Here is a 68,012-nt window from a genome sequence, read left to right on the forward strand (position 1 = left end):
TGGGCTCCTGCAGACCGGGCGACCCCAGGCCACACTTCTGGGTCCCACGTCTAAGCCGCCGATGCCCGGCTACCAGAGCCACAGCGGGACCAGGGCCGCGGCTGGACGCCAGGCCTGTGTGCCCCGCCTGGCCCTCCGGCCCCTCCCCCGGCGCGCACAAAGGCAGCCCCTCCCCGGCCCTCCAGGCCCGCTGCAGCATTTCGGGGTCTCCCCCTCCCTTCCCAGTGGCAAGGCCGCAGGAAACAAAGGCGCGGCGGCGGCCTGGGGACAAAGGGGCCGGGGGCGGGGGCGGGGGGCTCACCAGTCGGCCGCGCTCTCCTCCCGGATCACCTCCTCGTACGCCGCTAGCAGCTCCAGGCGGTGGCCGCTGAAGCTGACGCCGGCCATGCTGCGGGCCGGACCGAGGCCGAACGGACGGACGCACGCACGGACGGACAGACGGACGGACACGGGAGGGAGGGGAAGAGGGAGTCGCCGCCGCCGCCGCCTTGGAGCCTCTGCAGCGCTGCGAGGCGAGCGAGCCAGCGGCCGGGGGAGGGGAGCCGGCCGGCGGGGGGCGGGGGGCGCTGGCTCCGCCCGGCTCACTCCCTCTGCTTGCTTGGTCCTAGCGCCGCCCCGGCCGGGCCCAGGGGGAGGTCCGCCCCCCCTTCCCGGCTTGCCCCGGGGCGCCCCTAGCCCGCTCCCCTGGGGGCCAGCACCCCATGTCTGATCTTTCAGGGCGCATCCCACGCACCTGCCTTGTCCCGGTCCCCAATCTTAGGCGCCCACCCTCTTCTCCAACCCCAAACCCACCTCACCAAGATTCCAGACCCTGCCCAGGCCGGGCTTCTCTCTCCACCTCCCAACCAAACAGGTCCAGCCCTAGCCTTGATTCATTTAACTCCAACACAGCTTCACCCCACTCCCGGGTCCATCCCACTCCACATTTAATCCATTTTGGTTCCTGTCCCTACCACTGTCCGGCCTCAATTCGTGTATTAGCCTAGGCCTGAGTTGTCTGCAGCTCATCTTCAAAGGGCCATTCCTAGTCCACTGCTATCACTTTGCAAGTCCATCCACTGCCAACCCCACATCCAGCCCCGATTCCTTTCTATTCCCAGCTGCAGCCTCGTGCTTAGCACGGCACACCTCCACCTGTTCACCACACCCCTAGCTGAATTCTTTTCAGTCCAGCCTGCTCTAATCCCACCCAGATCCCTCTTCCTAATCCCACCCCTCCACCCCTGCCATATTAACCCCAAGAAGAGTCCCAAGGCAGAGAATATCATTCCAGGGTGAGCCTTTTAGCACCTTTTTATTTCCCAAAGCTGTGAGCACAGATGGGGCTGGGCTTTTTATGAATGAAGTCCTGTAGAGAAAAATGGAGGCTACAGACAGGGCTTCCCAAGCACATCTCTTTCTTGTTGGGTCGAGGATCCTCTAAGAAGTCTTTTCCATTACTGCCAAACCACCCAACCCATTTTCCTGTGGAGCTGACAGAACATAGAACCTCACCAAGCTTTACTTGGGCCAATCTAGGGGCAGCAGAAGGTGGTTTTGACTGGGCCTCCTGGTTCTGATTTGGTTAACTGAGTTGTCAGTCAGTTATACCAACATTACTCCAGTGCTTTGGAATGAGCGGTTGAGGTAGACTTTTAAAAACTTATTTCACACCCTTAATCCCAGTGCTCTGGAGGCAGAGGCAGGAGGATCTCTGTGAGTTCAAGGCCAGCTTGGTCTACATAGTTCCAGGCTAGCTGGGGCTACAGGAAGACCCTGTCTCCAAAACAAACAAACAAAACAAAGTTCGTTTTACTGGTTCTTACCTCAGAAGCTCTGGGTGCCCACTGAACCCTTATCCTTGGCAGTTTCTCCACCACTTCCAACTAGAGTGAAGCCCAAGCAGGATCAGCCCCAGGCCCTAGCCCTGTAAGGTACAGATGGAATGCAATGGAGATGATTAGGGGATGGAGATAGTGATGACAACCCCTGGTGAGGAAGGAAAGGAGAGTCATGGGGAGGACAGTTTCAGCCTTGCGACACCATTAGGCATTCTGGAAGGAAAGAGATCCTGTAGCAAGAGCTCAGGAATGGCCTGTAGGGTGAGGCACAGCACTAGGCATCAGCATTTCCGGCTTCAGCCCCTTCCTGCTTCCTTCCACTTTCCCACAATTGCTGCCTCCCCAGTCTCTCCTCAGTCAATTGCACATAAAAAAAAATTTTTTTTTAAAAAGAGCTAATGCACCATGGAAACTCTGTCTTCCTCAAATTCCTGCTCTTCACCTGACAAGTACCAACCATCTCTAGCCATGCCCACTTCCCCTCCCATCTTTATTGTTTTTGTTTTGCTTATTTTAGCTTGTTTTCTAAAATATTTATTTTTATTTTCTGTGTATGAATGTTTTCCCTGCATGTATGTAAGTGACCACATGCATGCAGTGCCCACAAAGGCCAGAAGAGGGTGTTGAATCCCCTGGAACTGGAGTTATAGGCAACTGTGAGTCACCATGTGGGTGCTAGGAACTGAACCCAGGTCCTCTGCAAGAGCAGCTAGTGCTCTAAACCACTGAGCCATCTCTCCAGCCCTATTTATTTATATTTGAGACAGAGTTTCATTATGTAGTCCTGGCTGACCTGGAATTCCCTGTGTGGACCAGGCTGGCTTCAAACTTAGATTCACCTGCCTCTGCCTCCCAAGTGCTGGGATTAAAGGTGAGCACCACCACACCTGACTGTTTTGTTTAGTTTCTAAAAAAAAAATTTTTTTGGTCTTTTTGAGACAGGGTCTCCCTGTAGCCCCAGCTGTCCAGGAACTCACTATGTAGACCAGGCTGGTCTTGAACTCACAGAGATCCACCTGCCTCCGCCTCCCAAGTGCTGGTATTAAAGGTGTGCGCCACCGCGCCCAACTAGTTTCTAAAAATTTTTAAGATTTATTTTTAATTATATGTATATGTGTGTCTGTGTGCGGGTACATGCAACATGAATGTAGGTGCTCTAGGAAGCCAGAGGTGTTGGATCCCCCGAGGAGCTGTGAGCCACCCCATATGGTTGCTAGAAATTGAACTTGGGGGGCTGGAGAGATGACTCAGCGGTTAAGAGCACTGACTGCTCTTCCAGAGGACCCAGGTTCGATTCCCAGCACCCACATGGCAGCTACAAACTGTCCTTAACTCCAGTTCCAGGGGAATCCGATGCCCTCTTCTGACCTCCATGACATTGCATGACACGAGTGCACTCACATATTCACATGCAGGCAATACACTCATACACATAAAATAAAAATAATAAATTAAAAAAAATTTTGGTCTTTTTGAGACAGGGTCTCCCTGTAGCCCCAGCTGTCCTGGAACTCACTATGTAGACCAGGTTGGCCTTGTACTCACAGAGATCGTCTGCCTCTGCCTCCAGAGTGCTGGGATTAAAGGCATGTACCACCACACCCGGCAATAAATAAAAACATTTTTTAAAAAAACAAATTGAACTTGGGTCCTCTGGAAGAACAGTATGTGCTTTTAGCCACTGAGCCATCTCTCCAACCCTTTAGTTTTTTAAAAAATGCTTTTTGTTTGTTTGTTTGTTTGTTTGTTTGTGACAGGGTCTCCCTGTAGTCCCAGTAGACCTAGAACTTACTATGTAGATCAGACTGGCCTATGTAGACCACACCCAGCTAAAAATACTTTTATTATTATTATGTATATGTGTAAGTGCAGGCACACATGTGCTACAACATGCACGGGGAGTACCCTTCTAAGAGTCAGTTCTTTCCTTCCACCATGGGTTCCAGGAATCTAACTCATCAGGCTTGCTTGGTAAACACTTTTACCTGTTGAGACACCCCACAGGTCTCTGTTTCATTTTTGTTGTTTGAGAAAGGGCTCACACTGTAGCCTAGCCTGACCTGGAGCTCACTGTTTAGCTCAAGTTGGCCTCAAACTCAATGCTTGAGTGCTGGGATTCCTGACATGAGTCACTACACCTGCTTGCCATGTATATTCTTAAATATTCTATTTAAGAACACTTTCAGGCTAGGTAGGTATGACTGCTCGTGCCTGTAATCCCAGCACTTGGGAAGTGGAGACAGGAAGCTCAGGAATTCAAGGTCATTCTCTACTACATAGTGCATTCAAGGTCTGCCTAGCTACATGAGACCCTGTCTCAAAAATCAAAAAAAAAACAAAAACAAAAACAGAATAGTTTTAGGACTGGAGATACAGCATGTGTACAGATCTGGGTTCGATCTCTAGCACTGAAAATCAAACAAACAAAAAAGACCAGTTTTTGATTTAGAGAAAAAACTGCAAAGTTCCCATAGCCCTACCTCCAGATTTTCCCATTTTCAGATCAGGAGGGTTCCCTGCTTACAAGTCAGGGAGCTTATTCTTTACCCCCAGGACTACTGTGTTCCTTGGCATTTTTCTGGACAAGGTCACTAGTGATCCTTAAACAAATTCAGTATACCTATTGTGGCTGTTTCCTTGCTTGACTCATGTATATGAAAGTGAATGTAGTCACTGTCCTAGGAGACCCTGATTCCTTGCAGCCACCAGTTGCCTCCGAAAACCACACCCAGTCTTAGTGGGTGGCTGGCAGGTAGGTGCCTCCTTAGAGGTCCTCCCACCCAACTTCGTGTCTGCCACCTCCAGCACTGATCACCCTTCAAGTCACTGACATGTCAGTCTCTCGCCCCCAGAGCTCTGCACACACACTGGGAGACTGGTCCCATGGAAAATATGAGAACAGAGGATTCCGATCCAGAAATGGGTTTCTTGCTGTGTGCCTTTGCCTAAAACACTTCCCCCTCTCTGAATTTCCTTTTAAGAACCTGTTGTGTGGATAAAATGGGCCTGGAGGGATGCTTAGAACATGAGAACCCTTTCGCTTCTTCCTGGCAGCCTTGCCCCCCTCACCCACCTTGTGGCTCTATGCTTCCCCACACCTTTTAGGAAAGGTTTCAAAGATGAGGGGAGTGTGTGGGCGGTTGCAGGACTTTTTCAGTATCAGATGGAAGAGACTTCCCTGACCTCATCCTGCCCCTTCAAGATCGTACCTAGCACACCTTCAACTACATTAGCTCTGCTTCCTACAATGCTAGTGTCCTCCCCCAACAGCGCCTTGCCTATGGTGTGACATAAGACAAATTTGCTAAATTTTTTTTTTGGTGGGTTTATTTTGCTTTTTTTTTTTTGTTTTTGATTGTTTGTTTGGTCTTTTTGAGACAGGGTCTCCCTGTAGCCCCAGCTGTCCTGGAACTCACTATGTAGACCAGGCTGGCCTTGACTTCACAGAGATCTGCCTGCCTCTGCCTCCCCGAGTGCTGGGCTTTGTTTTGAGGCAGGGTCTAAATCTCAAACCCCTGCCTTAGCTGGGATTACCCGGTGTGCCTGGGCTCAGTTTAATGGTTTTATTTTTGTGGTACTAGTAGTTGAACCTAGGGCCCCATATATGCTGAGCAAGCATTCTAAGCTACATCTTCAGCCTTCTTTTTAAAAATTTATTTATTTATTTTTTTGGTCTTTTTGAGACAGGGTCTCCTTGTAGCCACAGCTGACCTGGAACTCACTATGTAGGCCAGGCTGACCTTGATCTCACAGATCAATGCCTGCCTCTGTCTCCCAAGTGCTGGGATTAAAGGCATGTGCCACCATGCCTGGCTTGAATTTATTTTTACTTTATGAATAGGAATGTTTTGCCTGCATATGACCACTTGTGCATGCAGCGCCTGCAGAGGCCAGAAGAGGGCCTTGGAACCCCTGGAACTGGATAATTGTAAGCTGCCATATTGGTACTAGAAACTGAACCTACATCCTCTACAAGAGCAGCCAGTGCTCTTAACTAGTGAGCCATCTCTCCAGCCCCTCTTTTTACTTTAAGACAAGGTCTCACTAAGTTGTCCAAACTGGCCTTCAACTCTGTGTAGTTGAAGCCAGCCTTGAACTTGTGATCTTCCTGTCTTGGCTTCTCATGTAGCTGGGATCAGAGACCTGGGCCACCAGGCCTGGCTAATTTGAGGTTTTATTTTTCAAAAGTGTCTAGGAAGTGCTTAAACTTGCAAAAATCCACAGAAGTTGCTTTGGATGCAGTAGCTGCTGTTCCATTTTACAGACAGAGAAATTGGGGCCCAGAAAGGAACAATGATTTGCCTAGAGACACATAGATGTCAAGTGACAAAGTCTGTCCAGGTGGGGACCACATCTGTCCATGGCACTTCAGCATACCACGTTATCCTCTTCCCTTCTAGCACTGCCATTTCCTCCATCAGAGGCTGAGCTGGCCTAGAGTTTGGCCAGTAGTTCCAGAGGCTTAAGCTGAAGGTCCCTGGCATGGAGTAGCTGAAACATAATGAACATTTGTGGTCAGTTCTGTTCAGCATTTCTAGTTCCATCTTCTGATTTTTTTCACTACAGGCTCTGAAGGGGAACATGTCATCAAGGTCCAGTAGGCCAGACCTGTGACAGTCGTAAATGGACTCATGACCCAAGACATGGGTGGTAGTCCCAGAGCTTCTGGGGACCATCCCTGCCCATAATGGGGTACAGCTCCTGAGGATAAAGCCAGCAATGAGGAGGCAGAGCAAAGGGACAGAAAGAGCAAGACACCCAGTCATCTGGATCCAGCATGCCTGCCACAGCAGAAGCCAGCAACTAGTTCAGGAAAACTGTCCCCATCTTTTGCTTAGTTTGAATCACAGCAACAGTTCTAATTTACCTGTCTCCAAATACTAGTCTTTTTTGTCAGTGGCAAGGGATATGGCTGAAACCTGAGTTGACCTTTCTAGTGGCCTCCAATCCTGTGTAAAAGGTCCTGGGTCCTCATTGACCATTCTGAACCTCCAAAGCACATGACCTCTTGAGTTCGCCCCAGACTCTGAGTTGACAAGAAAAGTTCTTTTCCCACTATACTGGCTCTGGAATGCTAAGCCCTGTCCTCTCATGGGAAGGGGCACTTCCAATGTTCTCCCAGATGGCTTTGGACTCAAGCCAACTTGAATTCAAATCCCAGCCCACCTGCTGCTCCCTGGGTGGCCCTCTAGCCCACAACCTTCTCTCCTTTCCTGTAGCAAGCTGGCTTGGAGAGAGGTGGGTTGTGTGCCTTATGTGTGTACCCAGGCCATGTGGGGCCCAGCCCCGGAAGAGGTACCACAGAAGCATCAATTCTGGAGAAACACTTCTGGGCCCTCTACTGACTCTCCCTCCCTGCTGACTGCAAAGGAACTCAAGTGCAAAAAGTTGGAAAATGCCCCTCTCTTGCCTGCTGCCTCCCTGTTGCCCACACGGCCCCCTGCCATGGGTTCTGCCCCCTTGGCTGGGAACATGGCACTCTCTAAGGGTGTTAATGGCCTCCCCTGCCTGGTACAAGGACATTCATTTCCCAGTGTGGGCTCCACACACACTGCCTCATACCCCAGCTTGGGAACAGGGTGATCCTTTCAGTCTTGTGATTGAGGGCAAAGAGGGGATTGAGAGAGAGCAAGGAGGTTTGGTGGGGAGTGCCTGCACCTTTAATCTGAAGAATAGCAGTTTCTGGTCATCCCAGCTGGGTAGCTCTGGGCAGTCACCTTTGCCTCACGGAGCTCAGTTCCATTTTGTTTTTAGAGCTATGTAGCTCTGGCTGGCCTAGTGCCTTCTATGTAGCAGTCTGACATTGAACTCACAACTTTCCTCCTGCCACAGTCTCCCAGTGTGCTAGGATTACAGGCTATGCCACCATAACTGGTTTGAAACATCATTCCTTTAAAAAAAAAAAAAAAAAACACTTTTGGCTGGTGGTGGTGGCACATCCTTTTCCCAGCAGATGGATCTCTGTGAGTTCAAGGCCAGCCTGGTCTCCACGAGTTCCAGGTCAGCGAGGGCTACAGGGAAAAGGGAGATGAAAGACAAAAAAAAAACCCCAAAAAACAACTTTTAATTGTCAGGCGTGGTGGTGCATGCCTTTAATCCCAGCACTTGGGAGGCAGAACTAGGCAGATCTCTGTGAGTTCAAGGCCAGTCTGGTCTATATAGTGAGTGCCAGGCCAGCTGGGGCTACAGAGAGACCCTGTCTCAAAAAGATCAAAGAAAAAAAATTTTTAATTGTATTTTTATTTTATGTGCATATATGCATGCGATGCCTGTGGAGGGCATCAGATTCCCTGGAACTAGGGTAAAGGACAGTTGTGAGCTACCATGTGTGGGTGCTGGGAACTGAACCTGGGTTCTCTTCAAGAGCAGCCAATGCTCTTAACCACTGAGCCATCTCTCCAGCCCCACTGAAATATCATTCTTAAAAGATGACTAAATATGGGTGCTGGAGAGATGGCTCAGTGGGTAAGAACACTGGCTGCTCTTGCAGAAGACCTGGACTCAAATCCCAGCACCCACATGGCAGCTAACAACTGCCAGTAACTCCAATTCCAGGGGATCTGACGCCTTCTTTTGTCCTCCACAGGCATTGCATGACACAGGTGTATTTACCTACATTCAATCAATATACACATACACATAAAACAATAAAGAAAAAAAAGGATGACTAAATAGCATGTATGAGATTGCTTTATATTACCCAGGATGCAAAGGTACCTAGTGCTTTACTTCCACTGAAGCTAGCTCCTCCCACTTAAGATCCCACCCTCAGCTCTTTCCCCTACTCCCCTCTTGGGCCCTCGAGGCCAGTCACAATGTCCATCTTCAACCATCTCTCCACAGCCACTTCCCTGCTCTCTATCTACCTTGTGTTCAGCTATGGGCCTCTCAGTCTACCACACACAAACCTCTTCAGAGCTGTCTGCACTCCCTCCTCACACATACACCTGTTCCTCTTTAACCCTGGCAGTGGCCCAGCTCACTGCTAAACTGATCTGGCAAATGTCACCTTGTTTTGAAATACCATGGGGACTCCTTGGCCTTATCTGCCTGGTTGACATTGTTGGCAACTTCTGGAAATGCTCTTGGCCCGTGAGGCTGCCCTGCAGGAGTACCCTGCAGGCTGTCTTGCTGTCCCTGGCGGCTCCCTCTGCTTTCTGTGGCCAGCTGTTAGTGTTCTTGTCATTTTTTGTGCTGAGTCCTTAGCTATCCTCACACTGAATTTGGCCTGCCTCTATTATTTTTAAAACAGGATTTTAAAAAATGAAATGTAGTTGCCAACACTGAAAAAAATAGCTCTCATAAAAACGTGAACTTGCACATACTGCTGCTAAACTGGCAGATTTGGCTGCACTGCCTGGCAGATATGGCAGCCCTAGGTTCAGGATAAGGGGTAGCTACCCCCAGAAGGGTTCCTGGGAGCAACTGACACCCACCCTTGTGCTCTTCCTGCTCATTGGTATCCATGGAAACTGAGGATGGACTAAGAGGGCTTCACAGTTCAAGAGAAGTGGGAGAGTACCTTTCCCTGTGAAGTGAGAAACACCGTTTAATATGCTCAGCATGTCTATGTTGACAGACACAACCTACCTGCTTTACTCATGGCGTTACCTGCTGGGGTCTGCCCCCTAATTCTCCCCAGGCATCAATTACAAGCATTTTTATAAGTGCCCTGAACCTGTCCCAAGTTCATTCCTGAACTGAAGCTAAGGTGAGTCTAGACTTGAATCTTCAGCTGCTTCCTAGGTTTGTCTCATAAATGTCATTCATTCATTCAACATTTACCCTTTCTATATGCCAGACTCTGTCCTAGACTGTGGCAGGATTGCAAAGGCCTACCCTCATTCTCCAAAGATCTAAGACAGAACACTACTGAGATCCTTTTTGTTGTTTTTTGAGGCAGGGTCTCAGTAATCCCAGCTGGCCTGGAACTCACTATGTAGACCAGGCTAGCCTTATCTCTTGCCTGTGTCTGCCTCCTAAATACTGGGATTAAAGGTGTGTGCCACCACCCCTGGCCCTCCTTTTTTTAAAAAATATTTTATTTATTATTTTTATGTGTATGAATGTATTGCCTGCATATAAGTGAGTGAACCTGTGTTGTGCAATGCCGCGGCGGTCAGAAGAGGGCTTCAGATTCCCCTGGAACTGGAGTTAAGGACCATTCATAGCCACCATGTGGGTGCTGGGAATCGAACCCGGGTCCTCTGCAAGAGCAGTCAGTGCTCTTAACCACTGAGCCATCTCTCCAGCCCCCCCCCCTTTTCTTTTTCTTTTTCTGTTTTTGTTTTTTTCTTTTTGGTCTTTTTGAGACAGGGTCTCCCTGTAGCCCCAGCTGTCCTGGAACTATGTAGACCAGGCTGACCTTGAACTCACAGAGATCCACCTGCCTCTGCTTCCCAAGTGCTGAGACTACAGGCGTGCACCACCACGCCCGGCTCCCCGCTCTTTTCTTAAAGAGATCAGTCTAAAGGAATTCATGACAGGGACCACCCCCTGCCCAAAGAACACGTGGTCATGAGCATCTTTTTTTTTTTTTTTCTTTTTGAGAGAGGGTCTCCCTGTAGCCCCAGCTATCCTGGAACTTGCTATATAGACCAGGCTGGTCTTGAACTCACAAAGATCCACCTGCCTCAGCCTACCAAGTGCTGAGACGAAGGCGTGTGCCACCACACTTGGCAGCCATGAACATTCCTAATTGTTCTGACTTGGGTCCTTTCTTCAGCCCCTCTACAGTGGTGAACATCAGTGGGAAGTTGGAACTCCCGGGGGAATGATGGGCCTCTACCAAACGCACCAATACAGGCTTCCCAGGGGGCAACAGGCTGGCAGATGTAGCTCAGTACTAGCCAGTCTTACAACAGTACACCCAGTTTCAGGTCTGGCTTCTCGTCTATCTTATGGTTCACAGGCTACATAACATTGGTTAAGTCTCTCAGTCTTTCTGAGCCTCATCTGTAGATCAGTTGGTAGAGTGTTTGCCTAGCATGCACAGAGTCCTGAGTTAGATCACTAGCACTGCATAAAACCAGGTGTGATGGTGCAAGACTGTCATCCCAGCACTTAGAAGGTGGATACAGGGGGATTTGATGAAGTTCAAGGTCTTCCTTGGTTACAAGTGAGTTCAAGACTTAAATTTGAAGCCAGCTTCGGTTACATAGTGAGTTCTAGGCCAGTCTGGGATACAGAGGAAGACCTTGTCACAAACACACAAGATAAACCACAAATGAGAACTCCAGGTCTCTGGCAGAGTGGGTAGGAGAAGCACATAAGTAGCCTCTGGTATATAGTATATGCCCAGCAACACTGCCCTAGGGTTCCTGGGACTAGTCACTGGGTCCAGACTCCAATACTGCCTTCCCCTGAGGTTATACCATTATCCTAAGCCTTCTGTCTGCTCGCTGCCCCTGGAGCTTCTTTCTACAACATACATCAGAACATCCCCTTACTGGAAGCTCTCTGCATCTGCCCTGCTCTCAGGACAGTCCCTACCCCTCAGCCTGGCACTTGAGCTTGGCACTCTAACTACTGTCTCCAGCCTTACCTCCTTTCCCAGTTTTCTAGCATGGATGGTGGGTGTTAGATGACCTGCAATCTCACTCTGGCACTCACTGTCCTTCCCCACCTCTGCACATACACCCCAACTCCTCCATCCTCTAAGCCATGCCTGATCAGTGCCTCCCTTCACACCCGGCGGTACTAGGCCCAGCACAGGGGGACGATACTGTGCTTCTTCTCAGTGACCATGCACCTTCCATGTCCCCATCACAAGGTCCACCAAGATGCCCAACTCCAAGAAAACTATCTTAATCCCCACCCTCTGTCTCAAGTTCTTCCATTCCAGATGCACAGGGGAGGCACACAGCACACAGGTAGATACAAGTTTATTGTGGCACTGGAGTAACCTAGGCCTGGTATGGCCAGAACCAGTGTGTGATGGTGGTAGAGAAAGTAAGTGTGGGGAGGTGTGAAGGGGTGAGACAGGGTTCAGGGAACCCCAGGATCCAGCCAGGAGTTGGCGTGGGGACAACCATTGTCAGCCCTACCCAGAAATGTTGGGGGTGATCACTCCAGACCGCTCACCCTTCAGGTGGGGTGCGGTTAACAACAGCAGTGGGGATGCACTCATACATGAGAAAAGGCATGGCTCTTGCAAAGGGGCTTGTCCTTCTTGGAGTAGAAAGTCTTTCCTTCCAGGTTGATCTGACATATCTGTAGACAATGAAAGTCCAGTCACATGAGGCTGGGGGCAGTGGAAAAAAGTCCTTTCTCAACCTCTCATGCATCCCTCAGGTAAGAGATGGGAGTAGAGTTGGTAAGGAACAGAGGGCACTGGGGGCAGAGTACTTACCGCACAAACAAAACACGTGTCATGCCAACTGAAGCCCAATGCCTCTAGGAAGCGGTCCCCAGCATCAATCTTGAAGTCACAGCCTCGACATTTTGTGCCAAACATTTTCTCATAGTCTGGAGATAGGGGTACAAAAGAGGGCTTGGATTCATGCCTGGCCCCCCAGGGCCCCCCTGCCCTTGCTGAGCCACCAGGTACCTCGCTCGCAGTAGGGCGCCCCTTCTTCCATGTAGAAAGCCCTGTTGCGAATAGGTGTCTTGCAGGCAGCACAGGTGAAGCAGTGCACGTGCCAGGTCATCTTCAGGGCATGCATGATTTCCTGGAGGAGGCCAGTCACCGTCAGGCTCAGCCCAGAATACAAGAAGGCTGGCATGGGCCCTCCCATTTCTAGAAAATACTCCATTTACACATCCACAGCTCCCAGGGTCCCATCACCAGCTCCCTGGTCCCCATGTGTTAGGCCCCAGACTTGCCATGTCTCAAACAGCTCCTAGACTTCCTACCCATCCCATAGTTGATCCCTCCATATGCTCAGGCACAAATCCACTCCATCTACTTTTTTTTCCCTACCCTTCTTTTTTTGAGACAGTCTCACGTAGCCCAGACTGGCTTTGGACTCCCAATCCTCCTGTCTCCACCTTCTGAGTGCTGAGATTATAGGTATGTCACCAAGCCTGACTCAAGATTCCCCTTTTATACCCATCAATAAGTCTTGAAGCATCCACCATACACATCCAACTGGGTGAAAGTTAAATGCCTGCTGGGTTAGAGTTCAAACTCAGCCTACGCAACTTAGCAACATCCCATCTTTAAAAAAAGCTAAATTTGCGCAGGGCCCAGCAGCTAGCAGGCCTGTCCTCTGTTCCCTTCCCTCACACTCACATGCTAATTCTGTCACACTTGCCTCTCGCCTGGTACTGCCATTTCAGGCACACCCATGTTGGGGTGCCTGAAGTAACAGCTGTCCCCTCTGCCTAGACGACTTTAATCCTGATATCATAAGTCTCCTTGCCTCTTTTATGTTTCTAGGTGGCCTACTCTGATACCAGTGAATACTCCAAACCACCTTCCCAGAACCCCTTCCTTTACCTCCTTCTGTAACATTTACCTCAACATTCTCCCAGATAATGTGTATATTTGCTGTTTGTCTCTCCCCCATCCTTCTGCCTAAAACCTTGGGGCAGGAGGACATGAATTGCTCTATGAATGAATCTGTCCCAGCAGCACCTGACCTATAGTAGGTCCTCAGCTGTGAGTTAATCTAATCTGGCTCCACTGGAAAAAAAAAAAATCAATGGCTGAGCCCTCCCTAGGGACAGGCTGTCAGTTCTTTTGAGACAGGGTCTCTCTGTAGCCCCAGCTGGCCTAGAACTTGAGGCTGGCCTCTATCTCAGAGATCTACTCTGCCCCACAAGTGCTGGGATTCAAGGCATGTACCACCATGCCTGGCCCATTCCTGGAACTTTTAAGTCCACCAGAGCCAGAGGCATTCAGAATTGGAGCAGGTAAAAGGCAGTACAAGGGCACTTGGCCAACAGTTTTACACTCATGTAAAACATGGCTGCCTATCTTGGGAACCAAGTACCTGAACCCAGTCTTGTAGGGCTGTTTTGAAAGTAACCCCAAGTTTGTAGCCAGGGATTCCAGATCCCTGCAAAGGTTAGGTTGGGCATTCAATGGGCCCAGATAGGGCTTATGTCACTTAGGTGGGGCTTATGTTCTGCTTCAAGGGGTGGTTCTGACTAGTTCACTTGGAATGCTTGGAAGACTTGGGTTGAAACCTTATGTTAAAGCATAATAATATTATTATTGGGGCTGGAGAGATGGTTCAGTGGCTAAGAGCATTGACCGTTCTTGCAGAGGACCCAGGTTCAATTCCTAGCACCCACATGGCAGCTAAGAACTGTCCTTAACTCCAGTTCCAGGGGAATCTGACACCATCTTTTGACCTCCAAGGCACTGCACAACACGGGTGCACTTACATACATGCAGACAACACACTTGTACACATAAAAAAAAAATATTATTGTGTGGTGCCAGAGAAAAAAAATCTAGGACCTTATGCACACTAGGTAAGCATTCTACCACTGATCTATACCTCCACAGATGAAAAACATTTTTTAATTAATTTTTTAATATTTTATTATTTTTATTTTATGTGTATGAGTGTATTGCCTGCATGTATTTAAGTGCACCAAGAGGTGCAATGCCTGAGGAGGTCAGAGAGGGGGGTCAGATCCCCTGGAACTGGAGTTATGGATGGTTGTTAGCCACCATGTAGGTGCTGGGTACGAAACCCACGTCCTCTGCAAGAGGAGCCAATGCACTTAACTAATGAGTTATCTCTCCAGCCCCTGATTTTTCTTTTGGTCTTTTTGAGACAGGGTCTCCCTGCAGCCCCAGCTATCCCAGAACTCACTATGTAGACCAGGCTGGCCTTGAACTCAGAGATCTGACTGCCTCTGCCTCCTGAGCGCTGGGATTAAAGGTGTGCGCCACCACGCCCAGCTTTTCTTTTTTTTAATGTGTATGAGTGCTATGCCTGCATGTACATTAAGTATACCAGTGTCATGCAGTACCTGTGGAGGCCAGAAGAGGGCATCAGATTCCTTAGAACTGGAGTTACTAATAGCTGTTAGCTGCCATGAGGGTGCTGGGATTAGAACCCAAGTCCTGCGTACGAGTAGCCAGTGTTCTTAACTGCTGAGCCATCTCTCTAGCCCGATTTATTTATTGTTAAATATTTTATTTTTTTTTATTTTATGTGTATGAGTGTTATGCCTACATGTGTATAAGTGTATCTGTCATATAGTGCCTACAGAGGACAAAAGGCATCAGATCCCCTGGAACTGGAGTTAGGGACAGTTGTTACCTGCCATGTGAGTGCTGGGATTTGAACCTGGGTCTTCTGCAAGAACAATCAGTGCTTTTAACCACTGACCCATCTCTCCAGCCCCTATTTTTATTTTTAATTATGTGTATATGTGTGTATCACCTAATATGGTTGCTGGGAATTGAACTCAGGTCCTCTGGAGTACTGTCAGTACATGGCTCTTAACCACTGTGCCTTCTCTCTAGCCCTCCAGCACAGATTTTTAAATGATGCCTACTGACTCAGAAATGAAAGTACAGCCTTGTAAGACATAGTTGTGGGTTACATTCTAGCTCTGGGATGGCTCATGTGTGCCCTCTACAACATCTGTATTGTGTCTAGAAACCATACTAGCCAGGAATCTGTTTGCCTCTGGCATCCCTATTACCTTGGCTGAGGTAGTACAAGTTTACTGCTTGTGGTTCAATCTTCCCCCTGCCCCAAAGGAAGCTTTCTGAAACTATTCTGACCTGCCTTCAGCTTCAAACTCCTCCCATCTAATTTCACACCTTACTCAGGTGTTGTCTGTGACACAGATACTCTTCTGCTTGCTCCCTTCTCCAAGGGAATGCCTACTGTGTTTGGATTCCTCTTATAAAGGCCACTTCTATCCACTTGTTCAAGTGTTTACTGACCACTTTCTACAAATGGGGCACAGTGCTTAAAACAAACAGCCCTGCTCTCAGCTCAAGGAGTCCATGGGCAGGGAAGCAAGGTGGGTCAAAAGGACTGGGATATAGTGAGTAAATGGGGATGGGGTGGCTGGGTGGGGGCTTACCTGATAGGAAGGATGGGCATTGAAAAAAATGGTCTGCTGAGCATGGTGGAACATGCCTTTGATCTGAGCAACTGGGAGGTAGAGGCAGGTGGATCTCTGTGAGTTCCAGGCCAGCCACAGTTATATAATGAAACTGTCTCAAAAATAATAAAAAAGGTGTTTCTGCGCTGGAGAGATGGCTCAGCAAAGAACACATACTGTTCTTGTAGAGGACCCATAGCCAGCAGCTCACAATCACCTGTAGTCCAGGACCCTACACCCTCTTCTGGCTTCTGTGGGACTGGAGAGATGGTTCAGCGGTTAAGAGCATTGGTTGTTCTTGCAGAGATTTGGTTCTCAGCACCCACATGTTAGCTAACAACATGCTGTAACTCCAGTTCCAGGGGCTTTGATGCCCTCTTCTGGCCTCCATGGGCACTGTATGATATGGGTTCACATAAAATTTAAAAAATAAAAAACAGAAGGTACTCCTGAAGAAGTGATAGTTGAGTTCCAGTTGAGAAAGTAGTATGGTAAAAGGGTGCTAAGAGCATTCAAAGGTACTGTGGTAGGGGGAACAGAACTCATTGACAAAACGGAGAGCCTGCAGAGCTCAAACATGGATGAGAGGGGCACCAATGTGAATGACTAGATTTAAGAGCACAGGGGTCTCACTTGACACCCCCCCCCAAATTGGGTCAGGGGTCCACTATTCTGATACTGCTTCTCATCAAGTCAGCTGAAACTATCTGATACCCCTGTGTTGCTCATGTTCTGAGAATTCTGAGGATGAGTGGAGCCCTGAGTGTGGGTATGGGCAAGGCATGGACCAGTGCACAGAATATTTACAAGAACTACTGGGTGGGGAGGGCTCATGTTGGAACACCTTGTAGATTGGTGTGGCTAGACACCTATTCCCTGGGAGGATGGGGTGGGGTCTTCCTAGGGGTTTGTCTGAAGGTCTGTCTGCTCTGTAAGAAAGTGAAGAGCTCCCAGGAAGCTCTGCCTGGCCTGAGCAGAAGCATGGCTTGCCATCCAGGACATCCTCTAGAATCCAGGAGCAGGCAGAGTCCTGAGTATCTCCTCTGTGGTATGAGGTATATGAGGTAGTAATGTTGCCCTGCATACAAGCTGGAGAGAAGAGCATGAGGTAGGCTGTAACCAAACAAGGCAGTCAGCCATCAGGATGGCCCTGACCCAGGGAAGCAGAGCCAGACCAGCTCAGGAGATATCCTGAGATCCAACCCATTTCTCTGGAACAGTCCAATGTGGTGTGGCCTTGTCTGGCAAGAAAGTGACTATGACTTGGGGCAAATTTTCCCTGTTTGTCGAATAAGAATCATTAAATTGGCCTCATAGCATGATTATGAAGCTGGATGTCAAGCATATTGTTGGAATAACAGATGATATCCATTTTTCTTTTTCAGTCTGATGGAAACCCCATTTCTGCTAGGTGTATGGCTGACCAAAATAAAAGTAAGTATAGTCAATGACTGGGTTCTGATCAGTAGGATGGAAACAGAAAATCTAAGTAGCAGCATTCTCTAACAATGGATGCCATGAGCTTCTATCCCTTCTTCCTCTTCCAAATTCTGGCTGGCAGCAATGTGGATATTCTGGACAAGGTTCAAGAGCCACCCTGGACTCAGTACATGCTGAGAATGGCTAGACAAGATGCAGGAACCTCAGATCACCCCCCGTCCCAGGCTGTCCATCTCTCAACTTTTAGATTTTAGCTTTTCATCAACAAGTTGCTCAAAGAGTTCTCTACCCCTTGCTACTAATGTTGAGTGTCACTACCGTGGATTCTCTGGTCACACCTAGCAGCCCTGCCTCTGTATCCAGAAGGAGGATGCATGAAGTAGAGAACTCAAAGTGGGAGGAAGGACATTCCAGAGGGCCCCAGGCTCAGCCTTCATGCTCCGGGCTCCCTTGGGTAGTTTCTGTCCCTTTCTGGATTTCTGTTTCCATGTATGTACTATAGGAACCCACTTGAGTTGTCGACCTTGCCTGTTCTACCTTTTTAGCTTTTGAAGTCCTGTGAGAGAGAGAGAAAGAGAGAGAGAGACCGAGACCTAGTAAGAGTACCTGGGAGTAGGCTCCTTTGGATCATAGACTAGACCTGCTTTCTAGGTTTGGAACTCTTGACATACATGGATGAAGCCCCAAGCCCAGCTCTGGATGGTGGCCAGGTTCCTTCAGAGGAACCTGGTTGGGTTAGGCTCTGTGTTTAGCCTTTTAGGGAAGAACAGGATTTTGTATCATGTCTTTTAGTTTGAAATTTTGGTCCTGTCAAATTATTTTCTAGAGTCTCAACTTTCTTGTATATTAGAAGCAGCAGACACTGGATTGGCCTCTCATAAACTATATTTACTTGTTTTTTTGTTTTTCGAGATGGTCTTATTATGTACCCCTGGCTGGCCTTGAACTCAAGAGATCCACCTGCCTCTGCCTCCTGAGTGCTGGGATTAAAGGTGTGTGTCACCATGCCAGTTCTCTCATAAGTTTTTTTTTTTTTTTTTTTTTATCTTTTTGAGACAAGGTCTCCCTGTAGTCCCAGCTGTCCTGGAATTCACTATGGAGGCCAGGGTGGCTGTGAACTCACAGAGATCTGCCTGCCTTTGCCTCCCAAGTGCTAGGATTAAAGACGTGCGCCACCATGCCTGGCTTCTCATAAGCTTTTTACATCCCCTTTTCTTCTACTGCCCTCTGTAACCTAGGCAGGAGTGCTAAAACACAACTGACCTTCAGTATCCACACGTCAAGCACCTGCAGATTCAACCACTACAGATCAAAAATATTTGGGAAAATAACTGTGCCCTTACTGAACAGGTACAGATTTTTTTTTTCTTGTTATTCCCTAAACAATACAATATAACAGCTATTTATATAGCATTTATACTTATTAGAGATTATAAGTAATCTAGAGATAATCTGGAGTATACAGGAGATTGTGCACAAGTTACATGCAAATACTGTGCCTTTTTAAGGGGCCTAGGCTTCAGTATCTGTGGGAGTCCTGGAGCCAATCCCCCATAGACAGCTAGCTAAGGAGACAAGTATACTGGGTTTCCTGCTTCCCTTGCAGTCCAAGGTGGACATACATCAGTTCTAGCCAAGGAAGATCAAAGTTAGTTCCTGCGCTGAGTCCAAAAGCAAAACCTCATGTACAAGGTCTTGTGCTTGATCCCCAGTACCCTAAAAAAGAAAGTTATTTTCCTATTCTCATTCCTGCCTGGACCTTAGCAGTCATCTGACAACTATAATAATATGATACTGTTGGAGATAAAAGTCTCATGCTAAGAAGACCAGGCTAGCCTCCATCTCACAGAGATCTGCCTCCCTCTGCCTCTAGAGTTCTAGGATTAAAGGCATGTGCTGCCATGCCCAGCTCCCAGGTCCTATTCTGATTGCAATAGAAAACCTTCTCTGTTTTCTATTGAAAGAAGAAAAGAAACAGAAAAGGCAGCAGTAGGCTTTTCTGTTATTGCAGTCAAATGTGGTCTCAGTAACTGTCTCTTGGCCCATCTACCATCTCCCTTCTCAGGATAGCATCATCTTGATTGTATGTTAGGTCACCGTTCATCATTCACTTACTGTAGTTCAGGTGGAGAGTCACCCTCTTGCCAGCTACAGGAGTGGGTATAACCCAGACCCATCCAATTAGACCCATGAAACATGGTTCAGAGATGACTATGGGACTCAAGCTAAGCCAATGAACATCAGCAGCTGGGACTGAGGCGCTCTCTACTTGTGGAGCTAAGCTGGGGAAATGGAACCTTTGAGGCACTGTGGCATCATTTTTGACACTTTCCAAGGAAAAACACCCTGGGAATGACTAGCCAATACAGGTAAAAACAGGCAAATATGAAAGTACTCATGATCATGGTACTAGATTTAGCTTGGTCTGAAATGAATGCCTTCTGATATCTGGTTATTGGAGATAATTCCCTTCTTTTGCTTAAGCTTTTTTTGTTTTGAGGCAAGTCTCCCAGTAGTCCCAGCTTGTCTCCTTCTCACAGAGATCCATCTGCCTCTGCCTCCTGAGTGCTGGGATTAAAGGCATGTACCACCAGGCCCAGCTGCTTAAGCTTTTTTTTTTTTTTTTTGAATAAGAGTTTAGTCCTTTGTTAAGAAGATTCTGGCAAATGTAAAGTGGAGCAATTATTGGAATTTTTTTTTTTTTTTTTTTTTTCAGGCAGAGTCTGACTATGTATCCTAGGCTGGCCTGGTATCCACATCCTCCTGCCTCTGCCTCCCAAGTGTTGGGATTACAGTCATATGTCAATCATACCCAATGAAGTGAGGCTGTTTGTATTGGGGATGGAACCCAGGGCCTTATGCGTGCTATGCAAATATTCTACCACTGAGCTATATTCTGAGTCCTATCAGGCCATTTAGGAATCCCAGAGGTTCATGTAGAGAGCCCCAAGCCTGACAGTGGCTTAACATTACTCAACAATGCTGACAGGTTGAACATTTACTTTCTTGCCTGCCCACCCACCCACCCTCCTGCCAGCCCCACTCACTCCAGTGATCTTTTTCTTGCACTTGGCACAGCTGGGGGCATAGCGCACATCATAGCAGGAAGGGCAAAAGATAGCTCCCTTCTCCTCAAAGAAGCCACCCTCTTCTAGGACCTTTCCACACTGGCTGCACACAAATTCCTCAGGGTGGTATGCATGGCCCAGTGCCACCAGGTAGCGGCCTCTGCAGGGAGATGGAATATGTTAATGAGGTGGGGACTCCAAATTGTCTCCAGAGATGAAGACAGGCTTAAGAAGTAGGTTTGTCCAAGGTCACACAGTGAGAGTGACCAAACTTGAAGGGAGCCATTCTATACATCCTTGATGATGAGAGAGGCAGTTTTAGTGTTCTGGCTTAGGTGGGAGGGGGTGGCTTGAGTCTACCAAGACACCTGAGGGACTAGTGCTGCGTGCTGAGGGACACCTGAACAAAGCCAAACCCTGGTAAGCACCCTATGCCACTTGCCTGTTCAATTTGGCCTGAGCAGGAGTCTGCAGGTCCTAGGTAAATAGGTGTGTCAGAAGGCGGGGATGTTTTGCAAATCTGCCTAAGAGCTGATGGGAGACAAGAGCCAAGGCCAGAGTGGACAACCAGGAAGGTTCTAGAACCTGACTGCAGGACGGTGTGACTCTGCTGGGCTCTAGGGAGCAGTCCATAAAAGGAGAGCAAGTGTTATGGCTTAGCAGCAGAGACCAAGTGAGCACGAGGGAGGAAGCAGCATAGCTCAGAGGATGCAGGTCCTTTTCTGACCCAAGGGCAGCATGGTCAGAGGTACAGCTTCAAGGTGCTACTGGCACTTTCTTGCTTTTCACCAGGAAGAACACTGCTGTAAGTTGTATGTAGGGTAGGTTGTGTGTAATTAAGAATCTTAGGACTGCTGGGCGTGGTGGGCCTTTAGTCCCAGCACTCAAGAGGCAGAAGCAGGCAGATCTCTGTGAGATGGAAGCCAGCCTGGTCTACATAGCAAGTTCCAGGCCAGCTGGGGCTATGGGGAGACCCTGTCTCAAAAAGACAACCCCCTCAAAAAAAAAACAAGAAAAACTGAGGACCCAGGCTAGGGCCCTCTTTTGCTCTAATTAAATCCTTACTTGCTCAGAGTAGCAGCTGAGGCAAAAGAGGTAGAAGAGACAGGCCAGGGCCAGGCTATAGGACAGGAAAGGCCAGGGCAGGAAAGAAACAGGGCCACTCACCGAATGATCTTATGGCACTGGTGGCACACAGGAGTCTTGCCATTGTTGTTGCCCCCTCCTGCGCCTCCTCCAGCCGCAGCTTGTACTATGGAGGTACGGTTCTGCAGAGGCGTGGGTGTTGCTGGCTGGCTATGCCGGGTCAACACTGTGCTTGTTTTGTCTGGAGCATAGCGTTCAGCAAATGCAGGGTCCACAGCCCATGGTGGACGGCTGGTGGGACTGGGGGTGGTAGGGCCTACCAGGGCCAAGGAAAGTAGATCCAGAGGGGTGCTCAGGGACCCCAAAGGATAGAGGGTAGTGTGCAGGGTAACCTACAAGAGCCCAACACCCCCATGTCCCTGGAGGCTACCCACCCTTCCTCAGGTCCAAGACCACTTTCTTACCAGGCCAGGGTTCCTGGGGTAGAGCTGAGGCTGGGGCTGGGGCTTCTGTCCTGGGCACCTGGCTGCAAGATCTGCCATTCAAGGCCCTGCCTGACTGAGGCTCTGGACATGGTCCCACCCCCTAATCTCAGGTGTGTTGGGCCAATAGGTGATGCCTGAATAGGTAAGGGCTGTTAGGATGGACTCCAGATCCCTCTGGGGATATAGGAAGAGGTGTTTCTCCTAGGTAGGTTCCAGCTATCTGGTCTGCTCTATAGACTGTGGAGGTAGGTGGGGAAAACTCTGGGGCTCCTCTTAGGCAGGAGAACCACTGGCAAGGCAGGGCCTTGCTTTGTTAGGTACTTCTTCCCACTGAGATGTAGACTGTCAGGACCCACATCAAGTCTAAACCATTTAACACCCCCATACCCAAAACATAACCAGACCCGAAAAGATAGGAGACAGAGGCAAAGAAAGCAGGGCTGAGAACATTTATTTCCATGCTCGAGGCAGTGCAGACCTGGCAGACAGTAGTACTATAGGGCAAAGAAAAAAGGCAGTGTCAGATGAAGCAGCCAGGCCCTGTACCAGGCAGGCTGCGGGGACCAGGCCAGCAGGTTCAGGCCAGGAATGTGAAAGGGGTAGGCAAAAGCTGGAGGCACCAGTGGGATGCCTGGGAGGGAGGAACAGAGAAAGAGAAGCAGAGAGGGCAGCAGGCTAGAAAGGGCCAGGCTATGACTGCACGTTGAGCACATGGGCAGAGCGCTGGTGGTGCCAGTCCCGGAGGCGTGTATAGCGTGGGCTCTGTAGCTCCAGGACATACTTTTCCCTGAGGGGCAGAGAGAGAGGAGGAGGAAGTAAAAGAAAGGAGAAATGAAAGGGAGGCAGGGAGGATGGAGGGAAGGAAAGAAGGGAGAGAGAACAGAAAGCCCTGGTAGGGAGGATGAGGAGCAGACATACAGGTAATGGCTGGAATGGAAGAAGTGGGAGGTTAAGGAGAGGGGCTAATGCTTGGGCTTTTACCTTGATTTCTTCACGTACTCCTCATCCGGGTCTTGCACTGAGAGGACAGAGGCAGGCATTGACCAAGAGAAACAAGGGTCACCCAGCCGTGAGCCCTGGCAGAGAGTCAGGCCTGGGCTAGGACCAGGAGCATCCGCCCTGTCCCAGACTGGCACTTACTGAACTCGGTGCCCGTGAGGTGGGCAAGGATGCGGAAGGAGCGGGATTGGCCTGTCCCTGGCCGAGGCCGCCAGTCTTCGGTATCCTCCATCAGCCGCTGCTTGCTGGCATCGGGGACCACCTGTCTGAGCAGCTGTCTGTGGGAAGGATAGAGCTCAGAATCTCTGGCTGTGGGTGGGCAGTAGGGGCAGCCCCTCCCGGGATTTGGTATGCATGGGTTATTGTGACAAGGTAAAGAGGGTGAGGAGAGTGAGGCCAAGGGCCCTGCTGGGTGGGTGGGTAGGTGAGAGAGGGCAGGAGGGCAGCCAGGGTGGGAAGGGGCTACCACCCATAATAATACCAAAAGGAAGGAAAAGAGGGACAGGAAGAGGGGGCTCACTGACTTGTCAGGGGTCTGCACCTGTGAAGGAAATAGACAGATAGATAGATAAAGGGACAGACACAGGAGAAGAAAGACGGGGAAAAATCAGAGCAGTGGGAAGGTGGCAATCAGTGTTTGGGTCTTGACCCAACACCACACCCTGACACCAGGCTGTCCAGAACAGAGCCTGTGCAGGAGCAGCAACACCCTCAGGACAGACTCTGGCTCTACAGCCCTGCCCAGCCACCAGGGGTTGCTGCCACACGGTTACCAGGTGGGGTGCAGCACAGACTGAGCAATAGCGGGCAGCTTGTGTATGGCCATAGGGCTAGACAGTGTGGACAGTAGGCAGGAGTGGGTGGGCAGGGGCTGACATACCCATTGTGCTGCAGGGTGCTGTCAGCGGGTGGGGGCGCCCCAAAGGGCCGGGCCGTCTTGTTGAGGGAGGCGCTTGGTGCAAAAGTGTACCTCGGGGAGTCGGCGGGAGGGGTCAGGGCCTGGGCAGAGACAGAGTTGGGCAGGGAGGATGGGAGTAGGGGCTGAGGTGGGAGTGGGGTCACTGCCACCAAGGACAGTGGCAGCTCCAGTTCACCCTCACACATCTGGCCAGAGTTAAGGGGAAGGGGCAACTACGATTTCAAGGGGCCCGCTTAGAAGTGATGATCTCAATTCACTCTGGGCCAAGGAAGGACCAAGTGTGGGGAGGCGCACAGCACAGGATGGTGGGAAGCAGGCAGACAGAAAGGCAGACATGCATGGCACCCAGACCGTGCGGCAGCTCCCAGCTCCACTCCCAGTTCCCCAAACCCTGCTCATTCTGGCATGTGCCCTCTGCTCCTAGCCAGAACTGGGATACCAAGGCTTAGTCAGGGAGAATGGATCAGCCTTGGAGTCTAAGCCACTTCTTCCCTCAGCCCAGATATCTCTGGTGCAACCTACCTTCTGAGGTTTGCTCTGAACTGGCTGGGCTCTAGAGAAGAAAAGCAATGATGGTGGGTGGGTCAAGCCAGAGAGTGCCTCCACCCACCAGCCTGTTAGTACCATACCTGCTGAGGCCCAGACTGAGGTGTTCCCCACAAGCACGGATCTTGTTCTGGGCCTCGATGTGCGTGAGGCTCCCTGTGTTCTCACCATCAATGCTCAGCACCCAGTCGCCTACAGCTACACCAGCCTGTGCAGCTTTGCCTCCGGGAGTGAGCTGTGGAGAAGAAGGATCAAAAGGAAGGGCTATGCGGCCCAAACTGAGGTCAGCAGCCTCAACCCTGTCTACAATAAACTGCCACTTCCATACTTCCAGAACTTACAGCCTCTTAAGCCATCATTTTTCTGGGCAGTTGTTGGATTCTAAAGTGACCTAGGAGATGGTGATACACACCCAAGCTATACAATACATCATTTCACTGCTTATTTATTTATTCACTTCTATGACCTTCCCTCACAGTCCAGATACTGTTGGCAAACAGCCATCTTCTGGCTAAACTCCAAACTTATAGGCTATGACCACAGCCTTTGAGGCCTCTATTGGTCTCCTATACAAGCTGTTCCACCTACCAGATGTACCCTCCATGGACAACCACCAGTGTTACTGAGGCTGAGCTGGAAGGGCCTAATAGGGTTTATCAGGGTCACCTCAATCAGGGTCCTCAGAAATGTTCCATCTCAGCTCTGAAAACTGCTAGTAGCCCCGCTATTCTCAAGGACAAGTCCTGGTTCCTTTCATCGGCACTGAATGCCTTTGTAAGTGAATTCTCACTCCCAATGCTTCATACTCCCTCCATTCTGCCGTAAACAAGGCTCATCACTTCCCAGAAATCAGTTAATGCTAGTGGACATCAATCCTCCAGGCCTACTCTTTCTCCTCATTTGTCACAAACAGGAATTCTGAACTCAAAGCCAAAAGGACTGGGGGAATGGTGCTATCCATAGGTCTAAAACCACAGGGCCATTCAGCCATCTGACAACGGCCTGACATTGCACTAAGCAAGCTTAACGTATACTTTGCAGGTGGAATTGTGGGGTACAGGCTGCCAAGGCCCCAGGAGGCTCCTCACATAGACTGTGCTAAAGCAGATGGAAGGAAGACGAGAGGTTCTAGAGGGCTGTCAGGGGACAGAGGGATCTGATGCAGAGACTGCCTGTACAAGGCTAGCACTAGGACAGAAGGGAGAGCTGGACTTGACAGCTCTATTTCACGCCTGCAGGGGAGGTTAGAAGAGTAGAAAGCTGGTGAGTCATAGCCCTTTCTTTACCTGATAAATAATAAACAGTAAGAACAGCAACTTATACTTATGGAACACCTAGTATTGATACTTCATCTTCCAACACACCTGCAGGAATATGGGATTATATCCTGTTCACACTCAAAAAAACTGCCAAATACCTGAGAACTTAAGTTATCCAACTAGCAAGACGCACAGCTGGGATTTGACCCTGGCTGGAAGGCCCCATCACTTTAGGCCACCTTTGCTGAGGAGGAGGTCCCAACAGAAGGTACCCTCAAAGACTCTCAGATGCCATGATAGTGCTGCATCCTTAAACCCTGGCACTCAGGCAGGCTAAGCAGGAGAAGCAGAGTTCAATGCTCAATCTAGACTGCAAAGACTAATTAGCTGGCTGAGTTTGGGGTCTAGATTGCCCTATCTCACCTTTATTTCATTTATAATGTGTTAGGGAAGTGACACCATAGAGGGGAAGTGGCTTACTCAAGGTCATGGTGAGTCAGTAGACAGGAAACCTGGTTCAGCCACTCTTTCCCACACAGGCTGGTTCCTGAGAGGTGTGGGCTGAGACCAGTGTGGGGGGGGTCTTGTGGCCAGGAGGAGCAACTGGCTCCTTGAAAAGGAGTGGGAGAGTGAGGTACTATTTCCTTCCTGTGGTGAGGAGGATAGGAAGCATGTGAGGGTTAGGACAGTGGTCAGACTGTTGGAGAAAGAAGCACAAGAGGGAAAGCCTTTTGGGGGAGGTGACTAGAGATTAAGGAGGGGAAAAGCTAGGGGGCTGGACAGTGTATGGGTGTGGGTGAGTCAGCCTGAGAGCTCTACTGAGCAGCCCAACCCCCCAATCCCAGACGTTACCTCATCTCCCAGGCCTGGGCCCAAAGCCAGAACTAGGCCTTCCCTCCTCCCTCTACTCTGGGGTCAAGGGAGGGGTAGGGGGCTGGCCCAGTTTAGGAAAGACCACCCCACCCACCATGGCCGAGGCCCAACTCCAAGGAAGGGCTCAGCTGGCCACCCCACCCACATGCTAAGGCTCCTGACAAAGGAGCCCATGGGCCAGAGTGCCCCCAACAGGCCACATCTGAGAGGCCATCATCACCAATAAAGAACTGAGACCTGCAGCGCTGACCAGAACTTTCCTAGAGAGGAGGAGAGAGGGCAGTCTTGAAGATTGTGTTGGGGTATATGAGTGGGGTGAAGAGTCTACTGTCCATCATTCTGCTGATGGGGCAGGTTCCCAGAAAACCCCAGAGAAAAGAATCCCTTGGAATAACGTTGTCTGCCAGCTTGCCCGCCCCGGCCACTATGACCAACACTCCCAGATAGGCACAGCCTTGACAACCCCACTTAGGCTGAGCAGTGCCTAGAAACTGTCAGGCCCCTTTGGGCTAGGCTTGCCCTGGCTTCCTGCCAACAGCTGCCTGCCAACCCAGTGGCTGGGTGGGCCTCTCTTGGCAGGCAGATGTCAGGGCAGGAAATCTCTGCCCCCTTTTGACCCCCAGGCCAGTCAGAGACACCAAGCCCAAGGGCTGGCCTCACCCATAGAATCTGGGCATAACCAGATTCTACAGTTGGTACTGCAGCCTAATTACAGATGACCAGGTGAGGGGCCTACCAATGGGGCTGAGAGGCCCAGACAACCCTTTTAGTCTCCACAGACTAGCCACTGTTGGCCATCCCAGCTGGGGCTGCATTCTTGGGCTTATAAGGCAATCCCCCTGCCACAGGGAGGAGCCAGCTCCCAGCTCCACCCCCAGGGCAGACTCAGGAAAGGGGCTGAGAATCCTTAAGGCCAGCCTCACTGTATCTCTGCTTAGTTAGGGTCAGAGGCCACCACATCCTAAGTAGAACCAGCAGATGGGAACACCAAGTCCTCACATAGGTTGGGAAGAGAATCCCTTCCTTAAACTCACAAAAAACACAGGCCATTCTGTACCTCAATTCAAATCCTTGCTCTGCTACAGATTTGCTGAATAACCCCTCCATGCCTACAAGTTCTGTCACTTGGCAAAGCAGAATGACAACTGTTGAAGTTAGATCTTGCCTGTCCCAGGACCTGGCTCCACACACTGCTCTCTCAAGCTAAGACACTTCCTGGAGATATCAGCCTCCCATACTGTAGAATAGGCAGACACAGATGGCCACAGGGGCTTGGTGGAATGACATCAAGTGCAGTGCCAAAGTAGAGAAGTTAAGAGGGATAGTCTCCCACAATCCATCTAGCTGGGAATCCTAGCTGTAGGTGTCCACCACACATTGGGACACCACACATTGGGAGCTCCTGATCTATTGGCCCATGTTTTGCTTCTGCTCAGTTTTTTTACCATCACTTTCTGGAAACTTGAGCACCCAAGGACCCTTGGGGAGTCCATCTCCCAATGCAGTCTCACCCGAGAGATGGAGAGTGGCACATTGAAGTCCTTGCCCCCTTGCAGCCGAAAGCCCCAAGGTGCTGGCCCCTCCAGCACTACCTTGAAGGAATCCATGGTGCCTGCTCCTGTGGGGACAGAAGAAAAACTGAGCAGCTTCACTTCAAGCTGGCAGGCAAGTCCAAGTCTGGTCACTAGTGTCCACCAGGTAACAAGCAGGCACTTCACAGACCCTGAGCACACACAGGCATGGATAGGCAAGTATCTTGTCTGGCCTGGTTGGGCTGTTGGCAAGCAGACCTCACTTACAAAGACAATGTCAGTTCCCTCCACTGCCCTCTGCCACTGCGCGGGTGAACAGAGTTCTCACCAGGTTCAGTTTCTTTTCTCATCCAGGGGTGGGCTGTGGGACTAATTGGCACTGTTTTGCCAAGCTAGCCCAGAATCTCAGGAGGGCGGCGGGGTGAGTCAGGGGCCGGCTCCCCCTCCTTCCCCAGGTCCCGGCAGGGAGCCCGCCGCCGGAGCCTGCTCGGACTATATAAGGCATGTAAGCTGACACTGGAAAGCCGCGGAGGGAGCACTTAGGGGCTTGGGATGTGAGGGGGAGGGGTGAGGAAGGAGGAGGCTGGAGCGGGTCCTAGCCATTTCGGGACGACAGGTCGAGACTGCTCGGAGCCAGGGCGGGACCCCTGGGCGCTGAAGGGGGAAGCAATGGGATACTACTGCCCCAGTGCAGAGCGATGAGGGCCAAGTCCCCAAAGTATTGCCAGGGAGGCGATCCTTTCTGGAACCCGGAGGGAGTGGTGCCATCCACGCAGGATGCTCGCACCCCAACGTGACTCTGTTTCCCTTAGTCTCCTGTACACCCCCTAAGCTGGGCCCTGTCTCCAACGCACTAAGCGGCGCAGGCGCCAATCCGCCCCGCCGCCTATCGGCCCCGCCACCGACAGTCACCGCAGGAAGGCGGGGGCGGAGGCACGGCGGGAGCCCGCCGAGGGAGCAGAGCACTAGCCGCGACCGCTAGCGCCCTCTCCGGCCCTCAGCAGACCACAAGGTCTAGCCCGAGAAACCCCGCGCGGCCGTCGGTACCTGCTCCGCCCCACTGGGCCGCTGCTCCGCGGCAGCCTCCTTGAAGCCGCACTGGATCCGCCGCGCTCTGACCCAGCCTCCGCCGCCGCAGCCAGCTTTGAGTCTGCGGAAGGGGGCAGAGTCCTAGGCCACGCCTTCTCCAGGCCAGGCGAATGGACGTCCTCCCGGTCTGAGGGGAAGCCCCACCCATCTCTTCGGTCCCACCCAATCAAGAAGCCTGATTTCTCTTGGCGAGAAAAGGCTATGTCTCCAACTCTGGTCCTGAGCGGGGCGGGATCCGGGCGGGACCTGGACGCGGGATGCTGTGCAGGGTGGACTGCCCGGCCGCGCCCCGCTCCAAGTTCTCGCCCAGCCCCTTGCGCCTCCCACTAGCGGAGTGGAAGAAAAACGGACCCAGATTCTAGAGGTCTCTCGACCTTACTTTCCTCTTTCTTAAAATGGGATCAATAAAACTCTTCTTCGGTAAGTGTCGGCATGGTAGGTGTCATCAGCGACTCCAGGCTTTCTAAATTCCAGGGACTCGAGAAATGGGGCAAGTCAAAGAAGACAGTGTAGAGTTTCAAGTTAGGTTTCCAGGGGTTGGGCACCTGCTTAGCATGTCAGAGGCCCTGGGTTTAATCCCAACACCAAAACCAAACAAACAAAAAAGGTTTACAGAACACTTTCTAGGAGTCAGTAAATAAAAAGAAAGAGCTGTCAGTTGGAAGTAGCCCTTAGCTCCACCTTGGGCTGAAAGTGTGGGCAGGGCCTTATTCCCACCCCCTAACCCCTACAGTCAGCAGTCCTCAGCCCTACGACTCCCACCCAACACTATTGTTGATGAATTGTGTCCCCTTTACACTCCACTCCAGAGCAGATAGCCCCCATTAATAGGGGTTGGGAGGAGGGTCTTTGGTGGGGTACCCTCAGAGCCCCTACTTTGCCCTCAGCCTCAGCTAGGGCAGGTATGGCTAAGAAGGGAAAGCTGAGTTCTCTTGGGTGCACCATCTCTTCTTGCTCATTACTCCAGATGATCTCTAGCATCATCACATCCCCTCTCCTGCACTGACTATCGAAACTTCTGTGAGTGTTGGCTTTAAAGAAATCCTCTTTAAAATTTTTTTTAAATTTATTAATTTATTAAAAATGTTTTATTTATTAATTTTATTTTATGCATTTGAGTTGTATTGCCTGTATGTTTGTAAGTGCACCGTGTCATGCAGCGTCCTTGAAGGTCAGAAGAGGGTATCAAATTCCCTAGAACTGGAGTTACAGATGGTTGTTAGCCACCATGTGGGTGCTAGGAACTGAACCTGGGTCCTCTGTAAAAGCAACTAGTGCTCTTAACCACTGGGCCATCTCTCCAGCCCCTCATTATTTTTATGTGTATGGATGTATTGCCTGCATGTATGTAAGTTCACCATACTGTGCAATGCCCAAGGAGGTCAGAAGAGGGCTTCGGATTCCCTGGAACTGGAGTTACAGATGGTTGTTAGCTGCCATGTGGGTGCTGAGACTCAAACCCAGATCCTTTGCAAGAGTAGCCAGTGCTCTTAACCACTGAGCCATCTCTCCAGCTCCTCCTCCTTCTTTTTTTTAATTTTTTTAGTATTTTACTTATTATTTTTATTTTATGTGTATGCGTGTATTGCCTGCATGTAGGTAAGTGCACCCATGTCGTGCAATGCCCGAGGAGGACAGAAGAGGTTGTTGGATCCTCTGGGACTGGAGCTACGGACAGTTGTTAGCTGCCATGTGGGTGCTGGGATTCTGCAAGAACAATCAGTGTTCTTAACCGCTGAGCCATCTCTCCAGCCCCCTTCTTCTTCTTTTTAAATATAAGTCCCCTTTGTGCCAGTTGTGAAGTCTCACTCCTTTAATCCTTGCACTCAGGAGTCAGAGACTGGCAGATCTCTGTGAATTTGAAGACAGCCTGGTCTACATAGTGAGTTCCAGGCCAGTTAAAGCTACGTAGTGAGATCCTGTCTCAAACAAAATAAAACAAAAATAATCTCCCTATATAGACTGGGCTGACTTTGAACTTGCATCAATCCTAGATCCTCTGGCTTCTGCCTCTTTGATGTTGAAATCAAACCACCACATCCAGCAATCTCTAAAATCGCCCTTCTCCCTGGCTTCAAGGCTCCTCCCTTGAAGGTTCCTCATCTGTCTTCTGTCTTGGCCATATGATCACTATAGGGTCTTAAGACCCTACACAGTCCTTTGGCTTTCAGTAACACTTGACTGTCAAGGACTCCCAAGTTATATGACCAATCTGGACTTCTCCTCCAAGAACTCCAGACTTCAGTATTTAAGAACCTGTGCCTTTTATTAATTCCTTCTTGGTCTCAGTCCATGGCACCACTAGTCAACCAGTTAGTTTGGTAGAACCTATAATGCTATGTTTCCTGTCTTATCTCTGTGATCCCCCAAATTCTGCAAATTCCACCTTGAAGATGTTTTCACAGCTAGTCACTGCTGCTGCTGTTTTCCCTGCCACTGTCATCTTATGCTACAACACCTGCAACCCTCTTCCTGCTTTCACCCTTGCCTCCTCCAGAGTCTTTATGCAGTAGCCTACATGATATTTTTAAAGCAGAAATCACACTTCATCTTTTAGCATTCCAGTGGGCTCACACTACATTTAAAATAAAACTAAAATCCTTAAGACCTACACAACACTAAGAAACTGGGTCAAGTGTAGGGCCTGGTGGCACAGACCTTGTGTAATCCCAGCTACTGAGGAGGCTGAGACAAGAGGACAAGTTCAAGACCACCCTGGGCAATTTAGTACAACCCTGTCTCAAAATAAGTTGTTTGTTGTTTATTGTTGTTGTTTTGTTTGTTTAATAAAAGGAGAGGCAGTGGTTTTGGAATAGAGCTTAGTGGTATAGTACTTGCTTAGCTTCTTGCGCAAGTCCCTGGGTTTGAATCTCTAGTACTGGGTAAAAAGAAAAGAAATGAAATGAAATGAAACTGGATCAACCTCCTCCCATTACTTGCATATTCCACTTAAGCCACCCTGACCTTCTCACAACCCCTCTAAGCATATTCCTGCCTTTGGGCCACTTTGTACTTTACAATCCCCTTTACTTAAAACACTTTTCTCTAGCAGGGCTGGAGGCGCACGCCTTTAGTCCCAGCACTCGGGAGGCAGAGGCAGGAGGATCTCTGTGAGTTCGAGGCCAGCCTGGTCTCCATAGCAAATCTAGGCCAGCTGTGGCTACCAGGAGACCTTGTCTCAAAAAGACAAAAAACAACAACAACAACAACAACAAAAACCAAAAAACTTTTCTCTAGAGATCTAAACAACAGGCTTTCATACTTTTCTCTGTTCAGATACTGCCTCCTCCAGGGGGCCTTCTCTGATCATCCCTTATAAAACAGCAGTCCCCTGACAGCACAGCTTTATCACCTCCTAGTCCTTTAACTTACTTTATCTTTCCCATATCACTTTACACCTTTTAACATAGTGTCTCTATATTTCCCATGAGATTTAGGGCTCATCTGTCTTGTCTACAGTGCCTCTATGTGGTAGATATGAATGAGAAGGAAGGGTTGCAAAAGTGAAATGTCAAACAAAAGAGGAAGTAGCTATCCTCTTTTGATGGGTTCTGGCATTCTTCCAGTAAACAGAAAGGACCCTCAGGTCCTGTCCTTGGGCCACTGGAAGGCTTAGGCTTGGGAGAGCATTCAGTGGTAAAGAGCTCTTGCAGAGAGCCCAAGTTTGATTCCCAGTACCCACGTTGCATGGCTCACAACCCCGTGACTCCAGCTCCAAGGGGACCTGAGGCCTCTGGCCTACACAGACCGACACATGTACACATAATTTAAAAAATAAGTACTTAAAAAAGACTGATGTTCCTACACAGCTTCTGGTAGGAACAGGCTCTGGACTAGGTCACAGCACCCCCTGGTGGCCTGAATTCCTGGGGTTCCTGGTCCAGGTCTCTTAGTCCTAAAGTTTCTCAAAGGCTCTCTCTCTCTCTCTCTCTCTCTCTCTCTCTATATATATATATATATATATATATACATATATAATTTACTTATTTTTTTAATTTATTTTTTCCATCTTTTTGAGACAGGGACTCCCTGTAGCCGGAGCTGTCCTGAACTCACTATGTAGACCAGGCTGGCCTTGAACTCACAGAGATCTGCCTGCCTCTGCCTCCCAAGTGCTGGGACTACAGGCGCACGCCACCACGCCTGGCATCTCTCTCTCTTTTAAAAAATATTTTATTATTTTTATTTTATGTGTGTGAGTGTTATGCCTGCATGTAAGTGCACCTGTGTCGGGTGACATCCAGGGAGGACAGATGAGGCTGTTGGATCCCCTGGAATTGGAGTTACAGACAGTTGTTAGCTGCCATGTGGGTGCTGGGATTCAAACCCCAGTCTTCTATAAGAACAAGTGTTCTTAACTGCTGAGCCATCTCTCCAGCCCCCTAAAGGCTCTCTCTTAAATCTAGTTACGTGGTGGAAATCATCATGGAACAGTGACTTAGATTTTTTTTTTTTTTTGAGATAGGTTCTCAATGTGTAGCCTGGTCGGGTCTTGAACAGGTCTGTCTTTAGAGCACTGGAATTGCAAGTATGGGCCATGACCCTCAGTTTAAGGCTTAGATTCTTTTTTCTCTGTTAGTGTTGGTGCTCAAACCCAGGGTATTGTGCATGCTGGGCATATTCTCTACCACTGATCTATATCCCTGCTTGAGGCATAGTTTTTTTGTTTTGTAGGTCTTTTATTTTATAGACCCAGCTGACCTGAAGCTTAGGTATTCAAGGAAGGAAAGAATACCGAACTAAAGGGGCTGGAGAGATGGCTCAGCAGTTAAGAACACATGTTCTTACAGAAGACCGGGGTTCGAATCCCAGCACCCACATGGCAATAAACAACTGTCTGTAACTCCAGTCCCAGGGGATCCAACAGCCTCTTCTGACCTCTGCAGGCATTGCACGACATGGGTGCACTTACCTACATGCAGGCAATACATGCATACACATAAAATAAAATAAAATAAAAAGAATACTGGACTAAGGATCCAGGGTCCTGGGTTCCAGTTTTGGTCATGAACGTGACAATCTAAGTAAGCTCCAGTGTATCCTGGTATTTAATGAACTAGCAAGGGCTGGGCTAGACCTGTTACTACAGAGATGAAGGTCCCTGCTGCAGCTACCCTGACTGGGAACTTTTGGCTTCCTTTGCTCCATGGCAGCCTCATCAGTCATGGGAGGACTTTACTTGTCAGGAAGTGCTTTGGTGAGTGATGTCCAAACCTGCCTCTGGTGGTTCTAACATCCTTGTAGGCTATGCTCTCTGTTCTCAAACACACCCTGGAACAGTACTGCACAGAGCTCCAATTTCCTCAGCCCTTTGAAGATACTTTTTATGTTTTGGCAGTGTTTGGGATGGAATCATGGGCTTCCTGTGCTTAGCTAAGTGCTGTACCTTTGAGCTACAGCCCCAAACCTGAAGATGCCTTTTAGGTATCCAGATATCCAGTGTGCAGATGGACTCTTAAATTTGGAGCCAGTGGAAAGTCTGTGTTGAAGATATACCTTTGGGAATTATCAGCATGTACATGTTTTTTTGAAATCTAGTGGCATGCTCAGCTTGCTTAGGTCAGTGGCTCTCAGCTTAGGATGCAAACTGGAATTATCCAGAATTTGAAAAAAACGTTAACACCATTGTGCCTATGTAGCCAACTGATGAAATCACAACTCTGGGTTCTGGCCTAACTATAGACATTCTTCAAAGGTTTGCAGTTTATTCAATGCAAAGCCAGGCTTGAGCTACACTGTTATCTGAGGTGAGAACCCTTGGAGCAACATTTAGAGAGAAGATACCAAAAGGGGCTGGGGCCTGGGGCTATAATTCAGTGGAAGAATATTTGGCGAGCATGTACAAAAGGCCTTGGGTTCAATCCCAAGCACTGAAAAAAGGGTTGTGGAGAGACTTCAAAATAGCAGGAAAGCCAAGTGAAGAGATCAGAAAGGGGTAAGGAATCCTGCCAAGAAGCTGAGGGATTCCAGAGTACTTTATTCAGATAAGGTCTCTGTGTAGCCCAGTCTAATAGGTGGTTGTTGATTTTGGAAAAGTGTCATGTGGTAAAGACGTGGGGGGGGGGAAATGGAAACTGAAGCTAGGGGGAGGATGAGAGGTGAAAAAGTGGAAATGAGAGTAATCAACTCTTTTGAGGAGTTTCACTGTAAAGCAGAACAGAGAAATGGGGAGGTAGCAGAGGGAAAAATATGAGGTCAAAGGAAGTTTTCTTTTAAGATGTGAAGTTATGAGCATGTTTGTGAGTGGAAATGGTGATGACAATGATGGTGATGAGATGGGGACAATGATGATGAAGATGATGGTGGTGATGATGATGATACTAGAGTGAATGAGGGAAAGTTCAAAAGACCAAGTGAACATCTCAGATCAGAGTCCATACTGGGCACAAACACTTCTTCCATGGTAAGGACAGGAGGGAGACAATGGATGCAGATGTTGGCCCGGCTGTCAATGCACTAGTGGATAGTGGAAGGTCCATTTCTGTTGACCATGGTTCTCCCACAAGATTTATGAGCTGAGAGTGGGTGGGGCTGGAGAGGTTTGAAGGTCTGTGGAACAGGAAGAGCTTTTCCTCTGGGACATGGGCTGTACAGGCAATTTGGAGAGTCTACTTAATTGAGCTTTATGATTATGCAGACAAAGGATTTCTCCACATGTGGGCAGCTGCCAGTGAACAGGCACCAAGGAGAGTTGAATTCACCAGAGACTGGGAACTTTGGCAGTCAAATAGGATGGAAGGAGATAGGAGAGCAAGGAGTGACTCCATGAGTGGGACAAGGGTGGAAGGGCCTCAGGACAGTGTGAAACCGACCATGTGGGTCAATGCATATGGAGAGGACACATATAATTTGATCTTTTTTCCTGTGCTAGGGGAAAGTGGAAGGAAAGGAGGTGGCCAGATGAGGCTTGGAAGCAAGACTGGTTACACTGTTCTGAGGATAAGATCTGGGCAGTGTCAAAAGTATGGGCAAGTTGAATATGGATGTCTATAATCTCAGCACTTGAGGGGCTGAGGCAGGAGTATCATGAGTTTAAGGTAAGTCTGAGCTACATACCGAGACCCTGTCTGCAAACAAAGAAACAAAGTGTGGGCAGCTGAAGTACAAATGCAGGTGAGCAGATGAAGAGGTTGGATCCTAGGAAGCAAGATCAACATTTTATGCATGGGTGGGTGGCCTCAGGACAGTGCAAAAGTAGCAGGGGAGAGGGAAAGGCAGGCACTGGAGAGTTAAAGAAATTTTCTTATTTTCCTCTGGAGTACTAGCTCCTTGACAACAGAACTAAGGCTGTCCTGAGAAATACTGCCTCATCTTGGAGGCTGCCTTTTGTTTGGTTCTTTCATGTTTTATGGGTTTTGGGGCTTCTCCGGGTTTCTCAGCAGCCAGGTGCCGGTTGGGTGATTACATTCTAACAACTTGGTTTCCCTCCCCCCTCCCTCCCATCCTTCTTTTACTAAGCCTAGGTACTAATGTCTAAGTTAATGTCTATAATCTCAGCACTTGAGGGGCTGAGGCAGGAGTATCATGAGTTTAAGGTAAGTCTGAGCTACATACCGAGACCCTGTCTGCAAACAAAGAAACAAAGTGTGGGCAGCTGAAGTACAAATGCAGGTGAGCAGATGAAGAGGTTGGATCCTAGGAAGCAAGATCAACATTTTATGCATGGGTGGGTGGCCTCAGGACAGTGCAAAAGTAGCAGGGGAGAGGGAAAGGCAGGCACTGGAGAGTTAAAGAAATTTTCTTATTTTCCTCTGGAGTACTAGCTCCTTGACAACAGAACTAAGGCTGTCCTGAGCACAGTTGTTCCCCAGTGTCTGGGACAGGGTAGGCACCAGTAAAACATCTCTCTTTTCATGTGGGTGTGTATATGTAGGCCTGAAAGGAACATCAGGTGTCTTCCTCAACTGCCATCTACTTTATTTATTGTGAGGCAGGGACTCTCTCTGAAGCTGGAGCTCGCTGATTCTGGGTAGTCTAAGTAGCCAGTTTGCTATAGGGATCTCCTGTCTTTGCCTCCAAAGGACAGGGATTACTGGTGGCCACTACACCTTCCCAGCTTTTATGTGGGTTCTGGGGATCCAAACTCCAGTGGAAAATATTTTTTCTATTTTTTCCACTGAGCCATCTCCCCAGAACCAGTAAAATATTTTTTTCTGGTCTTTTTGAGGCAGGGTCTCCCTGTAGCTCCACCTGGCCTGGAAATCACTATGTAGACCAGGCTGGCCTCACAGAGATCCACCTACCTCTGCCTCCCGAACACTGGGATAAAGAGCACATGCTACTGTACCCAAATATAAATTTTACAAATTTGACCTTTTTTTCTTTTATTTAATGTGTGAGTGTATTGCCTGCATGTGTGTAAGTGCACCCATGTCATGTAGTACCCACAGAGGTTAGAAGAGGGTGTCAGATCCTCCTGGAACTGGAGTTACGGATGGTTGTTAGCTACCATATGGGTACTGGGAACTGAACCCGGGTCCTCTGCAAGAGTAGCCAGTGCTCTTAACTGCTAAGCCATCTCTCCAGTCCCCTGACCTTTTTCTTTTACTTTGTGTGAGTTATGTGTGTGGTGCTGTAGATTAAACCCAGGGTCTACCTCATCTAGGCAGGTCCTCTACCACTGAGCTATGCCCCCAGCCCCACATAGTTTTATTTTTCCTTTACAGTTGAAGAAATAGGCCAGAGGCTCCCCTAACACATAACCAAATTACTTGAGTTTCAGCAGAACAATTGTTTTGGGTGTGCACATCTTAGAAATCCCTTCCATATGCTTCTCACCATCCCCTAAGACCCCATCACCTCCTTAACTGTCCTGGTTTTCTTTGCTCCCTCAAATTCAGTCTCCCCAGTGTTCTTCCCCCAAGTCTAACTGTGTCTTTCTTTTAAGGATGAGACCTAGCTCACTGTGGGATACCAAGTACCATCTCCTGAGCCTGGAAATACCAGGTTTACAGTCTGCCTGAGGGGGCCATTCTGACTTAAAGGGCACTTCTGTGAGCAGCCCTCATGTCTCCCTCAGGTTGACTGTATCATTCCTGCCTCACAGAACCACAGGAAGCCCGAACCACCTTTGAACTCAGTGTGGCTGAAGTGAGGCACAGGGCACTCCATGTCCCTGGAGCCCAGCACAAAGTCCTGGTGCTTGCTATATGAAAACGAGGCTATTGTGTGCCCGTGGGGATTCAGGAATGCCAACTACCTGGAGAAAGGAAAGTGGTATGGACTATGAGCCATAGGCAGAACCAAGGAGGAGCTGGCAGGCAAGCTTTATTACTGGTGAATCTATACACTGTACACTGGGGAGTGGGGCAGGATAAAATGTGAGTCCTCCCTAGGCTGCCTGCCTTGTTCCTGTAGGCCAGAATAGACAGGGGACATGTTCCAAAGTTGCTCGTTTATGTCCCAGGGAGAGCACCGGTCTTCCTGCTGCCACAGCAGCACAAGCCTTCAGGGCCGGTCACAGGGGACAGGACCCTTCTTCCGTTCACGACTCAGTAGTGTCACAAGCTTGGCCTTGAAGCCTGCCTGAGCACCAGAGCGGCCAGTGCCTCCGGCCTCATCTAGCTCCAGCTCTAGCAGTCGCCGGTACTGGGCTTCAAGGCTGCTGTCATGGGCAGGGCCAGGCCAATTCAGACCCTCGCTGTTGTGATAGATAGGGCTGGTCAAGGGGCTGCAGCCACCAGGAGGGCCCTCTGGAGGCTCAATATCCCCGTTGGAAAGCCCAGGACTGGCCTCTAGCATGCACAGGTTCTCATAGAGGTGCTCCACAGTGGCACGGGACTTGCTGGTCTGTTTGCACACAGAGGCATAGAGACCAGAGACGGTTCCTTCATGCGTGGGGCTGAGCACCAGTGGCAGGCTTTGAGGCCCGGGATCAGTCACAGGTACCTTCCTGGAAGTGGGCAGCTCAAGCCCTGGGGGCACCTCCCGAAGTTCTCCAGGGGGCTCTAGAGAGGGCAGGGAGATGGCCCGAGGCAGAAGACAGGGAGGGGGCATGGCCAACTCTGGTAGCCGCTCCCGCTGGCGGGTAATGGCAGCAGCCACAGCCCCACACATCTCTTGGGCATGTGGACTGCTGAAGGCAAAGAGGCCCTCACCTGAGTCACAGCGGCGGCCAGCCTCAAAGGAGAACACACCCTGTACACAAGTGACACAGGTGGGAATCAGTGGGGCCAGGATACTGACTACCCACCATATTTCTCTACAGGGGCCTGCCAGGCTGCCCAGCACCTCACCTTGTCAGAGCCAAACTTGCGCAGGAAACGGTAGGGCCAGCTATAGAGGATCTGGGGATTGGAAGTTTCTTTCAGTTGGATGTCATCTTGGCCTAGCACCAGGAGGTAAGACCCCTTCAGCTGGCAGCGGGTGGCAGCTTCCGTCCTCTGAACTACCACTGGAAATTCACCTGCTGCAGGCAGGAAGCAACAACATTCCATCAGTTCCAAGAGATTCCTGCTAGGGTTGGAGTGAAGCTGCCCTAGAGTCTCCCCCAGCTCACCTTCTTGCCAGGAGGAATAGATGGAGTTTTCCTCCATGGGAACAAAGCCCCTCTTGGGAGGTTCGGCAACTCCTGATCCTGAAGTGTATTCTCTGGTGTCCTGAGGAATGGGCTTAAGTCAGAGGTCGGAGTCTAGCCTGCTCCTCTTCCTCATTTTTCCCATGGGCTCAGCAGGCAATGTCTTCCAGATATCAGCCCTATTCTGACCCATACTCTATAGGACTCTGGGCCCTCTTGAGCCATTTCCCATCTGTACTATGGGGCAGCAATTCCCACTGGGCTTCCCTTGAGGGTGCTGGTCTTGAAGAGGAGCTGTACCTGTGATGTCTGACAGCTCTAAACCACTAAGCATCCAAGAAAATGTTCCTATAGCCCCAGTGTGTGACCAGGGGCTAGGCTGGCTTGTGTCTGTGATAGCATGCAGCAGTGAAGAGGCTGGGGCAATAGGGGCTTCTCCCATCCTCTCCCTAAAGTCACCAGCAGGTCACCCTCAACCTTCCCTGGCCTTCATCCCACAGTCCTTCACCTTCACTTCCTTCAGGTTTTTAATTTTATTTTATTTCTTCAGGTTCTTTTGATTCTCAGTACCTCTACCACGACCACCCTGACCCATGAGCATGGTCAGAGACAAACACTACCACTTCCTTCCTCGCCCTCTTGATCCCGTGTAGTTCTTAATTTTTGTTTTGTATTTTAGGTCTTACTACGTATCCCTGGCTGGTCTGGAACTCACAGAGATCCACCTGCTCCTGCTTCCTGAGTGCTGGGATTAAAGACATGTGACATCATGCCTGGCTCAGAACTTTTTTTTTAATCATCACAAATGAAAGTCCTGGATCATCAGCAGTTGCTCCCCATTTCCTTCCCACTGGCAACCTTAAACCTGCTTTCTGTCTGTATAGATTTGTGTGTTCTGAATGAAGTCATACAATATATGACCTTTATGTTTGGCTTCTTTCACACCAAATATCTGCTATTTGTTTTTTGTTTTTGAAACAGGGTCTCAGATAGCCCAGACTGGCCAGGAGCTGGCTATGTAGCTGAGGATGACCTTGAACTACTGGTCTTGCCTCCACCTTCCAAGTGGTAGGATTACAGACACTGTGTTCAGCTGCATATTTTGCTTATCCATTCATCTGGGATAGTCATTTTTGCTCTTTCCCATCTTTTGGCAATTGTGAACAGTGCTGCCATGAACATTGGTGTAAATGTTTGGCTTGAACATCTGTTTTAATTCTCTTCGTTATAGATGAAACAGTAGAACTGTGGTCACATGGTAACTCCATGATTAACTTTTTGAGGAGCCACCAGAATCATGTTTGGTCTATTACAGACCCTGTGAGTCTTTATAACCATCAGCTTAAAGTCATCTTCTCTAACTCAGAATAAAACCCTAAACCTTGGGGCTGGAGAGATGGCTCAGCAGTTAAGAGCCCTGACTGCTCTTGCGGAGGACCCGGGTTCGATTCCCAGCACCCACATGGTGACTTCGAACTGTCCTTAACTCCAGTTCCAAGGGAATCCAAAGCCCTCTTCTGACCTCTGAGGCATTGCACAACACGACACGGGTGCACTCGCACACATGCAGGCAACACACTCATACACATAAAAATAAAAATAATGAAGAAAATATTAAAAACAACAACCCTAAACCTTACACATGGCCCAAGGTGGTTTCAACAGGCTTTCACTGAACTTTATTTTTCCTTTTGTTGAGACAGGGTCTCCCTGTAGCCCCAGCTGTCCTATAGACCAGACTGACCTCAAACTCAAAAAGATTTCCTTGCCTCTCCCTCCCAAGTGCTGGGATTAAAGGTGTGCACCACCAAGCCTGGCTTAACTTTATTACCTCCTGAATTCCAGGGCTGCTATCTGGCTTTCTTTCTGCTTTGTGAATATATCATGTTTTTCTGAGCCAGGGTCTCTGCCAACCATACCTCTCTGACCACAACCCTTGCCAACGTAGCTGAGAAGCTTTTCTCAGCTCTGCCTGACAGGCTTTTGTCATTGAGGACTCAGGCCCACTGTCCCTCTCTTCAGAAAGGTCTCCCTAGAGAGGTTCATTTTCTCTATAGCATTCATGGGTATCTGAGATTTCATTCTATGGGTTTCTGGGCTGTTTCCCAGCCTTGCAAATTTTGGCAGTGTTTACCAAGCAGCAGGATCTGACTGAGCAAGGACAAGAGTAAGTGGGGTGAGGTAGTCCCCCAGGTCAGGTCTTGGGCTGCCCTGCCCATTGCCCACTTTATACTCACCGGGAAGGCCAGCTGGCAGATAGGGCCCATCCATGATTGGCGATGCTGTGCGGCCAGCAGGTGGCTTCGCTCAGTGGTAGTAAGCAGGAAGGCACCAGTGTCCCTGGGGCAGCTCTCACCATCCGCCGGCAGCACAGACACACAGTCAGCTAGGCGTATTACCCGTCGCTCCCCTCGCCGGCCAGGCCCTGTGGATCTATCACCTGCTGGCCCTAGGCCACCATCACGAACATCCCAACTTTCTAGTCGAGCTACGCCTGATGGGCCTCCTGCATATAACAGAGCCCACACCTTCCGCCAGGATTTCTGTAGGGAAGGAGACCTTTGGAAGGCAGGTTCTCTTGCCACTTGCTCTGTATAAGCTACCCAGCAACTGCCCACCTGGCTTCTGCTTCCCCAAGACCAAGGAAGGAGGACTTGCCAGGCTAGGCAGGGAGAAGTCTGTTTGGAGTTGGTCAGCCCTGAGTTTAAACCTTTTTTTTTTTTTTTGTCTTTTTGAGACAGGGTCTCCCTGTAGCCACAGCTGGCCTGGAACTCTCTATGTAGACCAGGCTGGCTTCAAACTCAGAGATCTGCCTGCCTCTGCCTCCCAAGTGTTGGGATTAAAGGCATGCACCACCACACCCAGCTCTAAATTTAAATCCTACCTTGCCCTTTCCTAGATGACCTCCAGAGCAATAGTACCCTCATCTCTCAAGGGGCCATGAGAACATGAGGGTGGGCTACTGGATTATTTCTCTAAAGAATCTAGTGGTTGGGGCAGGTCATTTGATACTGCTGCTATGTTGTTCATCCTCAACCCCCAACTAAAAAGGACACTTGGGTCACAGGCTGGGTTGGGTGGGAAGAGGCCTCAGTCTCATGCTGGTAAGGAAGGAAACATGCAAATGGTCTCTAGCAAAGGAAACAGACGGTTTATCTGCCCAAACAGCAGCAGCTGACCTGCCGGGTCACAGGTCCTGTTGTCCAAGGAGTGAATTCCCCCCCTTTTCTTTCCCCATGAAAGAGCTGGGGACCCAGCCCTTGTTTTGAGGGTCCTGCTCCACCTTTGGGGTACTCCTCCAGCTCAGGCCCTGGCCCTCTCCAGGGACCTTGGAGCTACTGTACACATAGGTTTTGATTCTTTAGACCCTTCCTTGATCTTGGCATCTCCATCACTGTATGAGGCAGGGTCTTACAAAGGCCTGTTCAGCCATAACCTAGGTCAAGAACTTCTCCCAAATTCCTAGGTTCCATCCACCCTGCCCAGATTCCCTTCCCATTTCTCTCAGGGCTAGATAGGCTGTTTGGAGTCAGGGCAGAGGTTTCTTCCTCTGCCCATGGCTTGCAGCCTGGGGTTCCCACCTTGCCAAACTTGATGTGCTGCTGGTAAAGGATGCCATCCTTGACAGGGGTCTCAACAGACTCCATGGTCACAGCTGTCCTGAAGACCTGAGAAGACTGGTGACAGGCTGGACGGGGAACTCCTCACACTTCCCCTTCTGGCCACTTCCCCCTCCCTCCGTCCAGAGGCAGCTGCACAGCCAGGGGGAGGGGAACCCAGTCTTCATTTAAGGGATAGGGGTCAGGAAAACTTTCTTCCTCAGGTTCTTGCTGTCCCAAGGAGCCCACACCTGCTTACAGGGAGCCCGAGGCCACTGTGGGGGCAACTGACCCCTGTGCATGCACGTGGGTCAGCTGGATGTGTCTGACCACAGGCTGGCTGCCCTGACTCATGAGCTCTGAACTCTCACCCATCCCCCATCCCTAGGCAGCTGTGCACCCTGGGGATGGGAACTGCCCAGCTCTGCCCCCACCTGATGACCCTCCTCGTGCCAGATTGCCAACTCTTAGCTGACTGTTCTGTTAGGCCTGCCAGCCTCCTCAGCAGTGCTGGGATCAAAACCAGGTCTTTATGCATGCTAAGGCCATTGCTCTACCACTGAGCTCTGCTCCCAATCTGAGATTTCTCGCCTCCATCTTTGGAATCATCAACCCACCTGGGCCCACCCTGGCTGTCTCCAACCGTTTTTCCCTTTCTTTAAATCTAGCCTGCTCTCCGCCCAGCACTCAAGAGATCTGTGTTCTCTTCTACTTCCTCTGAGCCCCATTTCTCCATATTAGTCCCTCTAGGGCACACCTCACCACTGCTCTGCCCCACAGGAGGCTGTTTCTTCTTAGAGGTCTTCCCTCACCACTCTTCAAGGTTGGAGAGCACAGCCCCTCACCAGCATACTCGGGCAGCACTCCACATGGGATCCACACCGATTCACTGCTGGCCATGTGAGTGTGGGCGACAGGCCCCCAGTGGGTTCCCCAGGGACGTCACATGCTCTTTAAAGTTTGCTTCCTGCTCAGTGCTCACCCCCTCTGCCTTACTGGGGCTGTGCATGAATGTGAATTGTGGAAATAGCTTATCACTCATTTAAAGTCACCTCTGGGGAAAAAAAAAAAACCCCGGATGAGGAATGCTGTTTGGGGAAGGGGAAGGTCACACAGCAGGCGACGAAATTTCTAGGGGCCTTTTGGCACCTGGCTCCATGACTACTGGATCCAGGCAGTTCTGAGCTCATGCAGCCTGATCCTATGTGCAGTCTCATCAACATTTCGGCAATGCGGAAATCAAGGCTCCGAAAAATTAAGTAATTTGAGGCCACACACCAAGTGACAAACATAGTTTGAGCAATAGCTGTCAGATTGGAACCATGTGGCCTTACACACAAAGCTCCTGGCATAGAGGAACTGAGATACCTGGCTACAAGATGGTGTTCATTTGCCCATCTCTTGCCAGATACTGAAATCCTTGTTGGTGGTCCAGCAGTCTTGGGACGGTCACCTGCATTTATTTGTTTCTGAGTCTCCCACTTACTTGTGGGTTCCCCAGGTAGTACAAGCCTCGGCCTGCCTGATTTGGTCCTTACAGCCCAGTGAAGAGTTGGGCAGAACAGGGGTAGTGGGTAGATGTGGCCTGAATGGCAGTTCTATGGCATGTGCTATACCCTCAGTAGATGGAAGACGGGCTGGCAGCCTGCCAGGGGGGCAGGAGCAGTTGAAGGGGCTCCAGAAGCTCTGCAGCTATCACAGAAGAGTGAGGTTGGTAGCAATGTCAGCCAGTCAGCTCCTACTACAGCCAAGTACTGGCGGGCTGGCAAAACCCTGGGAGATGCTGGTATCTCGGGGAGAGACAGAGGTGAGATTTGTCCAGGAACCAGATGGGTGAGACAGAGGCAGAGTTGGTCTGATAGAGGGGCTTGTGCTTTAATGGCAGCTGGGGTAAAGGGAACAAAAATAGTTAATTCTGGGGACCACTGGGGTTGCCCAGGCCAGCTGGGCCAAAGACACTGGCTTCTTGTCCTGGGGGCTGGTGTGTGTGCACTGGCTGGAGTCTGGGACTGAGGCCTCTTGGAGAGAAGAGGAAAGACAGACAGCTCAGAAGTCCATGGAGCTGTGGGCCAGGTAGTCCTTGCGGCCAATGTTGCTGACTTGCTTGGTCTGCATAGCCTCAAGTTTGGGGCAGTCAGTGATCCGATGGCCCAGACCCCCACAGAAGGCACAGCCACGTTCTCCTGAGGTGGGGGGGGGGGGGGGGGGGGGGGGGGGGGAAGGATCGGAGTAGGGGACAGGGAAACTCTCTAACAGCTGTTTATGGCCAAGATTCAGGCCCTGGATCTTGATCCCAGGAGGGCTTGTTTCCTGATATTTCGGTCTGCTTGCCTTCCCAGCTGCAACCCCCACAACTGTACACCTGAAGATTTGAGCCTTCTGCTGGGCATTTACCTCCGATATCCAGCATGGATTCATCCCCACAGTGCAGCACTTGCAGCACAGGTGGCACCTTCTGCTTGGCTTCCAGCAGCAAGGCCTTGAGGTCCATGAGCACTGACTCATCTGGGGGGCAGGGAGGGAAGAGAGGGGAACCATCAGGCCCCACCCTGGAGTCAGAACCTGGGTGGCTACATGTGGAGGACCCAGGTAGAGCCAAGGTAACTCTGACAACAGACTTACCACAGGCTTTATTGATGAAGGTGGTAGCGATGCCTGTGTTTCCTGAACGCCCAGTGCGGCCAATTCGATGCACTGCAAGGAAAAGAACAGCCTCTGGCCCACTGTTCAGGGGCAGGAGGCCTGACCCTGTCTAGACCACCCCCAAGTACCCGAAGCTCCCCACCGTAGTTCTCAATTTCTTCAGGCATGTCATAATTGATGACATGCTGGATGGCAGGGAAATCTAGGCCTTTGGAAGCCACATCTGTGGCCACTAGGACATCCTTCTTGCCTTCTCGGAATGCCTCAATGGCCTTGGTCCGTTCCTCCTGGTCTAGGGAGGGTCAGGTAGGAGCTGTTAGAACTATAGTAGGAATATTGGGAGTAGCAGCAGGCTGGTCAGGCAGGGAGGGAGCTGTTATGTCAGCAGTCTATGCCAATCTATTGTCCACCCTGACCTTTGCCCCCATGAATGGCCACAGCCTCAACTCCCTTGAGCAGGAGGTATTCGTGAATGGCATCCACATCTGCTTTTTTCTCTGCAAAGATAAGCACCTGTTCAAAAAGGCCAACTCTGGTCAGAGGGTATCATATTGACTTCCCCCAGCATACCACCCTTTCCCATCCCACAAGTATACAAGGCCTGGTCCTACTATACTCACAGGTGGAGGTGTCTTCTGCAAGCACTCAAGCAGGTACACCATCTTGGCTTCCTCTTTCACGTATTCCACCTCCTGCCACCAGAAGGACCAGTTCAGGTGATCTCACTGTTAGACTTACCAGCCATGACCCTGACACAGGCTGGGCCCCCAATCTGGGCCAGGTGGCAGAAATCTTTTGCCACTAAGGACTGCCTAAGAATGACTAAAGGCCAGCTGGGCCTGATGGCACACTCCTTTAATCCCAGCACTTGGGAGGCAGATCTCTGTGAGTTCAAGGCCAGCCTGGTAAGTTCCAGGCTAGCTGGGGCTATGGGAAAACCCTATCTCAAAAAAAAAAAAAAAAAAAAAAAAGGGATGACTAAAGGCCACAAGGTGGACTCCTCTAATCAAATGCAAGGGAGTCTCGCTAGATCTAGCTTTCATAGGTCAGACTCTGCCCATCAGGTGTGCCTGCCTACCTGGATGACATCCAAGCTGGCAGCTCCAGCACGACCTACGTTGATGGTGACAGGCTTTACCAGGGCACTCTTAGCAAAGTTCTGAATCTTCTTTGGCATGGTAGCACTGAAGAGCAGAGTCTGCCGCTGGCCCTGAGGAAGTGTGAGGGCTGGGGCTGAGGGCATGATGGGATACGTGGGACCAGGCAGAGGGCATGGCTGTGCAGGGGCTCAGATCCCTCTACAGCTCAACACGGAGTACATGGGCCTGCATGTGTAAAGGCAGGAGTGCCTGAGGCATGGGTTGGGCACCTTGAAGTAGGAGAAGATGGTTCGGATGTCTCCCTCGAAACCCATGTCGATCATGCGGTCAGCCTCATCCAGAGCCAGGTAGCGACAGATGTCCAGGCTGACCATTTTCTTCTGCAGTAAATCCATAAGGCGTCCAGGGGTGGCTACCATCATGTGCACACCACTGGGACCAAAGAGAGATTCCTCAGGGTTTGGCTACCCAACTATTCCTATCACTTACCAAAAGGCTACACTTTGCCTTCTGTTCTACCCTATGACCTACTTGTTGTCTTCTCCGGCCCCTCCTCAACATGTTGCCTATCCTCCCTATGTACATGTTGCTCACTTGGAAGAAGAGGCTACAGCTTTCTGGTTAGCAGCCCAACACCTTCTATTCTAGGACAGCTGTTCTTTAGAGGCAGGTTCCATGTTCCTGCATTCCCTTTGTAGGCCTTGCTGGGCTCACTTTCCTGATACACTATTCCATCTTTTTTGCTTTTCTGTGCCTGCATTTTCCCTGAGCCCAGGGAAAGCCTCAGACACAGGGGTGGGTTCTGGCATGTTAGTGGTCCCACAGCCTGGGTCCAGAGCTCCAGGCAATGTCTGCTAGGGATAGTACTATGCAGAAAGGACACAGTTTACTGGGGTTTGGCCCTATCCTAGTGTTTCAATTTCCATGGTTAACCAGAGTGAACAGCTCTGGCATTTTTGGACATCATCCTAGATCTTTTATTTTTGGTCTTTTTGAGACAGGGTCTCCCTGTAGCCCAAGCTGCCCTGGAACTCACTATGTAGACCAGCCTGCCTCTGCCTCCCAAGTGCTGGGATTAAAGGTGTGTGCCACCACACCTGGCCTATCATCCTGAGCTTACTGCCTGAACTGCCCCTCTACAAAACTTAAATGGTACCTTTCCTGCAAAGTCTTTTCTCACTTCTTAACCTCCCAGAGCATGGGACATTTCTTCTGTTACACTCCTACAATACCTGGCTATACCCTTCTATCTCACACCAACCCATTTCACCATGAGGGGCAGACCAAAACAGGACTCTGAGGCTCATGGAGTGGCTAAACGGTCCTTAGAGATGCCTGTGGGACAGAGGATGCCTGTACATACTGTCGGATGGTCTCCATCTGTTCTTTGACAGACATGCCCCCAATACAGAGAGCACAGCGCAGGAGAGGCGAACTGTCCTCCTGCAGCAGACGGCAGTAATACTCCAGGATGCCATGGGTTTGTCGGGCCAGCTCTCGCTGTAGGCACAAGGATAAGTCTGGCACTGGAAGTCAGCCCCAGGCTTTACCCTGACCTCTAGGATAGCCTATCTTACCGAAGGGCAGATGATGAGTCCATAGGGCCCTTCACGCTTGGAGAAAGGCAACCGCTTCTCCTGTTCCAGGCAGAACATGATGACAGGCAGTGTAAACACCAGTGTCTTGCCTGATCCTGTGAAGGCAATGCCGATCATATCCCGACCGGAGAGACTGTTGGGAGAGGACAGCTTGAGGAACAGGCCCAGTAGAAGACAGCAGTTCAGGTGGACATCTAGTCATTACTGCTCTGCTGCTCTCCTCAGGACCCCAGGTCCACAGTCCATACTCACATGGTAGGGATGCCCTGGATCTGAATGGGTGTTGGGTGGAGGATACCCTTTTTTTTCAGTCCTCGTAGGATGGCTATAGAAAACAGCAGATATTTTATTAGAGTCCCAAAACCTGAACAATCAGGACTCCCTACAAGTCGCAACTCATAAAATAGGGGCTCAGAGAGAGCAAGGGGAGGTGAGGAAGAGACTCGTCCAATGCCCGCTGGTTTACTGGGGGACAAGTAAACTAACCAAGTCTAATTAAGCCTCACATCATTTTTTCATTAAAGGTGTGTCATAGCAGAGAACAGTGAATATGTGTAGTTGAGAAATCTGAAAACATAAGCCTAAAGAAATCTCTTCTCTAGCCAAGTGCGGTAGAGCACACCTCTAATCTCAGCACCTAGGAGGCAGAGGTAGTTGGATCTCTGAGTTTAAGGTATACAAAGCAGGTTCTAGGCTACATAGTGACACTGTTTCAAACCAACCAACCCACCTACTCAGCAAGGCATGGCAGATTCTGCCTAAAATGCCAGGCCAGCATTCAACATTCAGCAGGGCTGAGGCAAGAGGACTGCTTTGAGTTTGAGGCCAGCCTAGGCTAGAGTGAGAGCCTGCCTCAAAAAAATGAAACAAAAGCTGGGTGTGGTTGTGTATGCCTTTAATTCCAGAGGCAGAGGCAGGTGGATCTCTGTGAGATCCAGGCCAGCCTGGTCTACATAGTGAGTTACAGGCAAGCTGAGGCTACAGGGAAGACTGAAAAAACAAAATCAAACCCACCCCCATCCCAGACTCCAAACAAAACCAAATCGACAATGAAAGTCCAACAACTACTAAATCGGAGCACCCCCTCTCAAGTCTCTCCATTTCCACTGCTGAGCTCAATGGGAGCTAGGGCACAACCCTGGAAGCATGGTTCTAAGAGCACAGTGTCTTTCCCTGCTCCCAAGTACCTGCAGGAAATTTCATTTCCTTGAAGCTCTTGATGGGTGGTGGGATACCATCTCCTTCTACCAGGATGTGGTACTTCTTTCGGACACGCTCATGTCGTTCTTCAGACATGCTCAGGACATAACGTGGGGGAGTCCAACTGTGGGTGGGTAGTGGGCATGGTGGGGTCAGCATAGGATGTCACCATAGCCAGCCTCGGGGTGTTACTGCCTGTCTCAGCCACACACATGGACTGAAAAGACATACCTGGTTTTGATTGGATCATCATATGTGATGCCCTTGGCCATTTCCTTCACTGACATCAAGGCTGAGGAGACAGACATAGCTCAAGGCTCAGACCCCTTGGGATACAACATGCCTGAGGTGGGGAAGCAGGGAGGTGGTGGCTCACTCTATGTCCTCTTTGTCTTTGTCCCAGCTACAAGCATACCTCGGCCTTCAGCCACACTCTCTAGGATCTTCTCTTCTTCCTTCAGTTGTTTTTCCTTCGCAGACTCTTTTCGAGCTGAGAAACAAAGCCAAAGACGTCATGGAGATGCAAGCACTGTGGTCCAGGCTTGGCCTTTCTCCTCCCTGCTCAGCCCACCTTCAGCCTTCTCTTTGAGGTGCTGGTGCTGATCCAGGAGACTGACGTTGGACTGCGGGCCCAGCGGGATGTCGTCCTCATCTCCTCGGGGCTCACTGCCACTGTCCTGCTGCTCTTCCTCCGCGGCTCCCTTGCGTCTTCGCTGCAGCAGCTTCTGGAGCTGAGGTTCCACCAGTGTCCCTCAGAGTTGCCCCAAGACTCCGGGCGGAGCGCAGAGCCCCGGAGGTAGGCGTCAGGATCTAGGGCTATCTCGTGGTGGAGGGGTCGTGCCCCTGGCCCTCAGATCAGGTCCCAGTGACCACTCCCTCCCCCCGCTGAAAGCAGGGGGCTCCGCGCCCCACCTACACTCGCAGGTCACACCGCCACTCCCCCGGGGACCCGGCCCCTCACCAGTAGCTGCCGGCGCTGCCGCAATGGCACATAGGGCACGTAGTCCTCGTCGTCCTCATGCTCATCGTCGGAGCGGCTGCCTCCCACAGTCGCCTCATCCGCGCGTGCCCGCTGCGGAGACCCGAGTCAGCCGGGGCCCCTCTCCCACCCTCCCACTCCCACTCGCGAGGGTCCAGCCTCGCTCCCACCTTCCGCTCGGGTTCCGACTCCTCCATTCTCGGCCGCACGCATGCGCGCCAAGACAAAAAGGCGCCTCCGCGGCTATCCAATCAGACCGGAAAAACCTGCTGTCGGCGCCTAGCAACGACGTAAGTGCCGGATCGCGAACTGGGACAAACTTCCTCCAGAATGGCATGGCATTGTGGGAGACTGGAGGCGTTGAAGCATGTGCAAGAGGCCTTGCGTGGAGAACGCTGGTGTCAGGTACCCAACCCCGCCGAGAGCTTGGCGGTCCAGCTGGCTCGCGGCCTGGGCACTGCGCCCTCTAGTGGCCGGGATCCCCCACCTGGCAAGCTGGGGCTCCCCGGGGTCTTCTAGGGCTCTCAGTCGCCAGAGGGCGGCCCTTTGCCTTGTAAGAGGCTCCCACCCGTCCGGAGCAAGAGGCCTGTGTTCAGAGTGGCCGGAAGGACAATGCGGGTCACAGTGCTTTTTAGCTAAGGCCCTACATGGACTGATGGTTACTGTAAATGTTACAGTGCGCAGGGTTCAGGAGGTATTCTGGACCTGGGTTCCCAAAGTGGGGAAATCACGAGTGGAGGAGGGCGTTTTGAGAGCAGAGCAGGAATAAAGGTCTGAGAAAGTACACAGATCCCCCCGGGAACTAGGAGATCGCCAGGCTGGTGTGAGGCAGGAGTTGGCAGAGCTAAGGCGGGAGCGGCGGACTGGGCCCCGTGGGTCGCCAGTTAGTCCGACTTGTGAAGAGGAATGAGGAATGATTGTGCTAGCGTTGTGCTTCTTTTGTATCTGTAGAAGCGTTAATCACCGTGCAGCGCTGAAGACGGGATGAACACCACACTCAGCATGGGGAAACTTACTAGTTAAGACAGATAACTTGTTTTGGGATTAGGAGAGATAAAGAACTACTTTTTAATTATTTTTTCATTTTATGTGCATGAGTGTTTTGCCTACATGTAGGTAAGTATACTGTGTGTGTGCAATGCCTGGCAGAGGCCAGAAGAGGGTGTTGGATTCCCTGGAACTGGAGTTAGGGACAGTTAGCACTATGTGGGTGGTGGGAACTGAACCCGGGTCCTCTGCAAGAGCAGCCAGTGCTCTTAACTGCTGAGCCATCTCCAGCCCTTAATTTTTTTTCTATTTTATGTGTTTTGCCTGCATGTAAGTACATATTTAAAAAATTGCATTTAGAAAAAACTAGGAGAGATTTCTGCACATTGTGTGATTCATTTTTATTATTAACTGCTCAGCCATCTCTTCAGCCCCAATGTGAGGCATTTTTAGCAAACATTAAAATAAGAATGGGGGGCGAGTAGTTTAGCCTTAGGGTAAAGGCTTCTTTTCATATAGATGCACACAGACCACATCTAACCTACAACCACTTGGCTATCTTACAAAGGGAAACTGAGTATGATGGTTAATCTTTTTTTTTTCTTTTTTTTCTGTCTTTTTGAAGCAGGGTCTCCCTGTAGCCCCAGCGGTCCTGGAACTCACTATGTAGACCAGGCTGGCCTTGAACTCACAGAGATCTGCCTGCCTCTGCCTCCCAAGTGCTGGGACTACAGGCGTGTGCCACCACGCCCAGCTATGATGGTTAATCTTAGTTGACACCTTGATTAGACCTGACTCTGGGTAAGTCTTTAAGTCCAGGAAGGGCTGAGGAGTGAAGACCCTCCCCCAGAGTGGGCAGCACTTTTCTGGGTGGTGGCCCAGATATAAGGAGGTTCAGGGGAAAGCTGTTGCTTTTTGCCTGTGTATCTTTTTTACACCTTGCTGGTGAATATATCTACCCTTCACTGCTATCAGAGCCCAGCTTCATCCTTCCTATGTGGCCCGAGTAGCTACTGGGTTCTCAGTCTCTCCAGTGTGCAGACAGACAAAAATTGTTGAACTACCCAGTCCATATTGTATAAGCCAATCTAACAAATCCCTTTGTACTTGAGGCTTACATATCAGTCCGCCCAAGAGGAGGGACACAGACAACTGGAATCATATAGCCCTGTGCTCAAGACTCACATATCTGAGTCCTCCCAAGAGGAGGGACTCAATTGGAATCATATAGCCCCTGTGCTTAGCCCTACTTGATCAGACTGTGTTCAGTAGTCTCTTTGCTGTCTTAGGCTTAGTTTCCTTTCCTCTAAGTTGGGCTAACAGTCCTACTTAAGACTGCTTTGAAGAATCGAAGGTTTAAATGGAAACTATGCCAAATTGCTTTGCAAAGAGTACTGTTTCATAATATTGGTGACTCAGATCTTGTATTTCCCTCCCACTCCCCACTCAAGACCAGCAAATCATCAAACTAACTCTGTGTCCAAATGTTGCTTTATCTTTCAGCATGAAAGATATTCACAGTATCAAAAGTAAAGAATTGAAAAAAAAAACAAACAAACACAAAAACAGAAACAAAAACCAAACACAAAGAGAGCAGTGTTGGGCCAGCAGTACCATCAGCCCTTGGCTCATAGGCCAGCCCATTCCCTGGGCTCTTGAGTGTGGAGGCTGCATAGCACCAGGAAGCAGCTTTGCTGAGATCCTGAAAGGCCCCAGCACAGCATGGCATCCATTCAGCTTTTGGTTGGTCTGGGCTGGTGAGAGCGGGAAGGGTCAGGGCAGGTAGCAGGTCATGTAGAAGGGTAGACCTTCAGCTTGCAGTTGGGGCCTTGAGATGTCCTAGAGAAGTCAACCTAGGCAGGGCTGAAAAGAATAAAAGGGCAGGATCACAGTGAGCACCAGCTTCTGCCCCAGCCTCCCCATGCGGACTCTGGGACCCTGTGAAAGTGGTAATACATGTGCAACTTGTTTATTGGGCTGAAAACAGTGAACAGATTCCCTGGGTCATATTCAGTAGAAGATGAAGTTTAAGACTGTGTTTGGAGCAGAACCCTAATCTTGGGGTTCTACACATGGGACAATCCTTGAGGAGCCAAGGATCAACACATCCTTCTAGGTCAGGGCTAATAGCGTACTTGACATCTGTTCTTCCACTGGCAGATATTAGAAGAGCCCAGCCCTGTGTTCAGAATCCTGCCCCAGGTTTCAAGTCTACTCAATCCTGCTTGGAGGACAGTGGAGAGGCTCAAGGAAGCATACTCATGGGGGGAGAGAGAGGGGTGCATGGTCTTCCTGTCTTGGAAGAGATCAGTCAAAGAAGAAAATGGCTGGATTTGGCTGCCCAGGTAACAGTGGAACTGGGCTTATGTGAGGAAGTGTGACCCTTTTTCTTTCGGTAGAGATAAGTGATGAAGTGCCTGGGGTCTTTAATATTCCTTATTGTTACGGTGATGAAGAAAAGCAGGAGGATACCCTAGACCTGGAAGATGCTCTTGGGGTGTGGTCATTTTGGTGTGGCAAAAGATCAGACTCCTCAAAGCAGAGGAAGCTGTAGGCAAACCTGAAGGAATACTCCATTTCACAAGGAGCTTCAACTCTGAGACTGCCTTGGGTTTTCAGGCTCTTTGTGCTGCCCCCAGGGAGTTCAGGGTCCAGGAAGCTTACTGCTTCAGTTCTTCACAAAGAGGAGCAGAGAGACATGTGGGGACCTTACAGGTGTGTGTCCCCAGAGACCAGGCCACCTGTCCTAGCCTGTGTCTACTAAGGGCAGCTGTATAGCTGTTAGACAAAAAGATCTGAGCCAGATACATAGCTTAGGGTTAAGACATGGAACTGCATAGCCTGAAGGCTTCAAGTCTGTGTCCAACTGTCCTTCTCTTCTGCACCAAGGTTCTCAAGCTCAATGCTTTCTTCAGTTTTGTGTACCCAGCCCAAGAATATCATTCAGTATGCCAACATTTCAGATAAAAGGACCTGCGCAGCCAGCTGGAGGGAAGGCCAGAGCTGCCTGTGGATCAGTTTCTTTTTTCCAGGAGGCAGCTTGGCTACGAATTCCTTAAGGAACTTGTCCTATTGGGAAGAGCCCTCACTAATTTCCTCCATGACTGTAAATGACCTATAGGGCCTTGCTATAGCTCACCTGCCCCTCCCCTGGCATGGTCTCTTCTTAAACTGCTTCAGCTGAAAGACATCCAAGTAGTCTACACTGAAGAATAAAGCTAAGAGGGACTTAAGCCTGAGGTCCAATCATGGGGCAGCTTCATGGTGTCTACTGTGGCCTGGAGACTTTGGGAGAGAGGCTGAGCTCCAGTGATGACTGCCTAAGGGATGATATCCCAGGAAGCAGAAGCATGGGCAGCAGGACTCACGGAGGGCCTGGCCAGGGAAAAGTGATGGAAGAACAGAGACCTTGAGTGAGTAGCCACATAAAAAGAGATGGGGCCTAGACCGCCAGCAACTGAAGCTGGCTATGTGGTCCCTATAGAGGTGCAGAAAGTAGAGCTGCTAAGTCTAAGTCCAACTCCCTGGACCCAGAGCTCATAATGGTTTAGTGGGGCACAGAAAATGGTAGAGCATGAAAAGAGGGAGTACAGGTAATAGATGGGGTTTCTACCTCACTGAGCTGTGCTAGGAGTGGTTTTCTTGAGGCTGAAGTTGGTCCAGTTCACAGCAACTTTCTGACGAGTTTGCTTTGCAGAATCCAAACAGAACCTATTGGATTTTGGAAAGAGGGGTAAAGCACTGTGTAAGAGGGTCTTTCCTGCCAGGTGTGGTAGTGAATGCCTTTAATGCCAGCACTGGGGAGGCAGAGGCAGGCAGATCTCTGTGATTTAATAGTCTGGTCTACATAGTGAATTCCAGGCCAGCTGGGGCTACAGAGAGACCCTGACACCCCCCCAAAACGTTCTTTTCCTGTCCTCACTGCACCCCCTCCTCTAGACCCCATATATTCTGCTAAGAAATCAGTTGGAAGCCCAGGGCAGTGATGCACATCTGAAATCCCAGCACTCGGGATTACCATGAATTTGAGGCCAGCCTGAGCTATATAGCAAGACCCCATCTCAAAAAACAAAACAAAACAAAACAAAACCTCCCAAAAAACCCATTGAATCTGCACAGGCTCCGTGGCTCCCAGGTATTGGGGTCTAACAGGCACTGAGAATGTTGCTGACTTGGGAGCCACTGCCCATGAGATCAGAGGACAGTGTATAATAGAGAGTGAGACTGCTTGAGGCACAAACTGCCCATTACCTCTAACTTATTCCAGCTGCACTGGGTTCTTCTGGGCCCCTAAGTGTGCTACTCTTCTTTTACCCTCAGATCTCTGGGTATGCTACCCCACTGTCACAAATACCTTTCTGCTTTACCTGCTCAGCTCAGCTCAGTCTTACTCTTCAGGTTTCACTTTGGTAATCATCTTTCCTAGGAAGGCTTTCTGGCCTCCCTCTAACCCCCAGGTTGGTTTGAGGGCTTCCCACCCATAGCCTCATCATGCCTTTTTGCCTCTACTGGCAGTGATCACTAGGCTTGACATTTCTGAATCTCTTCCTGTCTACACTGTTTCTAGAACTTGGCCTGGGAACAGAAGAAGTACAAATAAAGCTGGAAATGGTCCTAGTTCTTTGGTCTTGACATGCCTCCTCCTCCTCCTCCTCCTCCTCCTCCTCCTCCCTCCCCCCCCTCCTCATGCCTTATACTTTCCCAGATGCTCTATCTTGCCAAGTGGCTCCCTGGGTTCTAGCAGTCAGGCCAGATGGCAGGACCTGGAAGAGCCTAGGGCTGAAGAAAAGACTTTGAGGCTTCAGACACCTGGGTCTTGGGCATGGGTGTGGACATAATCTTCCCTCAGAGTGGAAAAGCAGGCAGCATATACTTACCTCTTGAAGTATTCTACCTCGCGGTCAGTCTCATCCATTTCCACTCCATCCATGTCCTTAGGCAGGAACACATCGTCTAGGAAGACACAGCCAGGAGGGCTCAGTGCCCATGGCCTGGCCTCTGGGGTCATGCTCTGAGGGCAGTGCTGCCCACACGTGGGGACTGCCCTCCACCCTGTGGCTTGGTTGGGGTGGATCAGCCACTCTGTTCCTGGTGCACTCACCCAAAGAAGCTGCTGACTTCTCTTGCTTGTTGCGGCTCCTGCGGTTGCGGCCCTTGCCCTGGGATAAGTTCTGTGGTTTTGCTGGGCCTGGGGGCTGCACAGACTCCTGCTCCAGAGACCGTGCTTTGGCCTCACCTGGCCAATTCTGCCAGGAGTTGCCCTTTTTCTCAGTTTTGGGGCTGTCAGCCCAACCTGGTCCTGGCTGGCTTCCCTGGCTACCCTCTCCAGCCTCAGCACAACTGTCCACTTTGGCAAGCTCTGGGCCTTTGCTTGGCTGCTTGGGGCAAGGCATCTGGCTCTTGGAACTGGGAGCCTCTAGGCTGGCTGGAGGCCAGGGGACTGAGCTTGCTTCAATTTTCTTGGCTTGACTTCCCTGTTTTTTGCCCTTTCTTGATTTCCCACCTGTGGTCACAGGTTCAAATAGCTCCTTTTTGCAACTTGGGGTATGCTTTGAACTTGGCTCCTCAGAGCTAGGGTTGCCTGGCTTGGGTGTCTTGACCCAAATGACCCGGGACAGGTTGGGCACAGTGTTGAGTCTTCTCACTAGCCCATTCTCAGGGATACCAGGAGGGGGACCCCTCACCTCTGTCCATGGTGGGTGAGGGTCTCTCCTTTCTGCCCATGGTGGAACAGGCTCACTTGCAGCTTGTAATGGGTGGCTCTTGGGGGAGACCAAAGTCAAGGGGGAAAGGTCAAGGCTGATATCAGGCTGTTGTTTGGAGGAACCGTTGAAGTCTGAAGGGGTTAGAGTCCCAGGCTGAGGCTCCACAGCCCCTTCCTTAGTGAAGCCACTGCTATTCATGCTAAGTTCACACATGCTGAAGCTAGCACAGAGGGAGTCTTTGACGGTGCTCTTGATCTCCTGCAGCCGACTGCTCAGGAAGCTATTGACTCGGTCCAGCTCCTGGTCAGGCCACTCTAAGAGCTTCTCCCTGGTAGGCCTTTGTTCCTGGCTTCCAGAAACATGATTCGCCTGCTTCAGAGCTTCCACTGACAACCGGGCCTTCTCTTTTTCCTGCCAACAGAAGAGGCAGTTTGAGCAGAAGTATGGCAGTTGCTAGGCACAACGTGACATCTGACACATTAGCCTGAGACCCTGCTTTCTACTCACTTGTTAGAGGCAGAAACTCACGATCTCTATTTGCTCCTCAACAAGGCAGGAGGGAGGGTGAAGTGCAATCAGACAGGTCCTGGGGTGGAAGTATAGGTATGCCCCAGAGAGTGTTTTTTTGTTTTGTTTTGTTTTGTTTTTGTTTTACAGTTCATTCATCCTGAGCTGGTGTCAGTTCTAGTGTTTAAGAAGGCTGGGATCTGCTTCCTGAGTGTGTGTTAGCATGAGCATGAACAATTCACTCACTCACCAGTTGGGCCCCAGTGGACTCGTCTGTAAAGTGGAGAGACAATAATTCTGGAATAAAGACCAAAGTGGGGATGCATGGCTGTGGAAAAGCCAAATGCATTCTTAAAGGAAGGAAGATGTGGGGACTTATGAGATGCTGAATGCTACACATGCAAGTGCCCTCATGTTGTACATGGGTATTGCAAAAGAGGTCTACCTTCTCTTAGAAAGGTCTCTCACTGCTCAGCTGGCATCAAATAACCAAGCCTACATCTAAAGTATGTCTATGGCAAACCATGGTCAGTGACACAGGGTCCTCACACAAGCCATAAAAACAGCCTGAGCCCAGGTGAGGACTGGTAGGCTCTGAGAGGCCAGACTCTACCAAGCATCTTTGATAGACATGGATCAAGAGAATAGAAATCAGTTTGTGGCTGAGTTATCCATTCTTCTCTGCTCAAACCAAGGCACAGGAGGCCAACAAGGCCTTTATAGGGACCTATGAATCAGATGCTGGGACCCTGGGAAGGATGTAGTGCTGACCACTAATGCATTGCCAGTTGGGATTTTGGGAATTGAGGGTGAGACACAGGAAAACAAATCTGGAGAGAAGACTTGCCATGACCTCAGAATCAATTTAAAGAGGGAAACCCTGTGCCCCAGTGAGCAGGCATTTATTCTCGTCTCTTTTGCATACTGATTAAAGTCAGGTTTCCCTAGGGTTCCTTGGACAAATCACTTATTCTCTTTGTACCTTAACTTTCAAGTTTGTAATTTAGGGAGAAAAAGTATTTTTAGTTCATAAGGTTTCTCTGAAGATGGCTGGGAGGGTCTGTGCCAGGTCTTCTCACGTGCCAGGACTCTGCGTTGGCAGTGGGGACTAAGGAGCAGTGTTTTCAACTCTGTAGGAGGTTTGGAGACTGTAATGATGGTCAAAGGCTCAGAGAGGATTCTTTACTTTCCCTGCATCAGCACAGCTTTGTTTTTGATCGTTATAGATAAGGAAGACTTCACTCACAGAAAAAGTTTTGCTATGAATCCAAAAAACCTGAAAAGTACTGGTGTGGTATGCAACTCGGCATTACAAACACTGGTAGTGAGAGAAGAAAGCACAAAAATACACATCTGCTACATACTATGAACCTGGTGTCTATTAAGTTGTCTCTTTCAATCCTTACTATTATCCTTGCATCACAATACTCAATTTATAGAAGAGGAGCTTCAACTTTGGGAAGAATACAAAATTGCCTCAAGGTTAGGTGGCCAGTAAGCAGCAGAATCAGGACAACACACAAAGGATGATCTTCTGAAGTTTCTAGGGTTTTCAATTCCATTTGTCCATCAACTGTCATGCAGTGGGCTAGGCTTTGGGAGTGCAGCTGGGCAAGAGACTTAGTCTCTGTCTCACTGATCAGTCATCTGGGAGAGACACATACAAATGGACTGTTTAGAGTGACAGTGTCAGGTTCTACAGGAAAGAAAGCACAAGGTGCTTCTAACCTAGACTAACAATCAGCGTGTTCCTGGAGGAGGCACTGAAGGGTGAGTGGAATTCTCCTGTAGAAAGTTGGTTAAGCACAGTCTGGGTGGAAGGATTAGATAATGTAAAAGCAGGGGAAACAGGAAACTGTATCAGTAAGGAACAACAACCATTCAGAGGTACAACTGGAGTCTAGATCTTTTTTGGGGGGCGGGGGTTGTATGGGATGTGAGGGACCTTAGGGACAGAAGTTACATTAGAAAGTAGAAGCTGAAGCCCGGTGTGGTGGCACACGCCTTTAATTTCAGCACTTGGGAGGCAGAGGCAGGAGGCTCTCTGTGAGTTCCAGGCAGCTTTCTGTTCTAGGCCAGCTGGGGATAAAGGAAGACCCTGTCTTAATAAGACAAAAAAAACAAACAAACAAACAAAAAAACTTTAAATAAAAAGGAAGTAGAAGCTGAAAGATGAAGCTGGCAAGCTAAGCAGTGTCTGAATCCCAAGGAGCCCCATAGGGTTATGCTGGTCTGGGTTTGAACCTGAAGCAATCAATGTTCACCAACCAAAGGCTTTGAAAGTAGAGGCTGTGGGTGGAGAGAAGGGGACTGGGTTTGAGCCGGGCATGGGGTGGAGCGGAGGGGAGGAATATCATGGATAGGGACTTTTGGTATTAAGCAGAAAGAAAGAATGACACTTGTGCAGAAAACATCATCAACTACTATGCTGCTACAGCTGTCCCCATAAACTAAGTGTTCGTGTGTGCCAGACATTCTTCCCAACTTACTGTGTATCACTCACTTCATTTCATCCTCACAACAATCTGACTTATGTTCTTGTTATTCTTATTTTATAGATGAAAAAACTGAGGCTTAGAGGTTAAGTGATTTGCCCAAGGTCATACAGCAAGTGTGGCAGAGCTTCAAACTGAAGTCCAATTCCAAGGCCCGTTGCTTTGAGATACCCCAATGTACTCCCTTCATAACAGCGCCCAGGGCTCTGGGACAAGCAACAGGGTGAACAGTGGTCTCACCGACTAAGCAGACAACAGAGAAGGCAGGCCTCTTTGGGGGCCTGCTGAGTTTGAGGTACCTGTAGGATGTCCCCAAAGAGGAGCCCAATGGCCATCAGAGAAGTGAAGTGCAGGGTGGAAATACTACCTAGATGGCTAGAGAGATGTGTTCATGGAGGCTAGGTGAGGGCCCAGGAAGTCACAAAGGAGACAGAAAGGTGAGACAGGCAGAGGAGAGGCCTAGAGAAGATGATGATGCCACTGCTCCTTTCCTGGCCATGCTGGCCAGAAAGCAGAGGAGGCAAAGCAAGGTCTGGAAAGGAGAGCACACACAAAATGTCAAAGGTTGCTTAGTAGACAAATACAATGGGAAGAAGAGAATGTACTTTGGATTTGACAACAAAGTGGTAATGGTATGAAGGGGATGGAGAATAGTCTTTGGTGAGGTGACAAGGGGGAAGTGAAAAAAATGAATATACGTTTTTCAAGAACTATAGCTGTTATGAGAGAAAAGACACTGGGGGCAAGAAAGGCTCCAGGTTCCAGGAACTGTCTGCCTTTGAAACAGCAGTGGGCACAATGACATGTGATGGGAGCTGGATCAAAGGAGACTGCAACTCCAGAGCATGCAGCCTGGGCCAGGGACAACCTTTCTCTTATAATGAGAAAAGCATGTCCAATGGCTTTTTCCTGGTTGAAAACAGAAGTAAGCTTATTTGCCAAAAAACAAAAGAGGAGAGTTGAGGGGCCTCAAAGCTAGAGAACTAGAGATTTGACAAAGGGGCCATGTGGAAAGGCATGACAAAGAAGAGCAAGGGGGAGCTGCAGGAGGCCAGCCAGGCAACCGGGAGACCGACCACCCAGCCGAGTACCACAGACACAGTTGCATGCTATCCTTGAGGTGCAGAAGGGGAGAGATCTATAGGACCTAAGAGATGCAGGGTTTTTTTTTTTGAGACAGGGTCTCCCTGTAGCCCTGGCTGGCCTGGAACTTGCTATGTAGACTAGTCTGGCCTCAATTTCAGAGATCCACCTACCTCTGCCTCCCAAGTACTGGGATTAAAGGTGTGCCCACCACACCTGACAAGAAATGTAGTTTTTTTTTCTGAGCAGATATGACAGAAGGGTATTAGGCAAGGAACTTGGAGTATTGGTAAGAGAGTGACTGAATGATGGGGTTAATTCACTTATTCAATACTTAATTTAAGACAGTGAGAGCTAGATTGGCCTGGGTAGAAGTTAAAGGGTCAAGTAACAGCATTCAGTGGACAAAAAGGATGGCTGTGAGGTGCAGATGACCTAGGCAGGCGCATAGTTTCAAAGGATCAGGGATTAGTACATAAAGACAAGAGAGTCACGGTATGGATGTGGGATGAGGGAACAGGAAGACCCTTGGATTTACCCATCTCCCAAGGTGGGAGAAGAATAAGTAGTCATCACTATGTGCCTGTGGGAAAGCTGGATTTTAGGTGGGAAGTGAGTCTGTAGTTAAGACTAGCAGGTGGAGGGACCCTAGAGAGGAGACAGCCATCTGAGCAGATAATGACAATAGTCTCTGACCTAACACAGAAACTGCCCATGGCAACTGTACATCTGGAAGGGCAAGACTGGGCCTGGCACAGTGGCTATACAGGGAGCTTTGGAATAAGAGAGAAGGATGTGACAAATTGCATCCTAGAGAGATATGCAAGATGTATATAGAATCAAGGCAGAAGACTTCCCTGAGGATGTCTGCAAAGGAAGAAACATCTGAACTGAGTCTGGAATAACAGCAGGAAGAAAAGACGAGAGGATAGAATTAGTAAAGGGACAGGGTCACCTACCTGGGTACACAGGTTTATGAAAAGCATACTAGACCTGGAAACTGATGAGCAATGTCCTCTGGAGATTTAACTAGGGACTTCTCTAAGAGGCCAGAGACCACTGTAGCCTACTGAACACTTCTGGGGGGCGGGCGCAACTCTGCAAATACACGATGACCATTTTCTGAAAGTAGCAGTTGGACCTTTCGGCTCACTACTTCAGGCTGCAGAAGGATCTTGGTTGTCCTTTGGGCTGGGAAAAGATGGAGAAGCACTTCTGCCTTCCAGAGTTCTGGGGCTGTTTGATCACCCAGGAACTTGAACTAGCTGGCTGTCAACCCCAGATCTCTTCAGATGCTGGCTGCTGTGTGTGGCACTGTGTAGACACAGCTGGGGGCAGGCAGGCGAAGAAGTAATGAAGCCATAAGGGACAAGCTATCAAGCTCTGGGGCTCATTTAGCAGCAAGGCTGTCCAGGAATAGCTCCCTAGGTTCAATCCTCAGGGTTGAAGAGTGGTTCATTCCCATGGCTTCAATTATATCTCTGTGCTGGCAATTCCTAGTCTCGTACCTCCATTTCTTCTTGGATATCTCACGGGAACCGCTGAGTCAATGTGCCCCAACTGCACTGAGTCTTCTGCAAATGCAATGCTGGCTCAGTTATAGGCACCACCATCTTATGGTTACTACCTGGGAGATATCCATGACTCCATCTCATTGTTGTGTCATTAGATTACCCAGGCCTGTCACTTCTGCTGCCCTGCAAACCTCTCTTTCTCTTCAGCCCCACTGTGTCATCTTTCTCTTGGTCTGTCTTTTCCTACCTGGGGTATCAAACTCAAGAGATTTCCTGCCCTCACCTTCAATGTACTTTCTGTATGATACTACAATCAAAATTCAAATTTGACCAAGTATACTATTTGATATCAGCCTTCCAGTGTTATCCCTCATTTGGAGACTAAAGTCAAAGCTGATCTTCAGCAGGGTCTCTTGCTTCCATTATCTGTCCTACTTCTCTGCTATTTTCAGCTTTGGTTTTACCACACTGCTGAGGGATATGCTGTGCATGCTGCCAGAAGGGCCCTCCTGATGAATCTGTCCCCACTCAGCTTCCCACTCAGCTCATGAGTCAACTTCTCGTAAAGCCACTTTCAGGGCAACATAGGGTACTTCCCTCATCCTGGTACTTGTCACACGCTAAGGTGCTTGTCCAGTTTTGTGTCAGTCTCCTCACTGGACTGAGCTTCTCCCAGGTGAGAAATTTAACTATGCCACATTTTGGCTCCCAGCATTTGTAGAAGTATTGCTGAATGAATAAATGACCAAGTGAAGCAAGTCCTCAGCTTGGAGGAATCTAGCAAGCAGGCTGAGGTTGAGACATGATTTTTTCCTGCAATTACTTGCCCCCAGGGTTCCCTGACCCTGATGCCTCCCAAATTCAGCCAGACCTTCCCACAGCAGTGAGCCATACCAAGGTTTTTGGCAGCCAGCACCATTCATGCCCCAGCAGTCTTATGGCTTGGGGCAAGGGATTCCTCAGGGAGGAGAGGCGGTAGAACTGAGCTCCCCGCCACACCCACCTTCTTTTTCAGCTTGTGCCGGGCCCGCTTGGCGGCCCTGGCGCTGTTGGGGACTTTGGGCTCCGTACTGTTGATGAATTCCAGCAGCTCATCCACATCTCGGTGGTCCACCGCAGGCTCCCCAGGGATCCCGCCCAGGGCGCCCCCCTTCATGGGCAGCTCCTCTTTCCGCCTGGTCAGCCTCGAGCGGAGCTTCTCCCGGATCTCAGTATAATTCCGACTCGTCGGGGCAGCGGGTGGCTGGGGGAGGGGGAGGTGCTGACATTACACCCTGGGCCTGGGATGCCCGCAGAATTCCCACCCGCTGGCACCAAATATGTGGTGAGAAGCCAGAAGATTGTTCTCTCTAGCATCAGCCACCGAGATCAAATGGCGTCACAAATCTCAGTAGGCTCTGAGCTGAAGCAGTGGTGGGTGAAAAGAACAGGGCAGAGCTGGGTGACCAAGGATTGGGGAGCCAGGGAAGCAGGTTTGAGCTTTGGCTTCATCACTTGGAAGCTTTATGACCTTGGGTGAGTCACTGAGTCTTTATGAACCTCAATTTTGTCACCTCTAAAATGAAGTTAACAATGCCTAGCTCAAAGGTGACTAGTAATTGAAATTAATTTCTCCTATCCTCAACTGCTCTGCCCTAGCCGGCAGCCCTTTCCTCTTCACCTTATGAGACTTCTGAACTGTTTTCCCCCTGTCCAGAGACAGCATGTACTCTGACTGAGCCTCCTTCTGGTGCCATCTGTGCTCACGGCCTGTACCTCGGCTGGCTGTCACACTGGGGAACTGAGAGCCTTTTTGTTTCCACTCTGCCTTCATCATGCACAAGCGTTCACTTCTCTGGGATTATACACGTATACATACTCATCAGAATCATAGCTTTCTCTCTGCCACTTCCTTTCCTTTTGCCTAAAGAAAAAAAGTCAATCTTAAGAGAAACCACGAGAAGAACACAGCCAACAAATTTTTTTTTTAAAAGCCCGACCTTATAAATGTGCTATGATACTTAAGTAAGCAGGCGCAGGTGCAAGGACTCAGAGTCCTACCATGGTGATTGTTGTCATGAGCAAATGGTCTCTAGGGAGAGCAAATGCTCCTTTGCTCACCTTGGCTGCCCCCCCGCCCCCCGCAGCCTTCTCTGGCCAAGACAGGCTCCCTTACCGCATTGTGGCCGAAGAACTCACAGTAGCAGCAGTCACAGAACTTCCCATCTCTCTGATGGGTGGAGGATGAGGTGCAAGAGCTTCGCTCAGAGCTGCTATCCTCTTCCTCGCCCAGCCCCTCATCTGCCTCACAGGACTGGGGTATCTGGCAGGCCAGTCCACTGTGTGTAAACTTGTGTCCCTTGAACCCAGGGTCCCTGCTGTGAGGGAGAAAGGCCCAGAGGTTAGACTGGATGGTGCAAGCACAGAATACAGGAGCCTACAAAAGTATCCCAACCTCTAGCCACTGTTTCAATTACCCTTCACCTGCCACACCAATGCCTTTTCTAACAACATGGCCTTGTAAGAACTCTGCTGTTTTTCAGGGCCATCATGAATGCAAAGATTGAGCTTTTGGAAATGGTTCCCCATGCCTGCGCCTACTGCATACATTTCTGAGGGTACTCTATGGACACCTCTCTCTTCCCGCTATTTAATCAAGGCTGATTATAACCGGTTGTCACCTGTCTCTTAAACTGGACCATGCAACACTCCCCAAGGGTACTGCTACTTGTCTTTTGGGGCCCACTACCTAGCATGACAACCTTGCATATAGCAAGAACTCAGTAAACAAGTATCTGAACTGATTAGTGGGATGTTGGATCCTTTGGTACTTCCACAAACAATCATTGAGAACAGTCTTTGCTTCTTTTTTTCTAGAGTCTGCATGACATACTTGAGCCTGGTTATCTGTGCCGGTAGGCGGAGCTTCCTTAATTAAGGGCTCTGAGTTGAGAAAAAGGCAATGTGTCCCCTGGGCCACAGATTATAAGAGCTACTGCCTGTGCTGGGCAACATACTTGGCATATTACCTATAGCCATCCCTCAAATCTTGAAAAATAGGCATTATTCTCTCCATTTTGCAGTTGTGCTTGATTATTCTGCCTAACAGGTGGTAGAATGCAAGTCCCTGTGCTTCCCTGTGCACAGAGCTCATACTTTCTCCATTGCACATTCTACCTCTGGATTGTGGTAAGCAGTAGGGGCCAACTTATATCATGGATAATATTTCCCGATGGTAAGGATAAGACAGACTAAAAAATCCCAGAATTGGATCTTGGAAGAACTAGAGCCCTAGGATGGGTCATCAGCAGCTGAAGTGCTGCAGAAGCTGGTCCCCATGCTGAGGCTGAGGTTCAAGAAGCAGGGGTGATAAGAGGAAGGCTGGCACTCCAGGAGACGTGTGGAGGCCTGGCTCCCAAGAAAGGCCGGTGTAGCACCTCTCTGCTGCTGAAAAGGTCAGTAAACACCTTAGGATTTAGAATAGGTAGCAGTAATTGTTATCAATGGTGCTTACAGAAGTTTATTCCAGATTGGCAGTTCTTCTTCCATCTATTACAATAGCAAAATTCCTTTTAGTAAAGTTAAAATACTCAGTGCTCCTGGAAATATACACAAACTAGCACTTTTATTACTGGTGGCTACATTGATTTGTAGAACCATTTAAAAAGCAGTCACTGCCAGGTATGGTGGCATGTGCCTTTAATGCTAGCACCTGAGAGGCGGAGGCAGGTGGATCTCTGTGTCATTGAGGGCAGCCGGGTCTATATAGCAAGTTCTAGACCACTCAAAAAAGCAAAAACCACCCCCTGTCCCCCGAAAGCACCCCCCCTTTCTCTTTCTGTAGTGCTAGGGCTCAAACCCACAGCCCTCTGCATCTGCCTTAGAGGTATATCCCCAACCCTTGTTTTATTTTCTGATGAGTCTTTCTAAATAGCTCAGGCTGGCCTTGAACTCTAGATCCTCCTGTTTCTGCCTCCCAAGTGCCCTGGGATTACAGGTGTGCACCACCCCATCTTGGAGAAAGCAGCTTTTCAATGTGTGTTAAGAACCCTCTCAAAGCAACAATGATGAAAAAGCCAAAAGAGGGAAAAAGGTTTAGGAAAAGACATCTTTAGATGTTTTTTATGAAGTCACAATGGTGGAATGACATAAATGTTCAGCAACTGGAGATAGCACAGTGAACTACAGTTAACATTCTCCAGCCTTGAACTCTGAGTGCTAAGAACAAAACTTGAGAACATAGTATGCTAAAGGAAAACTGAAGGATCCAAATCTGTACAGATACCATTAACACCATGTAAAAGACATGTGAGAGGAAAATCTGTCAAGGGTGTTGGTAACAGGGTGGTGAGGTCTTAGAATGGGAAATACATAGACATAATAGGTACAGCTCCTTCTTAGAAAAACACATCTACCCTCTCTGCAACACTCATTTTCAAATAAATTCCAATAAAATCTTTTTTAGTAGGTAGTTTCTTCTAGGAATGTAAGGACCCAGATCCTCATTCAAATACTGGCTTAGGATGCTTATTACAGCATTATTTCTCTTGGTTAAAATTTTGGAAATGCTTAGATGCCCTGTAATGGGAGAATATAAATATCTTCCATAAATATAAAGTATACTAGTGCTATACAGTAAGATATTATGTAGTCATTTAAGTTTTTAAAGGGGTTTTATGTAGGAAAATGATGATGCTTAAAAAGGATCATTACATGGGTCAGATGTGATAAGAAACACCTGTAATCCCAGTACTAGGGGGCTAAGGCAAGAGGATCACAAGGTGGAGGCTAGCCTGAGCTACATAGCAAGACTATGTCTGAAAATAAACAAAATGAAAAACTGCTCCATAAAATATTTACCAGGAGTTAGAGAGATGACTCAGGGGTTAAGGGCACTTGCTGCTCTTGCAGAGCACCTGGGTTTGAATCCCAGCACCCACATGGTGGCAAACAACCACCCATAACTCCA

General features: G+C 49.6%; 5 protein-coding genes and 1 long non-coding RNA gene across 28 annotated transcripts in view; 1 reads left to right on the forward strand and 5 right to left on the reverse strand.

Moving 5' to 3' along the window:
* Positions 1–562, reverse strand: part of Dbn1 (drebrin 1) — a 15,873-nt gene extending 15,311 nt beyond the window's left edge. For 2 of the 4 annotated variants that reach the window (XM_008830942.3, XM_008830940.3), the window contains exon 1: positions 302–562. In XM_008830942.3, the coding sequence (XP_008829164.1) occupies positions 302–387 (86 nt within the window). In that variant the 5' untranslated portion in view covers positions 388–562. The remainder of the gene's footprint in view (positions 1–301) is intronic. The other 2 variants (XM_008830939.3, XM_008830941.3) reach the window with 2 other exon arrangements.
* Positions 563–11,687: 11,125 nt separating this feature from the next.
* Pdlim7 (PDZ and LIM domain 7) lies at positions 11,688–29,250 on the reverse strand. Of its 10 annotated transcripts, none has more exons than XM_029562443.1 (13): positions 29,097–29,249; positions 28,029–28,135; positions 24,469–24,620; positions 24,362–24,392; positions 23,445–23,461; positions 23,062–23,198; positions 22,903–22,939; positions 21,901–21,962; positions 21,518–21,752; positions 20,330–20,510; positions 12,370–12,490; positions 12,172–12,287; positions 11,688–12,032 (listed from the first exon to the last, which is right to left on the reverse strand). In XM_029562443.1, the coding sequence occupies exons 2-13, from the start codon at positions 28,122–28,124 to the stop codon at positions 11,946–11,948; spliced, it is 1,272 nt and encodes a 423-aa protein (XP_029418303.1). In that variant the 5' UTR covers positions 28,125–28,135; positions 29,097–29,249; the 3' UTR covers positions 11,688–11,945. The 10 variants fall into 10 exon arrangements, with proteins under 10 accessions (XP_029418303.1, XP_029418302.1, XP_029418301.1 ...); XM_029562442.1 differs by having other exon boundaries at positions 21,901–21,971; XM_029562441.1 differs by lacking the exon at positions 23,445–23,461 and adding an exon at positions 23,801–23,919.
* Positions 29,251–29,285: 35 nt separating this feature from the next.
* Positions 29,286–40,571, forward strand: LOC108490713. Its single transcript, XR_003849211.1, has 3 exons — positions 29,286–29,558; positions 39,346–39,478; positions 40,334–40,571. It is a non-coding gene; the product is annotated as an uncharacterized LOC108490713 (long non-coding RNA).
* On the reverse strand, positions 38,389–44,316 carry Dok3 (docking protein 3). Of its 2 annotated transcripts, XM_029562448.1 has the most exons (6): positions 43,236–44,293; positions 41,892–42,197; positions 39,637–39,736; positions 39,374–39,546; positions 39,236–39,275; positions 38,389–39,085 (listed from the first exon to the last, which is right to left on the reverse strand). In XM_029562448.1, the coding sequence occupies exons 1-6, from the start codon at positions 43,299–43,301 to the stop codon at positions 38,586–38,588; spliced, it is 1,185 nt and encodes a 394-aa protein (XP_029418308.1). In that variant the 5' UTR covers positions 43,302–44,293; the 3' UTR covers positions 38,389–38,585. The 2 variants fall into 2 exon arrangements, with proteins under 2 accessions (XP_029418308.1, XP_008829169.1); XM_008830947.3 differs by having other exon boundaries at positions 38,389–39,275; positions 43,236–44,316.
* A 520-nt stretch (positions 44,317–44,836) lies between these two features.
* On the reverse strand, positions 44,837–51,102 carry Ddx41 (DEAD-box helicase 41). 3 transcript variants are annotated; one of them, XM_008830949.1, is made up of 17 exons: positions 50,944–51,102; positions 50,756–50,866; positions 50,366–50,525; positions 50,210–50,284; positions 50,026–50,086; positions 49,782–49,918; positions 48,847–48,919; positions 48,574–48,727; positions 48,360–48,496; positions 47,266–47,428; positions 46,975–47,106; positions 46,517–46,588; positions 46,313–46,409; positions 46,039–46,188; positions 45,876–45,947; positions 45,648–45,758; positions 45,116–45,436 (listed from the first exon to the last, which is right to left on the reverse strand). In XM_008830949.1, exons 1-17 carry the CDS (start codon positions 50,968–50,970, stop codon positions 45,300–45,302), a joined length of 1,869 nt encoding a protein of 622 aa, XP_008829171.1. In that variant the 5' UTR covers positions 50,971–51,102; the 3' UTR covers positions 45,116–45,299. The 3 variants fall into 3 exon arrangements, with proteins under 3 accessions (XP_029418300.1, XP_008829171.1, XP_008829172.1); XM_029562440.1 differs by lacking the exon at positions 46,039–46,188 and having other exon boundaries at positions 44,837–45,436; positions 46,313–46,393; XM_008830950.3 differs by lacking the exon at positions 46,039–46,188 and having other exon boundaries at positions 45,159–45,436.
* A 2,410-nt stretch (positions 51,103–53,512) lies between these two features.
* Positions 53,513–68,012, reverse strand: part of Fam193b (family with sequence similarity 193 member B) — a 36,941-nt gene continuing 22,441 nt past the window's right edge. For 4 of the 8 annotated variants that reach the window (XM_017797596.2, XM_029562450.1, XM_029562451.1 and 1 more), the window contains 6 exons: positions 65,220–65,421; positions 64,068–64,307; positions 56,862–57,876; positions 56,638–56,713; positions 55,374–55,471; positions 53,513–53,623 (listed from right to left, as the gene is read on the reverse strand). In XM_017797596.2, coding sequence (XP_017653085.1) covers positions 55,375–55,471; positions 56,638–56,713; positions 56,862–57,876; positions 64,068–64,307; positions 65,220–65,421 — 1,630 coding nt within the window. In that variant the 3' untranslated portion in view covers positions 53,513–53,623; position 55,374. Of the gene's footprint in view, positions 53,624–55,373; positions 55,472–56,637; positions 56,714–56,861; positions 57,877–64,067; positions 64,308–64,724; positions 64,969–65,219; positions 65,422–68,012 lie in introns of those variants that run through there. The other 4 variants (XM_029562452.1, XM_029562454.1, XM_029562453.1 and 1 more) reach the window with 4 other exon arrangements.

This window comes from Nannospalax galili, unplaced genomic scaffold (assembly GCF_000622305.1).
Source record: "Nannospalax galili isolate Female #2095 unplaced genomic scaffold, S.galili_v1.0 scaffold1115, whole genome shotgun sequence".
Classification (NCBI taxonomy): Eukaryota; Metazoa; Chordata; class Mammalia; order Rodentia; family Spalacidae; genus Nannospalax; species Nannospalax galili.

Coding starts and splice junctions, on each gene's coding strand:
- Pdlim7 (XM_017797588.2), bottom strand. CDS start 28,399: ATGAGAAAAGAAACTGAACCTG. Junction 21,753..21,900: donor ACCCCAGGAACCCTGGCCTG/GTAAGAAAGTGG, acceptor TGGCCCTGGTAG/GCCCTACCACCCCCAGTCCC. Junction 20,511..21,517: donor CAGTGCCATAAGATCATTCG/GTGAGTGGCCCT, acceptor ATCTCCCTGCAG/AGGCCGCTACCTGGTGGCAC.
- Ddx41 (XM_029562440.1), bottom strand. CDS start 50,970: ATGGAGGAGTCGGAACCCGAGCGGAAG. Junction 50,867..50,943: donor AGTCGGAACCCGAGCGGAAG/GTGGGAGCGAGG, acceptor GGGTCTCCGCAG/CGGGCACGCGCGGATGAGGC. Junction 47,107..47,265: donor CCATCTTCTCCTACTTCAAG/GTGCCCAACCCA, acceptor ACACTTCCTCAG/GGCCAGCGGCAGACTCTGCT.
- Dok3 (XM_008830947.3), bottom strand. CDS start 43,301: ATGGAGTCTGTTGAGACCCCTGTCAAGGATGGCATCCTTTACCAGCAG. Junction 39,737..41,891: donor TCTGCCAGCTGGCCTTCCCG/GTGAGTATAAAG, acceptor CCCATTCCTCAG/GACACCAGAGAATACACTTC. Junction 39,276..39,373: donor GCAAGTTTGGCTCTGACAAG/GTGAGGTGCTGG, acceptor ACTTGTGTACAG/GGTGTGTTCTCCTTTGAGGC.